Genomic DNA, 72,089 nt, shown 5'->3' on the forward strand with positions numbered 1-72,089 from the left:
GGTAATCCCTTACTGCCCTACTACGAGGTCCCTTTGCGGGTGCTTCCTTAACGCCTGGTTTTACCAGGCGTTAAGGACGGGACCCGCAAAGGGATACCGGGGTCAATAACGGTACCACAATTTGCGGTACCGTTATTGCCGTCTTCCCCCTTCCCATTGAGCCCTATGGGGTCTTAAATGGGAATGGGGAATGACTCTGGTGAATGGGGAATTACCGGTCCCGCCGACCTCGGAATGGACCGGTAATTGCTCTATCCACCAGACCGGAGTCGGAACGATTTTGGAGGCAGCCATGGCGCTAATAGCGCTAATAGCGCCATGGCTACGTCCAACCTCGTAATGAGGCCAAATATCAAATTACTGAGATGGAATGCATGGGGCCCTTTGTTATTTAGACACACAGATACCAGTCAGAGCAAAGAGTTTGACTTAGTTTTCTTCCAGGAAACATGGCTCAGGAGTGAACTACATCTGGATGGATTTTCCTTGATTTTTCAATAAGCTACTTCTGGCTGTCTCCTCTCTGCAATACATAATACCACAGGATTCGAAATGTTGTCTTAGTAATAACATTTCTGGTATTTTGGCAGTTAGGTGCATTATCAGATGGGGCTCGACGACCCGCGCCCTCCAATTGTTAAATATTTATTGGAATCCTGCAATTAGCCAACTCCCCTCATTTCTTTAGGCTCATATGCAGTAATATGTATGTAAGTAATGCGTGACTACTTTTATTCCATTTGGGCCGCTTATTTCCGGGGCCAGTTCCACATGCAAGCTGCTAGGTGTGGCTGGGTGTGGCAGGTAGGCCAGGCTAATGGGCGTGGCCCAGAAGCCCAGCTATATAAGCTGCTCTGTTCTCGAGGCCCATACTTTGCGTTACTTTGCACTCTGATGAAACGTGACGCTCACCGTCGCGTGAACCTCCAGATACTCACCTCCTGAATCCAGCGATCCTGATCTCGCTCCACGGCAGTCTTCTTACTACAGCTCATCTTCCGTAATCCGACAATCCAGCTTCTGACATCGCTCCACGGCGGTCTTCTTTCTCACGAACTTGCACGCTGCTAAGGAGACAAAAGACAAGGTTAGAACATTTCGCTAGTGGGAAGTCGCGCTGCATTTACAACACGCGGCATTCCTACCTGTTATCAGCAGTGGCTGGTCCTGTTCTTCATCACTCCAGCTACCGCCATCGGACTCGGCAGCCATACGGGTCTGCACCGCCACCTGCACGGAAGAAAACAAAAGAACAGGGTTAAGAACAGAACAGACAATATACACACAGAAACAAACACCTTTACAAAGACGAACAATACGGAAGACAAACATGAACATTGCTTCTTACCTAAAGAGGAGTAGTTACTCTGCCCGCAAAGGACTAGTGAAGGAACTTGGTCCTCGATAATCCAACGTCTCCTGCCAGAAGTAGACGGAGAGCCCACAGACATAGGACCAGTGAAGGAACTTGGTCCTCGACAATCAAGCGCCCCTGCCAGAAGTAGCAGGACGGAGAGCCCACAGACCTTACACACCAGGTGAGCCTCCCACAGCAGGGCATCTACGGGAATCACACCTCGGGAAGGACGGGATGTGGGGGCCAGGGCCTCTGTGGGACTGCCCACATATACAACACTTTTGGCGGCAGTGCTGCAATATACTGTTGAGAGTTCTGAGCCGGAACGATCACCAGGGATCCCAAAATATTGTTGCTAGGGGTGGAGGGTGATGGGGAAATGTCACGATATGATAAACTGTTTTTATCGACTGCTACTGCAGTGATTAAGAGAAACATTGCTAAGTTGAGGGGCTCCCCACTGTTGCCAGAGGTTGAACAATGGGTCACGGACGTCCAGATATGCATAGCCATGGAACAAAGAGTGTATAGGGCACGAGGATGCCTGCAAAAGGCTGGAAGGATCTGGCAGAGGTGGGAGGACGCTATATGAGCTTCATGTCATGTTCATTGTAAAAGGTATGTGATGGTAAAGATGCTGACGGAAAAGTTAAATTACATGTACTGTAAAAGAGTAACTAGAACCCAATGTCTTTTTGATTGTCGTTGTGGTTTGACTCCAACAGGAGTCCGTTATTGTATGACTGAACAAAATTAATAAAATGTGTTATAAAAAAAAATTAAAAAAAATAAAAACCTACTACACTCACGCTCATTAAATCCACGCAGGTGCGGCCCTAAGAAGCACCTTCTCGTCATCACAGTCATCAGCGCAGAACGCGAACATAACTCTTGGACCAATCCACATCCCTGGGAGGGCTGCAACCGTGCCCCAACGCCCCCACAGAGACCAGGTGAGCGTAACAGAACGCAAAGCCACCTAAGAATATCTGCCTTGGCGTAATGGAAACTTCAGAAACTGACCAGTTGGCCAAATTGCTAGGGGAGCTACTGGCTGAAGTGTATGCCTCAAGACAAGAAACCAACACTCTGAGGAGGGAGCTAATTGTGAATCGGGAGCGTACAGACGATCTAGCAAGACAGGTGCTCCAGACACAGGCAGCACAGGCGCCCCTGCCTGGTCCCGCAACCCCTGTTGCAGTTTCGAAACCCGCACCAGTGCAGGTAGTCCTTCCACGGGCGATTCCACTGCATCCTCCAGAACGCTTCATGGGTGACCCCAATAAGTACGCCATTTTTATGAACCAATGTAACCTACATATCTTTTGTAGACCTGGAGCATTCCCCAGCGAACAATCTAGAGTGGCGTTTGTGCTCTCGTATCTAGGAGGTAGTGCAGCCGACTGGTCAATACCCTTGGTGAACCGGGACGATCCATTACTTCGAGACTTCAGGGGTTTTCTACACGAAATGGAGAAACTATTTGCCCGACACACTCGAGGTCAGACCCCGGACAAAGAACTGTTGTCACTCCGGCAGGGCAATCAAGACTTATTGTCGTATATCGCCTCATTCAATCACCTCATAGCTGAAACAAACTGGCCAGAGGAGAAGCGGACAGCGCTATTCTACCGGGGCTTGCGAGGAGAACCAAAGGATGTGTTAGCCCAAGTTGTGAATTCCCCTGAAGGATGTGCACATTACATCGAATTAACAATAGAACTAGACCAGAGGTTGCAGGATCGAAAGACTGACCGAGCAAAGTCAGAGGGACGATGGGTCTACATACGACTCTGTGAAGTTCAAACTAAACCACATGATCAGCCTGAACCAATGCAAATCAGCGGCTTGCGCATCCCACTCACCAATGCAGAAAGGGAGAAAAGGAGACAGCAGCAACTTTGTCTGTACTGTGGTAAGGCTGGACATTTTCTCCGGGACTGCCCGGTGAAGCCACCTAAAAAAACGGTTGGGCCAACTGACAAAGTTGAAGAAGAACAGGCCTCGGAAAACTCCAGCGCCCGGCAAGCATCGTGGTCCACTTTTCGAGCGGTACGAAGGAACTTTTGCAGACGTCACACCTAGTCATTCCTGTGCTCTTGGTCAACCATAAGCAACCATCAAAGACACATGCCTTAGAGGCATACATAAACAGTGGAGCTGTGGGCAATTATATCGACCAAGATCTAGCCAACTGGATTGGTCTTCCCCTTTGACAGAAGCTGTAACCTGTGCACTATTCGAGTGCTAGAATTGTGCAAGGTTAGATAGAAAACACATGAATCAAATAGATATTCCAAGAGTAAGGTAGTAACACAAACAGCCCTCAGCCCGCAAACAATAGATAAAGCAGTCCACTGACCTGTTCTTCGGGTTATATAGATGATTTGAGTAATTCACCTGAGGTTCTCTCGACCAGCCTAAGACAAACCTGACTGGGAGAGAAAACGCCAGGGAAAACCTCCTGGGGAAAAAAACCCTGCTGCGCGGGAGCACGAAAGCTGAGATGAAACTGGCTTCAAGGAATTTAGAGAGCGTTGGTTAGAAGTGAAGGGAGAACTTGCGTGACCCCGATGATCTTTCCGGAAGCGCTGTAGAAGGGAGACAGCAGGATTAAAGAGCGGATATAAGTGCGGGATGTAAATCACTTAAATGAGGTGATATACCTGTCTTGGAGGTCGTGTTCATTCAATAAGCCTTGGAGGTCTTTGTGGAAAGCACGGGAGTGCACCCTTGGGAAAGAGAGTACGTAAGTATCTGTTTTGGCAAGATTAATGGGCGCTGTGTGAAAAGTGAAAGTGAAACCTACCAGTCCTTGTGTGAGGAGGGATCGTTCGGCCGAGGGAGAAATGATTCTCGGGAGAGGAGAGATGCGTGCTGGTCAGGGGGATCCGAGCGAGAGTTCGGGTGATTGAAGACTAATGAGGGAAAACATACAAGATGTTGAATTCAGCGGGGCAGCACTGAGAGCTGAAAAGGTTTAAATGGGAATTGCTTACTTGACTGCCGAACTTGGAGGTAAACAGAGCGGGATCGCGTACGTCAGAGGAGAGGCTAGGTGAGCTGAAGAGGGACAGAAAGTTAGTGAATGAAATTATTTCAGACTAAGAAAAGCCGAGTAATAATTCTAACTCACTGAGCGTAGCGTCTGAAAGCAGTTGCAACGCGACGCGCTCCGGTTCCCTGTTTGGAAATACTGGTTCCCAGGAAAGGGGTGGAGTCACTCTTTGCGATCCCCTCCCAAGCTCTTGTAACGCTCACCTGACTCCCAAGGAGGCGCTGGCCTGGTTCGCGCTGCTGTGACCTCTTCTAAGGTGATGCGCAGGGTTCGGAAGACGGACTGGACCGGGCGCCCAAATCTGGCTTGTCTGGCTCGCAGAAGTATCCTTCTGTAGGCGAAAATAGGGGATTAACTGTCTGCGGGGTAATGCAATGAGCCTCCCACTTTCCCCTCTCACCCTCCTCGAAACCCTTCTGTGATTCCTCGTAATGTCTCACCTTAGGGTCTGGAAGGACGAACTCTCCATCCTGCTTCTGATGCAGGGGCGCGTTGGTATCCAGTTACTTCACTGGATTTTCGGATTGGTGAGAACCAAACTTTCTTGGCTTCCAGGTAAGTTTTTTGATAAGAGGTTCCCCTTGTGTCCATGCATTAATGTACTAATGCTAGTGTCTTTTTCCCATAGGGGCCGGGGTACGGAATGCCGGGGAACAGGCACCGACCCGAGATGAGAGGTGAAATCCTTGTAGAAATCAGGTAAGTCTTTAATGAGCGTTTTTTTGGTAATGTCTTTTAATTCGCTCATTAACGCTGATGTCTCTTTTTCCCCTTAGGGGCCGGGGTCCGGAAATGCCAGGATACGGCGCTGACCCGAAATGAAGAGGGAATGAATCAACAGGTAAGTCTTAACATGGAGATTTAGCTTTCCTTACTCCCTTCTCTCTCTCACCTTTTGTTCTGGTCTTTTTCTCCCTAGGCGCTGGGGCGTGACTGCGAATCCGGATGATCGCTGCTGAACATGGAGGCGCCCTGTAAAGGTGAGTGGAATGCGGCGCTGCAGCGATCGACACGATGAGCTTTTAAATAAAGTCTTCCTTTTCAGGATTGTCGGCGAGATGTCTCCGGGATGCGGGTTTACCAGGTAAGGACTTTTCCTTCTTCTGTTCTCTTCTTCTCTTCCTTTGCAGGTGATCCAGGATGCTGGCAGACGTGGCAGAAATCAGGATGCAGGAGCAGACACGGTGAGCGTCCAGCTGCTAGATGCAGAACAACTCGAAGCACGTGTGGCTGTTCGGGTGGGATTTAAATAGCCTTGGAAGAAGTTCCAGGTATGTATCCTTCCTCCAATCAGGTATGTATCCTTCCCCGACCACGCCCGGATGGTAAATTAGTCCCACAGGTAAAGTAGTTCCTTTCAGGCCTTAAGGAGGCCGGGATCCTGCAGCATGGTCTGCATCAGGTAAGTGCACCCAAGCACTTCCATAATGAGCCTGGCGCCTATGGCGCCAGGACTGATGTCTTTTATGAGCCTGGCGCCATAGGCGCCAGGACACTGTCCAAAGGGCCCCTATACGGGGTTGCTGGGTCCTTCCTTGGGGACTGGATGTCTGCTTTCAGGGACGCAGGGCTTGAACCGGCTCCCCGGGAGCGGGCATCATGATAGCACTCCCCCCCAAGGCCCCTCCCAAGGTTGTTCCCTCTGGGGGTTTTGGTTTGTCTGGGAAGAGTCGGTGGAATTTCCTGACTAATCGAGGTGCATGCACATGGTCGCTGGGTTCCCACGACCTCTCCTGAGGTCCGTACCCCTTCCAATCAATTAGGTAGAACAGTTTTGACCTAAACATTTTTGAGTCTAAAATGTTCTTCACTTCGAATTCGGGCTCCCCATCTATTAGAATAGGTTCGGAGGTTTGAGTAGTCGGGTTCCGGGTACCACTGGTTTCAGAAGTGACACATGAAAAACAGGGTGAATTCGCATACTAGCTGGTAAATCAAGTTTAACAGCCACTGGGTTAATTATTGCTGTAATAGAAAAAGGTCCCAGATATTTTGGGTTAAAAGTTCGAGGCCCTTTGAGTGGTAAATGTCTGGTAGCTAACCACACTTGATCCCCAATCTGATAAGGAGGTGCTTCACTCCAATGTAGATCAGCATTCTCCTTGTATTTTCTCTTGGCTTGTTGTAAATGCGTAGTTGCCTCTTTGAAGGCTTGGGTAATTGTAGAATGCAGACGTTCTACTGCAGGCATTCCGAGGTTCTGAGGTGAGTCAAGGTTTGAGGTTCGAGGGTGATGCCCAAACAAAGTATGAAAAGGACTGTGGCCAGTTCCAGAGTGTACCGAATTATTATATGCGTATTCAGCTATCCAAAGAATGTCTTTCCAGTTGCTTTCAGATTGCTGTAACATACACCGTAAGTATTGCTCAAGGGTCTGATTTGTCCTCTCGGTCTGACCATCGGTCTGAGGGTGGTGACTGGTCGATAATCTTACGTCGATCTGCGCCATTTGACAACATTTGCGCCAGAAGTGGGAAATGAATTGGCTTCCCCGGTCAGAGATTAGTATAGATGGGAATCCATGTAGCCGAACAATATTTTCGAGGAATTCTTTGGCTAGGACAGAAGCTGAAGGTAAACCTTTCAAAGGAATCAAGTGGCCCATTTTGGAAAACAAATCCACAATTACCAGAATAGTATTGTACCCTGAACAAGGAGGCAGGTCCGTAATAAAATCCATTGATAGGGTGTGCCAGGGTGCTGGCGGTATGTCTAGAGGTTGAAGGAGACCGGCTGGACTTTTCTTTTGACTTATATTTTGGGCGCAAACACCACAGGACATCACAAAAGATTTAACATCTTTTCGCCAAGAGGGCCCCCAAAATTGTCGTTTCACCTTTTCCTCTGTCTTGGCAATACCGGGGTGTCCCTCTATTAATGCATCATGATAACCGGGAATAACTAGTTCGTGTAATTCCTTATGTGGCAGGAATAAGCGTCCTTGGAAATAAGGTAAACCATTATCTATGGTAAAGTCTGATCCCTTTTGTATCCAATTATGTAAGGTTGTAGGGTCCAGGAGTTGTTTCACTCTGGCTTGAAAGTCTTCAAGCGTCTGTAACAAAGTCATGCCTAGAATCCTCTGTTCGGGAATTATTGGTACTGGTTCTGAGTTTGTATCAGATTCTCCTATTCCAATTCGGGATAAGGCGTCTGCTTTGCCATTCTTGCAGCCAGGTCGATAGGTAATCACGAAATCAAATTCAGCGAAAAACAAAGCCCATCGGAGCTGCCGTGATGACTGAGGCTTGGCGGTTTTCAAATACTGTAAATTCCGGTGATCAGTGATCACTGTGATGGTATGTCGAGCGCCAAGCAGATAATGCCGCCAGGCTTTAAAAGCGGACTTAATGGCTAACAGTTCTTTGTCCGTGATTGCATAATTAACCTTGGGTGCCGAGAATTTTCTGGACCAAAATGCTACGGGATGCAGTTGGTTGGTTTCGGGATCTCTTTGGGACAGGACAGCTCCCATGGCTAGGCTGGATGCGTCAGTCTCGACGACATAAGGGAGATCTGGACGCGGGTGTTTCAATATAGGTGCGGAGGTTAACTTAGCTTTTAAATCCTGAAAGGCCTGCTCGGCTTCTTCAGACCATTCAACACGTTTATTTTTCCTCAAGAGTGCAGTAATGGGTTGTACCACGCGTGAAAATTCCGGGATAAACCTGCGATAGAAATTGGCAAAGCCGAGCATGCTTTGAACCCCTTTTACAGAGCTAGGTGATGGCCATTTGAGGATGGCATCCACTTTTCTTGAGTCCATTCGGACTCCTTTGGGTGTCAGGATGAAACCTAGAAACTCAACTTCTGTGGTATGGAAAACACATTTCTCCAATTTAGCAAATAGTTTGTGTTGGGGCAGTTTTTCAAGTACTGCCCTGACGTGTTTTCTGTGATCAGATTCCGAAGAGGAGTACACCAGAATGTCATCGATATATACGACAACACAAACATCGATGAGTTCCCGAAGGACATCATTCATGAAGTATTGGAAGGCAGCCGGTGCGTTACACAATCCGAAAGGCATCACCTGGTACTCGAATAATCCGTATTTAGTACAGAAGGCAGTTTTCCCTTCGTCGCCTTCTTTAACTCGTACCAGATGATAAGCCCCCCGGAGATCTAACTTGGTGTATATGCAAGCGTCGTTCACCTGGTCAAGAAGTTCAGGGATCAGAGGCAGAGGATAACGGTTTTTAACCGTTATCTGGTTCAATGCGCGGTAATCGATACAAGTTCTAAGGTCGCCTTCTTTTTTGGGCACGAAGAACAAAGCCGAGGATGCCGGGGACTTTGACGGGCGAATAAAACCATTAGCTAGGTAGTGATCCAAATATTGTCTCAAATGCAGATTCTCAGGTTCGGTAAGGGCATAAATCCTGCTACAAGGGGGTTGTGCACCGGGCACCAGATCGATTTGGCAATCGTACGATCTGTGAGGAGGTAACGTGTTGGCCTGTTTGTTTTGGAAGACGTCCTGAAAGTCTTGGTATTCCGGAGGTAGTTGCATGGAGGCAGAGGTTACAGATGCTAGATTAATCTTCAGGTTTTCTGGGTATCAGGTTTGTGTACAATCCGGGAAGGTTATTCTCTTAGCTCGCCAATCAATTCGAGGATTATGTGTCTCTAACCAAGGGATTCCAAGAATAACCTGAAACTGTGGAGCCTGGATTACATCAAACACAACACCCTCCCGATGGCCGTCGGGACCAATAAGAGTCACCTCAGTAGTGGAATGTGTTACCGGTCCAGAGGCAATTTCAGTTCCATCGACTGTGGTGATGACATCTTTGCTGGTTCTAGGACGGAGAGGGAGGTTAATCCTAGAGACCAATTCACGATCCACATAGTTTCCAATAGCCCCACTATCGATGTATGCCTTTATTGCATGCAACCGCTTAGGCTGTTCTGGATCTACGAGAACCATTGGCACAATGAAATGCGAGGTCTGAGAGTTAGTTTTCAAGCTCGGCAAGCGGACCCCTACACTTGTCGGGCGGTGTTGTTTCCCGAAACAGAGTCTTCATGGTTTTTATCAGCAGCTCCTACCGCCTTTCGGGGCGGTTTTGCCGGGCAATCTCGTAGAAAGTGTCCAGAATTCCCACTATAAAGACATAATTTTAACTGCCGCCTCCTTTCACGTTCCTTTTGAGTTAAGGGTCCTTTAACCCCTCCAATTTGCATAGGCTCAGAGACATCAACTCCCTTGGGATTAGCATGGGTCTTGACCAACACCCGGGTCTCAAACCTGGTCCGATCTGCTTTTCTGTTTTGAAGTCTGTGATCCAATTGGACCACTAAGTCTATATACTCTGTGCATTCTTGGGGCGGATTTACAACTTGGGCCAAGACATCTTTAAGTTCTCTGCGTAGCCCTCGATAAAACAACGTGACTCTTTTATCCTCTGGCCGTCCCATTTGCACAATTAGTCTATTAAAGGTTGCAATATAGGATAGGAGGTCCTGATTGCCCTGTCGCAGGGATAGAAGTTCGTCATCCAGAGCCTGCCCCTGAGAGTGTCGAGCAAATAACCTTTCCATGCTTGCTTGAAACCTTTGAAAATCACGGATAATCGGGTCATCTTGAGTAACCAGTGGAACTGACCAAACGGCAGCGCAGCCGCTGAGATATGACAATACAAAGGCTACGTTGGTCTGATCGTTAGGGAAGGTCCCAGGTCTGCATAGGAAGTGCAAACGACACTGATTCATGAATACGGCGAATCGTTTGGGGTCCCCAGCAAAGCGTTCGGGTGGGGCCAGCGGCATGTTTCCAGGTAGATTAATCTGCACAGGGTTACTGGAAACCACAGGAGCGGGGTTCCCTCCGGAACCGGGTAGAGGAGTTTGCCCAGCTTGACCTTGCAAAAGCTGTCTGGCCAGGTGATCAGTTCTTTTCTTTGATATTATTAATTCCCTCCTGAGGGCATTAGTCTCTTGACGAGCGGCATGTACTTTGGCCCGTAATTCCCCCAGTAATTGGGCCAACTGATCAGTCTCAGAACTTTCCATAGCGCCTGGGTGGGAATTTGTAGGAAGTCTTCGTGTTCTGTAACGCTCACCTGACTCCCACGGAGGCGCTGGCCTGGTTCGACGCTGGCCTGGCTGTGACCTCTTCTAAGGTGATGCGCAGGGTTCGGAAGACGGACTGGACCGGACCCCCAAATCTGGCTTGTCTGGCTCGCAGAAGTATCCTTCTGTAGGCGAAAATAGGGGATTAACTGTCTGTGGGGTAATGCAATTGGCCTCCCACTTTCCCCTCTCACCCTCCTCGAAACCCTTCTGTGATTCCCCGTAGCGTCTCACCTTAGGGTCTGGAAGGACGAGCTCTCCATCCTGCTTCTGATGCAGGGGCGCGTTGGTATCCAGTTACTTCACTGGATTTTCGGATTGGTGAGAACCAAACTTGCTTGGCTTCCAGGTAAGTTTTTTGATAAGAGGTTCCCCTTGTGTCCATGCATTAATGTACTAATGCTAGTGTCTTTTTCCCCATAGGGGCCGGGGTACGGAATGCCGGGGAACAGGCACCGACCCGAGATGAGAGGTGAAATCCTTGTAGAAATCAGGTAAGTCTTTAATGAGCGTTTTTTTGGTAATGTCTTTTCATTCGCTCATTAACGCTGATGTCTCTTTTTCCCCTTAGGGGCCGGGGTCCGGAAATGCCAGGATACGGCGCGGACCCGAAATTAAGAGGGAATGAATCAACAGGTAAGTCTTAACATGGAGATTTAGCTTTCCTTATTCCCTTCTCTCTCTCACCTTTTGTTCTGGTCTTTTTCTACCTAGGCGCTGGGGCTTGACTGCGAATCTGGATGATCGCTGCTGAACATGGAGGCGCCCTGTAAAGGTGAGTGGAATGCGGCGCTGCAGCGATCGACACGATGAGCTTTTAAATAGTCTTCCTTTTCAGGATTGTCGGCGAGATGTCTCCGGGATGCGGTTTTAGCAGGTAAGGACTTTTCCTTCTTCTGTTCTCTTCTTCTCTTCCTTTGCAGGTGATACAGGATGCTGGCAGGCGTGGCAGAAGTCAGGATGCAGGAGCAGACACGGTGAGCATCCAGCTGCTAGATGCAGAACAACGCGAAGCACGTGTGGCTGTTCGGGTGGGGTTTAAATAGCCTTGGAAGAAGTTCCAGGTATGTATCCTTCCTCCAATCAGGTATGTATCCTTCCCCGACCACGCCCGGATGGGAAATTAGTCCCACAGGTAAAGTAGTTCCTTTCAGGCCTCAAGGAGGCCGGGATCCTCCAGCATGGTCTGCATCAGGTAAGTGCACCCAAGCACTTCCATAATGAGCCTGGCGCCTATGGCGCCAGGACTGATGTCTTTTATGAGCCTGGCGCCATAGGCGCCAGGACACTGTCCAAAGGGCCCCTACATGGGGTTGCTGGGTCCTTCCTTGGGAACTGGATGTCCGCTTTCGGGGACGCAGGGCTTGAACCGGCTCCCCGGGAGCGGGCATCATGACAGCTCTAGACAGCTGACTGATACTTTGGCCGCCACCTTGGTAGTAGGGGAAGAGATGCCGTGAACGTGATGCCAAAGGTGCCAAAGCGACCAAGTCCGCGATCCGTTCATGACAGTATGCCCCCTCTGAAAGGAAGCAAAACCGGGTTTACCCCGATGACTACGGTAAAACAAACGGAACAAACGGGGGGCATGAACGGCAGAAGCAGGTTCCCATGATCGTTCGGCCATGGAGTAGCCCTTCCAAGCTACCAGGTATTGAAGAACACCTCTCAAATACCTAGAATCACAAATTCCAGAAACTTCATATTCTGGTCCTGAATCGGTCATGATCGGAGGGGGCGACCCTGTAGGAGAACGATGAAAGTGATTCCGGACATCAGGTTTTAGTTGAGAGATGTGAAAAGTAGGGTGAATACGTCTCCATGAATAGGGAAGTTGTAGACGAAAAGCAGCAGTTCGATGTAGGGCTGTTACCGGGAAAGGTCCAAAATACTTTGGAGATAATTTAGAAGGGACGAGTCGCCGAGGAAGGAATGTACTTGCCAACCATACTTTATCCCCAATCTGGATCGGTGGAGCCGGAGTCCGACGTTTGTCTGCTTGAATCTTGTTTCGAGTCTGGGTTTCCTGCAAGGCGCCAACGGCTTGTTGATGACCCTGTTGAATCATGTCCACCATCTGATCGATACCCGGAAATATAGATGCTTGTGGCACTTGTGTAGGAAACACGGAAGGGTGAAATCCGAAAGTACAGTAAAAGGGGCTCGCCCGTATCGAAGATTGAGTAGCATTGTTATATGCAAATTCTGCCAAGGGTAGACTACTTTTCCAATTATCCTGTGTCACTGATGTGTAATATCGTAAATAACCTTCCAATGTTTGGTTCAGATGCTCTGTCTGTCCATTCGTTTGTGGATGGTAACCAGAACTTAGAGCACGGGATATGCCTAAGGAATTACACAATTGTTTCCAAAACCTAGATGTATACTGAGGACCTCGGTCTGAGATGATGGTCTCGGGTAATCCATGCAAAGAAAATATCCTGTCCAGAAATACAAAAGCCATGAGAGCTGCTGACGGGACAGATTGAAGAGGGATAAAATGTGCCATCTTGGTCAACGAATCCACTGTTTCCATTATGGTATTACATCCCTCAGATTCTGGGAGATCCACAATAAAGTCAGTGGAAATTATTTGCCATGGTCTTGTTGGAATGGGCATCCTTGCCATTTCTCCCAAAGGGGGATTCTGGGGTGTCTTATTTTGAAGACACGTGGGACAGGAAATTATGTATTCCTGACATCGTGAGAAAGAGTAGGCCACCAGAAATGCCTTTGAATCAGGTCTAAAGTGCCGGCTATGCCCCGATGACCTGCTGCCCGGGAATCATGACATAGTCTCAATACTTCCTTTTGTAAATATCCTTCTGGAACAAATACTCGTTTTTCTTTAAATAAGAGACCCCTGCTCTTGATTAGTTTATATTTTGGGATCAACTACGGTTGTAAAACCTCCACTTCCTTACAAGAAACTTCAATTTTTTGGAGAAAGTTATGGATTACTGGTACCGAAATTGTTGCAGGGAACATGGGTTCCTTTTGAAAGGAAGTTCTGGATATCGGATCCCTCCCGGACAAGGCATCAGCTTTCTGATTGGTGGTTCCAGGAATAAATGAGAATTGAATACGAAAAGGGGAAAAGAAGTGAGCCCAACGTGCTTGTCGGCTATTGACCGTTTGGGCATATTGAAGAGTGCGGAGATTATGATGATCCGTTCTGACTTCTTTCGGGTGAGTTGCGCCTAGCAAAAGATGACGCCATTCTTCAAATGCTCTCTTAATAGCGAGCAGTTCTTTCTCTAGAACTGTATAATTGATTTCTGCAGGGGAAAGAGTCTTAGACAAGTAAGCGATGGGTCTTTCAACATTTCGTTCATCCGGTTGAATCAGCACTGCTCCTAAAGCATGTTGTGAAGCATCCGTCTCTACGATGAATCTTCGTCTTTGGTCAGGCATTGCTAACACTGGAGCTTTCACAAAGAGAGCTTTCAATTTCTCGAAGGCCTCCTGTGTTTCCTTTGTCCAACAGAAAGGCATTCCCTACTTTAAAAGGTGAGTCAATGGTAAAGAGAGGGTTGAAAAGTGTGGTATAAATCTCCTGTAAAAATGAGCGAAGCCCAAAAATCTTTGGATGTTTTTTACGGACGTTAACGGTGGCCACTCCGTAATGGCTGGCACCTTGGCAGGATCCATTGAAATTCCTTGCTTTGAGAGAATGTATCCCAAGTAGATCACTTCACTCTTGTGGAACTCACACTTTTCAATCTTGCAGAAAAGATGATTCCTTTGGAGTCGACGTAGTACCTCTCGAACATGTTCAACATGTTGAGATAAGTTATTGGAAAACACTAGAACGTCATCTAGATAGATTACCACATAATGTAATGCTATATCGGCAAACAAATGGTCCATAAATCTTTGAAAAACGGCAGGCGGGTTGGCCAGACCGAAAGGCATCACTCGGTATTGGAAATGTCCATAAGGTGTCCTAAATGCCGTCTTGCATTCGTCTCCCGCTTTGATTCTTATTAAGTGATATGCACCTCTTAAGTCTAGTTTGGTGAAGACCTGGGCGCCCCGAACTGCCTCCAAAATATCAGGTATGAGCGGCATGGGATACTTATCCGGAATCGTGATCTTATTTAGCCCTCTGAAATCAATGCATGGGCGAAGTTCTGAAGTGTTCTTCTTTGGGATGAAGAATAAAGAGGCGGCTGCCAGGGAAGTGGATTCCATGATGAGACCATTCTTTAAATTCGTGTGAAGGTATTCCTTCAAAACTTCCTTTTCCTTGGCAGACAGAATATATATTCTACCAAAAGGGAGAGGGCTATCTGGAAACAGGTCAATGGCACAGTCGTCTCTACGGTGAGGTGGAAGCTCTGAAAATTCGGACTGCAAAAAGACTGACTGAAAAGAGTGATATTCAGAAGGCAAAGAAGTAATCTCGTTAACTTGGGTAATGGTAGTTGGAATAGTGTTTGGAGTGCCATCCTGACTAGAAGGTAATGTATGTGGTTTACAACACTGGCGGACACAGTGTTCTGAACCCAAAAACACTGTTCCTGCAGTCCAATTAATATACGGGTTATGTGTTCTCAACCACGGGAGCCCAAGAATGACTGGATAGTGAGCTGTTCTTATGATATCCAGCTGGAGAGTTTCTTGATGTGTGCCTATGTTTATGACCAGAGGAATTGTGTGGTCCTTGATGGGTCCAGATGTGAGAGGACTCCCATCAACACTCACCACTGGAATGGCCAAATCCTTGGCGAAGCGGGGAATCCCGTGGCTTTTGGACCAGTGGTCGTCTATAAAATTCCCGGCTGCCCCACTATCTATTAACGCTGGGACATTTTCTAATCTAAAGTTTTTCCAGGCAAGAGTAATTCCCAGGATAACCATAGATGGTTCACCAAAAGGAATTTGAGAGGAGGCAAAAGCATTATGTAGGGAACTAGACGTTGTAGAATTACCCAGACCCGTCGTTCCCCTTACGTCCGGGCATTGGCGTTTCCCGCCTTCCGGGGAGGAATAATCGGACATTCTCGAATTGTATGAGTGCTTGCACCACAATACATACATAACCCCAGAGATTTCCGTCGGTTGCGTTCTCCAGCTGACAGAGGACCCCGGGTAGTTCCCAGTTGCATAGGTTCTTCCGACGGTACGGATTTAGAGGGGGTCACACAACCTTCATAGTTGGGTTTACTCGATCTAGTCTTCTTTTTCTCCCTGTAACGTTCCTGGAGTCTGTAATCTAACTGCATCACTAAAGCAATGTATTCGGCCAAGTTATGAGGGCGAGGGACTCTGGCAACTTCGTCCTTCAATTCATCTGACAAACCTCTTCTAAAAATGGTCATCAGGGCATCATCTGCCCAAGCTGTGTCAGCCGCCGTCTCTTTGAATCTCATGATATATGATAGTATGTCCTGATTGCCCTGTCTTATGTCCATGAGTTTTTCTTGCGAAGCAATCGTAGCTTCTTGTCTGCTAAACATACTCTTTATGCTGTTACAAAATGTGGAATATGAGTCGAGAATGGGATTGTTGCTGGTGACCAGAGGAGTGGCCCAAGCAAGGGCGGCTCCAGTCATCTGGGCTATCATATGTCCGACTTTATCATGATCAGTGGGAAAGAATGCTGCCTTAAAGGCAAATTGAACGGTACAAGACTCCAGGAACTCCTTTACCCTTTGCGGATTACCGTCAAAGCGCCCTGAGGGAAGAGGACCTGGGGGAACTTCCAAACTTTGGCCGGTTCTGCTAGCTTGATTCCTTAATGCCATATTCTCCTGTTTAAGCTGCTGTACCTCAGAGGAAAGGGCCTGAACAGCGGCCAACAACTGTTGAACCTGTTGCTCCATAGTCTTGCCCTTCTATTCCAAGCGGGCGATGTCTGTCTGGTCACCCTCTCTTGTTATCTCTTTTCTTTTTATTTTAGGCGTTGCAATCTGTAACCTGTGCACAATTCGAGTGCTAGAATTGTGCAAGGTTAGATAGAAAACACATGAATCAAATAGATATTCCAAGAGTAAGGTAGTAACACAAACAGCCCTCAGTCCGCAAACAATAGATAAAGCAGTCCACTGACCTGTTCTTCGGGTTATATAGATGATTTGAGTAATTCACCTGAGGTTCTCTCGACCAGCCTAAGACAAACCTGACTGGGAGAGAAAACGCCAGGGAAACCCTCCTGGGGAAAAAAACCCTGCTGCGTGGGAGCACGAAAGCTGAGATGAAACTGGCTTCAAGGAATTTAGAGAGCGTTGGTTAGAGGTGAAAGGAGAACTTGCGTGACCCCGATGATCTTTCCGGAAGCACTGTAAAAGGGAGACAGCAGGATTAAAGAGCGGATATAAGTGCGGGATGTAAATCACTTAAATGAGGTGATAAACCTGTCTTGGAGGTCGTGTTGTGGAAAGCACGGGAGTGCATCCTTGGGAAAGAGAGTACGTAAGTATCTGTTTTGGCAAGATTAATGGGCGCTGTGTGAAAAGTGAAAGTGAAACCTACCAGTCCTTGTGTGAGGAGGGATTGTTCGGCCGAGTGAGAAATGATTCTCGGGAGAGGAGAGATGCGTGTTGGTCAGGGGGATCCGAGCGAGGGTTCGGGTGATTGAAGACTAATGAGGGAAAACACACAAGATGTTGAATTCAGCAGGGCAGAACCGAGAGCTGAAAAGGTTTAAATGGGAATTGCTTACTTGACCGCCGAACTCGGAGGTAAACAGAGCGGGATCACGTACGTCAGAGGAGAGGCTAGGTGAGCTGAAGAGGGACAGAAAGTTAGTGAATGAAATTATTTCAGACTAAGAAAAGCCGAGTAATAAATCGAACTCGCTGAGCGTAGCGACTGAAAGCAGTTGCAACACGACGCCGCTCCGGTTCCCTGTTCGGAAATACTGGTTCCCAGGAAAGGGGTGGAGTCACTCTTTGCGATCCCCTCCCAAGTTGTAGACAGCTGACTGATACTTTGGCCGCCATCTTGGTAGTAGGGGAAGAGATGCCGTGAACGTGACGCCAACGGTGCCAAAGCGACCAAGTCCGCGATCCGTTCATGACAGAAGCGGATATCGGAAAACACCACAGCAGTTGATGGGTCCCAGCTGTCTTCTGGCCCTGTGACGCATCATACGGAGAAATTCACCCGTTCTGTGCCAAGACCGCCACCGGGAGGAACTCACCTTTGATCTCATCAACGCCCCTCAGTTCCAGAGGATTCTGGGGATGCCCTGGCTAGAGACACAAAACCCTAAGATTGACTGGCATACACGAGTTCTGACCTTCCCTCAACACTGTGCAAGCACCTGTTATGGCAAGGAATCTCCTCCACGAGGCTTAATGAAGCCAGGACCAAAGGAAGGAACCATACTGGGCTTAACTGGATCACTACCACCTGAATACATGGACTACCTGGATGTTTTTCAGAAGGAGCAGGCTAACACTCTACCCCCACATAGGCCATACGACTGCCAGATAGATCTAGTACCGGGTGCACAAGTTCCCTGCAGTCAGATCTATGCCCTAACTGAACAGGAGAATCAGCATTTAAGGACCGACCTTGATCGATACTCAGCAAACAGCTTCATATGCCCGTCCAAGTCACCTGCATCCTCACCCCTCTTTTTTGTACCTAAGAAAGAGTGGGACTTGAGAACATGTATTAATTATTGATCCCTCAACCAAATCACGGTAAAAAAACGGTATCCGTTGCCACTCATCCCAGAACTCCTGGATCAAGTTAAAGACGCCCAAATCTACACAAAACTGGACCTAGGAGGGGCCTATCATCTAGTACGAGTTAAAAAAGGGGACAAATGAAAGACGGCTTTTCGAACAAAATATGGCCTGTATGAATACCAGACAATGCCCTTTGGGCTTTGTAATGCCCCTTCAGCGTTTCAGTTCTTCATGAATGACGTGCTCAGCGAGTTACTGGACATCTGCGCACTAGTATACATTGATGACATTCTAATTTACTCAGCAGCAAAAAAAGACCACATCAACCACGTCCAAGCAGTCCTTGAGAAACTTCGGCAACATCGCCTATACGCCAAATTGGAAAAATGTTTTTTCATTGTAACAGAAGTAGAATTCCTTGTATTTGTGCTCACTCCTCGAGGCGTACGCATGGACACACCACAAGGTAGACGCTATCCTCATTTGGCCTTCGCCAACATCCACAAAAGGGGTCCAGAGTGTGCTCGGGTGCGCCAATTTTTACTGCTGTTTTATCCCAGGGGTCTCCCAAATTGTCCACCCTATCACCTCTCTGTTGAAGAAGAATAAACAGTTCAACTGGTCTACAGAGGCACAAGAAGCCTTCCAGAAAATGAAACAAGCATTCACTACAGCGCCGATTCTGCGACATCCCAGACCAGAACTACTGTACGTGGTCGAACCCGATGCCTCTAACATAGCAATGGGAGCAGTTCTGTCACAACGGGATCCCGACACCGGGCAATTACATCCCGTGGCTTTCTGGTCACGCAAGTTCTCCGCCCCTGAGTTAAACTATGCAATCACAGACAAAGTGTTACTTGCAATCAAGTCGGCATTCAAGGCATGGAGGCATTACCTTTTAGGAGCAAGACACACTGTCACCGTAATCACAGATCACCGCAACCTACAATACCTGAAAACTGCCAAGGCACAATCCTCACGCCAACTCCGCTGGGCTCTTTTTTTGCCGAATACGACTTAGTTATCACCTACAGACCCGTAGTACGCAATGGGAAAGCAGACTCCCTATGTTGAATGAGTGAGGATGAAAACGCGTTCGCTGCACCATACCCAGTGGCCATCATACCAGAAGGACGAATCCTGGGTTCAATTGCCGCAACCGCCACGTTAGACAACTTGAAATCGGACCTGCAACACCTTATGGATCCATTGACACAGCAAAAATGGATAGAAAAAGGGAACAAACATACCGTTGTGGACAATCTGCCGTACTATCACGGACGACTCTACGTCCCAGACAAGGGGCAACAAAATCAAATCATAGCAAGTTATCACAAAGGATTAGTAGAAGGCCATCCGGGAATCGCCAAGACCATGGCCAAAATAAGGAAAAACTACTGGTGGCCAACTTGGCGGAAGGATGTTGCCCAGTTTATTGCAACCTGTGGTGTCTGTGCACAAAACAAATCTCAAAAACAAAGTCCTACAGGTCTTCTACGCCCTCTGGTGGCACGGCCCGCACCATGGCACACTCAGTCAATGGACTTTATTACAGACCTTCCTTCCTGCAACGGGTACAATACCATTTTAGTTATCGTAGATCTATTTTATAAAATGGCCCATTTTATTCCACTGAAAGGCCTTCCCACTGCATCCACTCTGGCTACCGTGTTTCTGGAACAGATCGTCCGGTTACATGGGTTCCCATCAGTGTTGATTTCAGACCGAGGAACTCAGTTTTGTCTCCGCATTTTGAAAAAGATGCTGTAAGATCGCCAAGATTGATCTTCGTTTATCCACGAGCCATCATCCCCAGACCGACGGCCAGACGGAACGGACAAACCAGACACTGGAACAATACGTGAGGTGCATGCTGCAACAAACTGAAAACACCGGAAAGACATACTTTGGTCAGCGGAGTACGCATATAACAACTCTACTCACACCAGTACTGGTCAAAGCCCGTTCTATATTATGTACGGACGGCAACCACGGACATCCGATTTTGACCAACCCGAATCATTAGAAATGCCCGCAGTAACAACTTTACCCAAGACCATCATCCGGGTCCTCAAAGGAGCGACAGAACACCTAACCAGGGCCAAAGAAAAACAAAAGCAATTTGTGGATCAACATCGGAGGAAGGCCCCAAACTATCAAGTAGGGGACAGAGTTTGGTTGGAATCTAAATACATTCCTCTGAAATGACCATGAGCATTCCGTCCCAGATACTTAGGACCCTACACCATCAAGACGGTGATCAACCCCATCGCTATGAAGTTGGAAGTACCACCCCACATGCAGATCCATCCTGTATGCCATGTTTCTCTTCTTAAGCCAGTGCAACAGGGTACACGGATCAATACCCCGCCAGATGGAGAACCTGAATTCGAAGTCAGGAATATCTTGGACTCCAAGGTGGTCTGATCCAAACTATACTATCTCATAGACTGGAAAGGTTACGGACCCAGGACCGAACCTAGGAATCTAGTGAGGGTTTCCACGCCCCGCAATTGATCAGACGCTTTCATCTCAATAATCCAACCAAACCGGGTCCAGATCTAGCTAGAGAACCACCCTTGAGAGGGGCCTTGCGGGGGAGTGCTGTCAGGACCACTGGCCCAAGGACACAGATGTGACACCCCCAAGTAATGGGTGCCATGAGTGGCTTCCCAAGACTGGTCCATTTAAGTCCTTTCAGGACAAACAAGCACAGGGGGCCCGGCTGGACTCTGTCCTGGTGCCTCTGGCGTCAGGCTCATATGCAGAAGTAATGAGGGACTACTTGTATTCCATTTGCGCCGCTTATTTCCGGGGCCAGTTCCACGTGCAAGCTGTTAGGTGTGGCTGGGTGTGGCAGGTAAGCCAGGCGAATGGGCATGGCCCAGAAGCCCAACTATATAAGCTGCTCTGTTCTCGATGCCCATGCTTCGCGTTACTTTGCACTCTGATGCAACGTGACGCTCACCGCCACGTGAACCTCCAGATACTCACCTCCTGAATCCAGCGATCCTGATCTCGCTCCACGACAGTCTTCTTACTACAGCCCATTTTCCGGAATCTGACGATCCAGCTTCTGACATCGCTCCACAGCGGTCTTCTTTCTCACGAACGTGCATGCTGTAAAGGAGACAAATTACAAGGTTAGAACATTTCGCTAGTGGGAAATCGTGCTCCATTTACAACACGTGCGCATTCTAACGAGTTAACCTACCTGTTATCAGCAGTCGCTGGTCCCGTTCTTCAGCACTCCAGCTACCGCCATCAGACTCAGCAGCCATACGGGTCCGCACCGCCACCTGCACGGAAGAAAACGAAAGAACAGGGTTAAGAACAGAACGGACAATATACACACAGAAACGAACACCTTTAAAAGGAAATAAAGACAAACAATACGGAAGACAAACAAGAACATTGCTACTTACCTAAAGAGGAGTAGTTACTCTGCCCGCAAAGGACCAGTAAAGGAACTTGGTCCTCGATAATCCAATGTCTCCTGCCAGAAGTAGACGGAGAGCACACAGACATAGGCCTGATGAAGGAACTTGGTCCTCGACAATCAAGCGCCCCTACCAGAAGTAGCAGGATGGAGAGCCCACAGACCTCATACACCAGGTGAGCCTCCCACAGCAGGGCATCTACTGTAATCACACCTCGGGAAGGACAGGAAGTGGGGGCCAGGGCCTTAACCTAGTATACTCACGCTCATTAAATCCACGCAGGTGCGGCCCTAAGAAGCACCTTCTCATCATCACAGCCATCAGCGCATAAGGCGAACATAACTCTAGGACCAATCCACATCCCTGGGAGGGCTTGCAACCTGTGTCGCAACGCCTCTGCAGAGACCAGGTGAGAGTTACAGCTTCTTCAAAATCAAGGGCGAACAAAGATCAAGGTGAAATGTGGGAGCAGTTGTTTATAGACTGGAACTTAAATATCTTGAATGGTAACATTGATTTGGACTGCCCACCAGCATGGACATGGTAAAATGGGAAAAGCTTTTCTATAATAGATTACTTAATCGTCTGCTCTGAACTGTTCCATCATTGTTCCTGGTTAAATGTCGTTCCTATGTTGCATAGTGACCACAATTCATTGCAAACTGGCTTTTCTGTTAATTCAAAGTCTAAAAATATATATGATGTGAAATGACATGTCAATTTGCACGGGAATCGCATTGTTCGTTTCAGTAATCAGGGTCGCAGATTGAACGATAAATTTATTTATTTATTTATTCGGATTTATTTAGAGCGCACATCAGCCCGGGGGCATCGTGGCGCTGCTACATGAGGACATACATAGTCTGGTTACCGTAGAAGGAAGGTGGTTACAACAAAGCAGTTTTCATTACAAGGCACGTTACGTATCAGACATATTTCGAAACAGACGTGTGCGAGCTGGTGTGGGTGAAGGAAGGATGGAGTTAGTTGAATAGAGTGGTTTTGAGAGATTTGCGAAAGGAGTACAGAGAGGGTTCTGCTCTGAGTGCGTTAGGGAGGGCATTCCAGAGCTTAGGAGCTATGTGTGGGAAGCCAATGCCGCCGGCTTTGGCTCTTTTTACAGTGGGTACTCGGAGTTGGTTGGCATGGTGGCTTCTTCTGGGACGGGTGGAAGAGTTCTTAGTTATAGTTTCAGATAGGTAGGGGGGTGCTGTATGATTGATGCACTTGTGTGTGAGAGTGAGGATTTTAAAGTTGATTCTTTCCTTAACTGGGAGCCAGTGGACAAGTCTTCTGGCCTGTGAAATATGTTCAGTTTTGGGAATGTGTAGTGCAGCGCGGAGGGCATTGTTTTGCACTATTTGGAGTCTGCTTAGGTTCTTTGACGATGTGCCTGCCAGGAGGGCGTTGCAGTAGTCCAATCTGGCTCCTATAGTAGCTCTGGCTATGGAGAGGCAGTTAGGCGTGGTGAGGTAGGGTTTTATGGCGTAGATGAGTTTGGTAGTCAGAGCAGAAGCTGAGGCGATGGCGCTGGTTTGTCTTGTCATTGAGAGTGTGGCGTCAATGTAGACTCCTAGGGTCTTGACGGCGGAGGAGACAGGTATGCTAATATTGTCGATGAACATGTGAGAATAGTTGGGGCTAAGTTTGGTTAGTGTTTCGTTGGGGGCTAGGATGATGATTTCGGTTTTGTCTCCGTTTAGGCAGAGACCATTGATAGCCATCCAGGTTTGGATGGTCGAGTAGATTTTGAGGAGGGCTTCTGAGTCTAGGTCGTAGTCTCCGGAGAGGGGGAGGAGAACTTGCGTGTCATCTGCTTAGTTTGTGTACGCTATGTTGAGGGAGTCCAGTAAGTCAAAGAGGGGTTTGGTGAATAGGTTGTAGAGGGTCGGAGCAGTGCAGGATCCTTGTGGGACACCACAGTTTATAGTGGTGGGGGGGGCGCTGTCCTGGTCCGAGTACACTTTCATGGCCCTACCTTCAAGGAAGGATGTGATCCAAGTGGTAGCCTTGTGAGAGAAGTGTGCAGCATTGAGGAGGTGAGATGTGAGAATGCTGTGGTCGACCAAGGCAAATGCTGCAGAGAGGTCGAGCAGAAGGAGGAGAGCAGGTTTGCCTGTGTCCATTATTTTGGTAATTTGATTTTTTAAATCTAGAAGGGCAGTTTCCGTCCCATGGCCTTTGCGGAAGCCTGATTGTCTTTTGCCTAGGATGGAGTTGGTTTCCAGGTAGTGTTGGATTTGATTGTGTGCGGCTTTGTCTAGGATTTTGAGGAGAAAGGGGACGGTGGTGATGGGGCGATAGTTGTTAGGGGAGGAAGGATCGAGAGAGGGTTTTTTCAGGAGCGGGCGGACCCAAGCTTCTTTTAGGCATTGTGGTACAGTTCCAGATGCGAAGGAGGCATTGATGAAGGCTGTAATGATGGGGGTGAGGGATTCTGAGCACTCTTTGATTAATGAAGGTGGGCAGATATCCCCTTTGCAGGTGGAAGGTTTAATTTTTTTGAGGAGGTCTTTAACTTCCGTTTCTGAGACTTCTCTAAAGGCAAAGAGGGGTGTTTGTGAGAGAGAGTTATTGGTGGAGAGTGTGGGTGAGCAGGTGGGGGTGTTGAGGGCTTTGTGTTGTGAGGCTATTTTGTCTTGGAGAGTTTTAACTTTATTGAGGAGGGCAGCCTGGATGCCTGTGCACCAGGCTTCATCCTTGATGATTTCATCTGGGACGGAGGCCGGTGTGGAGAGTTCTTTGAATATGGAGAATATTTCTCTTGATTTGGAGCTGGCATTAGTAATTCTCTGATTGTAGGATTCGGATTTAGCATGGAATATGGCTTTTTTGTAGGTCAAGGAGATCTCTTTAAAATCTTTAAGCGAGGATTGATTAGGTGCTGCTTGCCATCTGGATAGGGCTTTGCGTTTCTTGGTGCGAAGGTCAGATAGTTCTTCAGTGAACCATGAATTGCAGTGCATTGATTTTTTCCCTTTTTTTTCTTCTAGAGGGGCAATGAGATCGATGGCTTGAGTGAGTGTGCTGGAGTAGATGTTGGCTAGAGAGGTAGGGTCATGGATGAAAGGAGGCTTGAGTTCAGGGATGTCGAGGAGAGGGGCGAGGTTGGAAGCAGTGAGTTTTTTGGAGCTTCTTACTTTAGCGGGTGGGGCATGAGTTAAGGTTTTATGAGCAGGCGTGGTAGGAATGGAGAATTGAATGAGGTAATGGTCCGTCCATGGGAGGGCCGAGATGGAGGTAATTGCAGATGAGCAGTTGTGATCCGCTAGCCAGTCAATGGATCTGCCTTTGTTATGAGTGGGGGCAGTAATTTTGTGTTCGAACCCCAAATTTGATAGTTCTTTGGCTAGATTTGCGGCTGCTTTGTCCTTTGGGTCAGCTAGACCAAGGTTAAAGTCCCCTAGAAGGATGCTTTTGGTAGTGCTTTTGAGGTTGTTGCCTATGTTTTGGAGGAGTTGTTTTTGGAAGTCTAGGGGTGATCCTGGTGGTCTGTAGGTGATAAAGAAGTTTATGGTGCAGTTAGGTGAGAGGGCTAGTTTAGCCGTGAGTAGCTCAGCGTTGTTGTCCCATTGTTGATTACACATTCTTAGGGAGAGGGTGTCTTTAAAGATGAGGGCGACGCCGCCCCCACCTTTGGAGTTTTTTCGGTCCTGTCTGAGAATGGTATAGTTTTGAGGGAGAGCGAGGTGGATGGAAGGACTGGAGGCTTCATGGAGCCAGGTTTCGGATATGGCAAGTAGGTCAAGATTGTGGGTGGTGATAAGGTCATTGATTTCAATGGCATGGGCATGGATAGAGCGCGCATTGATGAGAGCGCATCTTAAGTCTGGTCGTAGGGTGTGAGTGTTGGCGTCGGTGATGTTGGGGGTGGGCGATGCGTAAATTAGATTGTATGGTCAGGAATGGTCAGGAATGCCAATGATGGGGAGTTGGTGAGTTGGATATGCTTTGTTTCCTGTGTAACTTTGTTGAATTTGTAAGGGACTTGAATCCACCACATGCCACAATAGATTAAAAAAATAAAAACTCAAATAAATACAAAAAGTCCCAAAAAAAAGTAACGTGATTTGAAAGCAGATAATCTTGAGTTACACATCTACACCGCCGCAAAGATCAAACTCAAAAATAATTATAAACATTGACCAGGGCATATAATTTCACGTAGCATCTATGATGGTCAGCGTATGCTAAGAACGCTTTTACAAACCCAAACAAAACACTTTTTGGCTTTAATTAACAGCAATAACTCATCCCAAACTGCACGCCAAACCTCGACTATACCCTCGACTGTCTGGGAGACCCATTTCACAGACAAGGGGCCTCATTGCGAGTTGCCCGGTAAAACCGGGTTCATTACCGGCATGCCGGAATGAGCAGGTCCGTGCTCGTATGAACCCGCCAATAGTGGCTGATTACGAGTGTGCGAGCACGCGCGTTCCCCCATGCCGGTAGTGGCAAAACCGCCATGCCAGTAACGGGCCACCAACCCCCCTATACCGGCATTGCGGGTACCGCCCATTCCGTAACCGCGTCATAACAACCACTAAACACCGGCACGGTATTACCGTGGTCGCAAAAAAGGACCCATAAATTACGTCATCGCGCAGGAACGGGAAATGTGCCGGCGGCCATCTTTAAAAACACAATCCATTGCCATCCTCCATAACCACCACTACACTCGTGTTGTTGTGTGCCACAACTGAAGCAGGATGTCGAAGGCCACCAGTAAATCCTCCCAAAGGAAGAGGAAGCAGCGTTTTTCTGATGCTGAACTGACTATGCCTGCTAACACCCTCGAACAGCATGCAGACACAATCAGGAGCACAGACCTCAAGCATGTGGCCCAAACAAAAAAAAAACAGGTCTGGCAGGAGGTCGCTCAGAGGGTGTCGTCAGTGGGGAGCACACTAAGGAGTGTATGTGACTGCCGGAAGCGCTGGGATGACCTCCGCCTCCGGGTCAGGAAGATCCTGGTGGAGAACAGGAGGGCCGCAATGGCGACAGGCGGTGGCCCACACTCCCCTGTGAAGCTCACCGCATGGGAGGAGACCGCAAGTGCATTCATTGACCCGGAATCCATAGAGGGAATATGAGACCAGGAGTTCGGTGCTGCTACTACCACAGAGGAAGGTGAGTGAACCATCACATCCACGTATACCTAAACATGATGTGGCACAAGTGATGTGGAAGTTAGACTAGGCAATGCAATGCATGTTCCAAGGCTACATCAACACATCCATAGAATAATGAGTGCCACACCCTGCACCACACGCATGCTGAGTGAAAATCCCAATCCCAACAGAGGTGCAACATGACCCAACCATGCCCATTGGACCCACCACACAGACACCAAACTAATGCTATGCCACCAACCATGCATTGATTGCCAACATGTCCCCTCAGTACACCAAATGCCACACACAAGAAATGAAATGATGCCTGAATGTATGAAAATATTACACCACAATACATCATAGCTGCCATTTGACAACATCACTGATGACCTGCATCTCTTCTATCTCAGAGGCACCGATGAGGAAGGTGGAACACAGGACAGGGGTGCGAGTACATCCAATGCACGCAAAGGGACCAGGGCCACTGCCACCCCCCCCCGTCCAAGAAAATGCCTGCAGCAACACCCAGTGTGCCACGCAAGGCATCAACCCTGCAGGGGGCACCTGCAGCGACAGAACAGCAGCAGGCAACCACAACAGTGGGAGCCGTTCCGCCAGCCACCACAGACGTTGTGTCCACAGAGGTGGATGATGAGGCTGGAATCATGTCTGGAACACCCACCCCAAGCCCCATTGCCAGCCCCCACCCACCTGCGGATTCTGAGAGCCTGGACGATCCGTGTCTCCATGACTCTGACCTTGGAGAATCAGACATTGGGATCTTCCAGGAGGAAAGTGTCCAGGACGAGGACCCCATGCAGGTGCCTTCCACCACCCTGCCTTCCACCACCCTGCCAGCCACCACCCTGCCAGGCACCACCCTGCCAGCCACCACCCTGCCAGCCACCAGTACACCTGCGGCTGACACTTCCTTCGGGGCTCGCCTGGCAAGGGTAGAGGCCCGCCAAGAGTCAATGCTGCAAATCATGTGTCAACAGGTCGACACAGGGAATGATGCCATGAGGGCCATAGCCACGGCCATTGCAGTCAATACAGCTGCTGTGGAGGCATCTACGTGTGCATTCAGGGAGTGCATGGGGTCACTGACACAGGCCCTTCTTGCAAACATCCGGCAAATGCAGCGGCTACACCTTGGCCCAGCCATGGGACTGACAATAGACACTTCCACTACAACAACCCCTTCCACCTTGGTGCAATCGAGCCCAGGGCGGTTAACGCGCAGGAGCGTACGGCGCTCGGCCATGGCACCCCCAGCCCCAAAAGTCTCAAAGAAATAACAGTATGGGCAATGACAATGTGAAGAACTACACTGGTGAAGGGAACACTGTTTGTTGCACACATGGGGACATTTGGGATCTGTGGGGTGGGTGAGGGAGTTTGTTGGGGTATTTTCTGGGATTTGTGGGGTGGGTGAGGGAGTTTGTTGGGGGGTCTGGGAGGGGGGAGTGGGCCCATTTTTGCAGTTTTAAATAATACACAAGTTGTGAGAAGAATTTTTCGTGTGCATCCATTTAATGTGTTACAATGTACAGTGCCCAACTCCCAACATTCCCTGTGTGCATGTTCACATTGGCCCAGTGTGACTGACACAAGTCTTTCATAGTCCCTGTGTTTCAGAAATATACTTGAATTTGTGCTTGCCGTACAGCATGGCCATCCCGTGCATCACGTACTGGTAGTGGGGCTACTTCACCTCCGTCCTCATCATCCTCACCCGGCCCATGCATGTCAATGTCAGGTGACAATGGTACATTTCTCTGGACGCACATGTCGTGCAGCATGACACAGGCCATGGTGATCTTTGCCACCTTCTCAGGCCTATATAGGAGTGCCCCACCAGACCTGCTGAGGCAGCGGAACCGCCCCTTCGACAGGCCAAAGGTCTGCTCAATGACAACACGGGTACGGGTGTGCACACGATTGTACTCCTCCTCATGGCCATTCTGCGGGTTAGGCACAGGGGTGTGTAGCCACGGCCTCAAGGGATATCCTCCATCACCTGCAAGCAGATTCAAATAGGTGTGTGTCACTCTGAACTCCCGTAATTCAGGGAGCACAGTCATGCCACCAGCTATTTGGTGTGGCCATGCACATGTCCCTGTAAGCATGAAAAAATGTTATCTAGGTGCAATCTGTACTGTCATGAGGTGTGGTAGTCTGGTTGACATTCAATAGATGATGCAGGGTGTAATCATGCATGCTGAGGCAGATATCTCATTGATATGCATTATTTGTGGTATGTGGCCCAGTGAAGTGTCATGTACCGTTTGACTGGTTCAGGTCAGGAGTGTTTGGCTCTGCATGCATTCTCCAATCACCGGCTATTCTCACCCTGGTGCAGTATTGCCCCCCCTCATGCATCCCCATACATCAGTACCCCAAAGCACTGCCATGGGACGGTTGTGCAACTCACCAAGCAGGCAGGCACGTGGTCCGGCATGTCGCTCCATTTGATGGGGTACCGTGGATTTACCCAGTAACATGGCATCATGTGTTGATCCAGGAAATCGGGCGCAGCAATGGGTGATGATCTTCCTGGAGTCACATACCATTTGCACATTGATGGAGTGGTATTGTTTGCGATCCGGTACACGGCCTCTATGGCATGGGGGACTATCAATTCCGCATGGGTGCAGTCGATGGCACCGACACAATTGGGCATGCCTGCCAGTGCATGGTAGCCTACTTTGGTTTCGGCTATCTCGTGGGCAGTCCGTGGTAGGGATATGTGGGTGCTTGCGTACTTCAGGAGGGCATCCAGCACTTGGTTCAGCATGCGTGAAAATAGTGGTTGTGAAATGCCATGCAGCTGGCCCACTGTGTGTTGGTAGGTGCCTGTGGCCAGGAAGTGTGGCACAGACGCCACCTTTAGTAGTGGGGGGATGGCAGTGCATATTTGTATGTGGCTGGCAATGTCGTTCTGTATCATGTGCACTATGGTAGGGATGGTGTCACGGTCCAACCGGTACAGGGTGTGGATCTGCTGAGGGGTAGGGTTGAATGGGCTGGGTCTGGTGCAAGGTATTGCTGGCTGCCCACGAGGTTCTGGTGGCTGCGCTGGTGGTAATGGATGGGCCTGTCTCAACCTCCTTCTCCTCCTGTGTCTCCTCTGTGCTGCCTGTTCTTGCTGCTGTTGTTGTTGTTGTTGCAGTTGTTGCTGTAGTTGTATCAGTATAGGCAGGTCCTCCTGCGCCGTGTTTGCAAATGCTAGTGGTGGCCTTTTGGTGTAAGAAGAGGTGTGGTGTTTAGTTGTGCTCCTTTTGTACTGGGCAACTCTGCATTGCCTACACCGGGTTGGGGGCGGTTGTGGTGTGTGGGTGTGCTCAGTTCATACTGGCACAGCCTACTTTGACTCCACCTGTGGGGATTGTGTGCACCTGTGGCAGCTGCCTTGTATCTTGCTTGCTGTTTGCGGGTGGTCCGCGATGCCTGTTTTGCCGGCATCATGCAGCCCGTTATTACCGGGTTCGCGATGCCGGTATTTGCAAGTTTGCGTGGGTTGAAATTACCCCCTATTACCGGCATGCCGGTATTTACTACCTGAAGAGGCGCGTGTACGCGCCTATGCCGCTATTAGCGGCACCGTTGTTTGGTATGCCGGTAATACCGGGGTTCCAAGTCAGAATGCTACGGAACGGTAAATGATGCCGGTATTTACATACCGGCATCGTTTTTCCCTTACCGGCATACCTCGTAATGAGGCCCAATGCGTCCCTATGTACATCTCCAGAGACATAGCTAGATTGTAACACTCCATGGACATTAAACATAGTCGAAGACAAGATTTTGACAATAATGAAGCACCTGTTGAAATCCTGTGCAGCCGGTCCCAATGGACTAACTAATGAGATCTTTACTTCAGAACCTCATAATTGGGCAGTAATACTTAGTAAACTTTTCCAGATGATAATCAAGACTCAAACAATACCAAAGTCATGGAAACAAGCAATTTTAATCCCAATTTACAAAAAGGGCGTAAAATCAGACCCTGTAAATTACCGCCCAATTGCTTTGATGGACGGCGACAGTAAGCTCTTTGCCAGGCTAGTTCTGCAAGACCTAGAACAATGGGCTACGAATCAATGTATACTTTCAAAGTTCCAAGTAGGTTTTCGTGAAGGCCTCTCAACTCTTTTGAATGGGCTGATGCTTAATATTCTAAAAGCCCAATCTCAAAAAACAAAGTCATGACCTACTTATATTGCCCTAATCGACCTGTCAAAGACGTTTGATTTAGTTAATAGATCAAAACATTGGAATAAATTAAAATCATGGAATATTCCCATGGGCCTGCTGCAAATTATTGTAGCAGGTGATCTATGTTCCCCGATAGCTACGGCTAAAGGGGTAAGAAAAGGGTGTCTATTAGCAGCTCATCTTTTTAATTTATATCTTTCTGACTTACCTTTCTTTTTTCAAAACTTTACTTTTGTCTATCCTGTTTTAGGCAACTCTAAGCTGCACTTTTTGGCATATGCAGATGATGTAGGGCCTCATTACACGTTGTGCGGTAAAAATCGCAAATTACCGGCATGGCGCTATTAACGTGTCCGCCTTTGCAAGAGGCCGCTAATAGCGTACAATTACGAGTACGCGGACACGAGCATAGCGCCATGCCGGTAATGACCATACCGCCATGCCGCTAAAGACCTCAAAAAGACCCTTAGCGGCACCGATGAAAGCGCTGATAGCACTTCCGACCTCCCGCAACATGCAAATAGCAGTCACCGCAAATAACGGCCATCGCAATTAGCGGTCACCGTTAAATAGTGGAACCGGAAATGGCATCATCACACAGGAACAGGAAGGAGCACGGCGGCCATCTTTAAAAACACAATCCATTGCCATCCTCAGCCCCCTGGACCTGTTTTGAGTACTTCGCTATTGGAAAGACACAAGGACACCCTTGCCATGCCTAAGGCTATTAAAAAAACAACTGACTGCCAGCGCAAGGAAAAGTTTTCCACCGAGGAGCTAACAATGCTCACAGACACCCTAGCAGCGAATGCCGACGTGGTATTTGCGAGCGACATGCGTCGGGAGACCTTATCCGCAAGAAGGCAATCTGGGCAGAGGTTGACCTGAAAGGGAGTGCAGTGGGCACCACCACCCGCACTGTACGGGAGTGCAGAAAGCGGTGGGATGATCTCCGCCTCTGGGTCAGAAGCATCCTGTCTGCGAACCACAACATAGCCACAGCCGGTGGATCTGATTCGCCGATAAAATTAAAGAAGTGGGAAGAGACCTGCGCCAACATGATTGGAGTAGAATCGATTGAGGGAGTCGGGACCATGGAGCATGGTGTGGCAACTACATCCGATGGAGGTGAGTGTACACATGAAAGTATGCACTGTGAATGTTCAGCTCCCCCCAAATGTGAGCCCATAATCACCTCATGGATGCGCAAACATCCATACATGCATACAACCCTGGCCATGTCAGTGTCAAACCCAAACACACACACATGCACACATCACCAGAGACAAGTGCCACACACAACCATCCATGGATGACCCACTCAAAAAACACATCACCTGCATCCCTACCAATGAAGTCCCAATGCTCACAACAGCTAGAATAATGTATTGTGCATGAAGTACATTGAACCGTCACCAATGCCATCCCCCTCTTTGTCCCCGACAGGCTCACATACAGACAGTGACGAACCTGGCACTGCAACTCTGGAACCCCCTGCCACGAAAAAAACAAGGCCGCAGGACACAGGGGACACCCCCACATCATCAAGGGGAAAAGGGAGAAGAGTTCCCATCCGAAGTGCCAAATATCGGCAGAGCACCACTGCTGCCATAGCGCTGTCCATAACCAGCAACAACTGGCCCACCTTCTGAAGTGAACCCCCCACCACAGAATCCAGCCACGAAGGGCCCACCCTCTGCTGCAACAAGTTCCACAGGTGAGGCGGCAGCCACAGCGCCGCTCTCGGATGTGGATGAGGCGATAGATTTGCCCATGGGCATGAACACCCCAACCCCCCCCGGAACGCCGAGGCAAATCCACAGGAGACACCTGGGTCCAGTGTCAATGGCCAGTTTGGCGAGGACAACATGGGAGGGTTCAGTAGCCCACCGGTGGCTTCACCAGATGTCCTGCTTGCAGAGGAAGGCGCAGCAGCGACACCACGGGAATGCCATATTGACCCTGACCTGGCCAACATCAGGCAGTGCCAACAGGAGATAACTGTGCTGGTTGGGCAGCATGTCGAAGAGGCTGCCCGTCTCAGGGGGGAGATAGCAGAGACTGCCAGGCACTCAAGGGAGGCAATTGAAGCCTGCACCAACAGGCTGTCTGGGGAGATTAGCTAACTCAGGCAGGTCCTCACGCGGATAGCGGACACAATGGACCGCCAGTTCCCACCACCACCACCGGGACTGACAGCCACATCATCTTCAACCACCCGTTCGAGGCAGACAAGCCCCCTCCGCCGCTCCATGCGCACCACCAGGTGCATGTCAAGCCAGCCTCCTCATGCTGGTGGTGGCAATGGGGAATAGGGACTGCAGGGTCAACCCACCACGTGTGCAGCTGCACAACAACATTGTGCCAGACACATAAGGGACTGTTGTGGGGGGAGGGGGAAAGGGTATTTTGGGACTGTTGGGGGGCAGGGGGGAAGGGTGTTATGGGACTGTTGGGGGGGAGGGGGAAAGGGTGTTATGGGACTGTTGTGGGGGGAGGGGGAAGGGTGGTGGGATGTTTGGGGACATGCACATATACTTCTTAAGAATCCTTAATACACTGGTTACTATTCAAAACACATGCTTGGACTTCTTCAATGTTTATGTGTACTTTATTGGTGTCAGGGTACATTGTGCGCTTCAACACAGACACCAGTGCATTACTACCCATATCCATCATACAGGGCGAAACCATGTAACTCAGAATATCAGGTTGATCAGATGCTGTCTCACATCACGTCCCTCCTGGCCATCGCCTCTTGCACGACCTGCATCCCCGTCACCTCCGTCCTCATCACCATCATCATCCTCATCAAGTGGTTGCATTTGAACGTCAAGGGGCAGTGGCATATTCCGTCTGATACACATATTGTGCAGCATGATACATGCCATGGTGATCTTGGCCACCTTCTCATGGCCGTACAGGAGAGCGCCACCTGACCTGCTTATGCACCTAAACCGTGTCTTCAAAAGCCCAAATGTCTGCTCAATAACGATACGGGTACGGGTATGTGCATGATTGTAGTCATCTTCATGCCGGTTCTGTGGGTTCCGTACAGGGGTAAGGAGCAACCTCTTCAGGGGATAGCTGACATCGCCTGTATGGGGGGCAGAATGGAGACCTGTTACTGTTCACCTCTGGACCGACATCTACATGTCACACAAATATACTTTGCATTCAGATTGAAATCCACGACTACCAGCATGCAAGCAGACGATCTGTGTGACTGAAATGTGCAAAGGTGTGCTAGACCCTGCAATTGGACATGCACCATTCATGCCTTCGACAGCAGTTGACATGTCCTGGGTGAGGCCATGTCTTGGGTGTCCCTGAGCCCAGGCATATTTGGTACCACACTGCTAGTGCTCTGCCATTCCGACATTGATGTTGCCATGCTGTGTACCTTCAATTCCATGGTGCCATAGGTGTGTGGTTCAATGCTATGGCTAGGGGTGATCCCTTTGCATGCATTCAAGGGCACATTACTGTATTGATGTTGTGCTGCGCTAATACTGTATTACCATCTTGATGCCATGTTGCTGATTTGTGTATTTCGTGGTGTGGCATGATGTGCAATGTGGATGTGGATGGATGTGTGATATGCATAGACCTGGATTGTTCTCAATGTTGTGGAGCTTCTAATTGCATGTCGGTTCTTCTCAAGTACATTGCGGCCTTCCCTGATAGACATTGGCGTACATCTGTATGTCCATTTGTACTATGGATGACAGCCTACACCCAGTTGGAGTATGGATCTCCCCCCCCCCACAATCACATCCAGTTGGAGTATGTATCTCCCCCCGCCCCAATCACACCCAGTTGGAGTATGGATCTCCCCCCCCAATCACACCCAGTTGGAGTATGTATCTCTCCCCCCCACAATCACACCCAGTTGGAGTATGTATCTCTCCCCCCAACAATCACACCCAGTTGGAGTATGTATATCTCCCCCCCCCCCCAATCACACCCAGTTGGAGTATGTATCTCTCCCCCCCAATCACACCCAGTTGGAGTATGGATCTCCCCCCCCAATAACACTGCCATGTGCTTGCCCTGCTACTCACCAAGTAGCCTCAAACGTTGTCCAGCTTGTCGCTCCATGTAGCGTGGTATGGTTGAGTTCCGCAGGACCATGGAATCATGAGTTGATCGGGAAATCGGGCACAACATTGTGTGATTATCTTGTTAGCGTCACATACCATTTGGACATTGATGGAGTGGAATTGCTTCCTGTTTTCGGTAGACTACTTAATTGTGATGTGGGACAACCAATTCCACATGGGTACAGTCGATGGCCCCAATGCAACTTGGGATGCCTGCCAGTGAATAGAAGCCAACTTTTGTGTTTGCAATCTCCTGGCCAGTCCGTGGCATGAATATGTGTTCAGGTGCATGCTTCAGGAGGACATCGAGTACCTGGTTCAGCGTGCGTGAGAATACTGGTTGTGAGATGCCATGCATCTGCCCCACTGTATGCTGGTAGGTGCCTGTGGCCAGGAAGTGGAGCACAGTCACCAGCTTCAGTAGCAGGGGGATGGCAGTTCTGATGTCTATGAGGCTCACAATGTCGTCATGTATCATGTCCACGATGCTGATGATGGTATCCCGGTCCAGACGGTACAGGGTGTGTATCTGCTCTGGGGTTAGGTTAAATGGACTGCCTCTGATCCTGGGGATTGGTGGTTGCCTCTGTGGTATGACTAGGTGCCGTGGTGGTGCTTGCTGCGCCTGTCTTGCCCTCCTCCTCCTCCTCCTCCTGCGTCTCCTCTGTGCTGCCTGTTGTTGTTGCTGCTGCACTGCAATCATGTCCTCCAGGCCATGTAATGCTGCTAGTATTGGGACCATCTTGGTGTGGGAAGGGGTGTGGGAAGGGGTGTGGGAAGGGGTGTGGTGTGCTCCTTTTGTTCTGCCACAGTCTCCATTGCCTCCACCTGTGATGATTGTGTTCACCTGTGGCAGGTGGGAACACTGCTCAGTTCTATTAACGGATGGTTCGCAATGCCGGTATTAGCGCCATGCCGGTAAGGGGTTTTTGGGGCTTTTACATGCCGCTATTTGCATGTCCGCATGGCTTGTGATTGTGTGCTATTAGCGGCATGGCGCCATTTACGGGATGAAGGGTTGCGCGCCCGTGACCTAGCCTCTATTAGTGGCACTGTACTTAGCGGTGCCGCGAATGGCGGTATTCTGGGTCGTAATTGGCATGGGGATTTAACAATACCGGTATTCCCTTACCGGTAACGTTAATCCCTTACCGCACAACGTGTAATGAGGCCCTAGTCCTTATTGATAACACCAGTGTAGGGCTACAGAATCTAATTAAAGTTTTAGAGATGTATGCCAAAAAGAATGACTTACTAATGAATCCCAACAAATCGAATGTAATCATGTTTGGCAAACCATTTAAAAAGACATCAAAACCTCATTGGACACTGGATGATCCGGTCATTTTGATAGAAAAAATATCTGGGACTCACTCTTAGTTCTAACCACTCATTTCAGGTTTTGACTACAGAACCTGAGAGCAAGATTGTATGTCAAGACCGGAGGCTCCCATTATGCTTCTCTTTCTTTTATTCGACAATAAAGAAAAGAGCTCAGCAGCAAGATATTTGTGCACCAAAAGTGAATGTGTCATGAGTAATGTGCAGGAAACAGGTGCACCAAATATATATAATAAACGTAGCAATATAACAGTAATGTAACAGTAATATCTTAACATAAAAGGTAAGAGTCTCTGAAGAAACTACATTTCCCAGGGAGTTTAGCTCCAGTTCATTTAGAGGCCATCAACACGTGACCTAGTCCACCGATAGTAGTTCAGATCTCCTGCATAAACAGTCCTAAACATGATGACACTTCCTCTTTCTATGCTGCTCGCAGCAAGAGATAAGTACTTCATGTTTAGCACTGCTTACATCATGATTTTATAATTTAAAAGATAACGTCGCAAAATGTCATAATATATGTTTACTGCATGGTTATAGACTTATACGAATTTTCCTTTCAATATTTATTTTAAATAAATAAATAAATAAATAAATAAATAAATAATAATTTGTACTTTTATGTTGAGCTCCGACGTCAGTCCTCTGACCTCGGAGACCGCTTCACACGGTCACAGCTGACCATCAGTTATTTATTCCGCTCGTCGAGCGGATTTCCCCGACGGCTCGCGCCGGCTTCCCCGCAGCTTTGTTGCGCTCCTGAGGTACTGGGGATCCGGCGCGGCCTAGTCGGACCACGCTACACCGCATGCAGGCCGCCAGGGGAGCTCCTGCTCTCCGGGTCCTTTCCTCTACATTCCAGCGCTCGAGCGCATGCCCGTTTTAATATAACGGTTCTTGCAGCTCGAGCGCCGGAATCTTTCCTCAGACAAGAACGACCGTTTCTTCTCGCTGGTTTTTTTTCACCGCGCATATATCAAAGACATTTCGTATTCAGCATATTAAGAAAAAGCTGAACTGAAATAACATTACTGGGCAGTGAGAGAAGGCGTTCAGAAGCCCAGAAAAGAACAAAAAAAAAGAAAAAAAAAGTGAGTAAGGTGCATTTATTTTATAATGGCAGAACAGTACTCGCCTCAATCAGATCAGGCTTGGTCTGAGGCTGAGGGAGATCACTGTTACATAGACGAAGTGGCAATGGCTAATAGTTTACAGAAGGTTCTGGGATCCTCTGTGGAGACCAGTGTTAAGAAAGCTGTAACGGATATGCTCATTCCCATACAAAATCGTCTAGACACTATGGAGGAGCATTTCAGAGGGACCTCCCCTCCTGGGAGGAAGAGAACTTAGAAAAGGAAGCACCTTACCGAAGGGGGATGTACACCGGCTCGCAAGAGTAAAAGCTCTACGACCCCCCCGAGTCAGCCATCTAATGCCACAGCTGCCGTAACCGACGCCTTCTCAAGGCTGAAACAATCCTTCATGAATAGGAAGGTAACCCCTTCCCATCAACCCTCTTACCCCGAGGAGGAAACCAGGGGAACTAGACCCTCAAGCCCGGAGGGACATGGACAGGGCTCGGAAGAAGAAGATCATAACAAGTACGTCTCCGACACTGATCTTTGTCACTACTCTTCAGATGAGGAATTTCATTTTGAGGATTCAAGACCCTCTGCGTCAGGGATTGCAGCAGACCCCATCCCTAATGACACAACCAGGACCAAACCTTCTACTGAAGGTACATTTACCCTGGAAGACTTAATACACCCCAGGTCAACTGACTGGGAACCATCTTCCAAGACATCGAGTTACATCCACCTTAGGCTGCGCAAGCCACTTGATAAAGAAGTTCGGGCCAGACTACGTGCTGAATGTCCACGACCAGACATTGCGGATAAAGTAGCTCTGACTCCAGAGCTCGATTCTAAAATGATTACCTTTCTGGGTAAAAACATTAAAGACCCCAGGAAGGGTATTGATCGCGCCTGGAAGGCCTGCCAGGATAAAGTACTGGACATAGCAGGTCCACTAGCAAAAATCTCTGATCTTGCGAATGCAGCCATCACCTCATCGGACCCCATCGACCCAGTGATACTGTCCGGTTGGGTCCAGAGGGCTATTTGCCTCTTGGGAAACGCCAGTTGCGCCATCTCAACAGAGCGACGGAAAGGCATCCTATACAAGATAGATGCCAAGTTAACCGAACTGGCAGACACAGAATCCGGCCCAACTGCGCAAGACCAGCTTTTCTGAGACCCTTTCATGAAGGAGATGACAAAATTCGTCGGGACATTCACGGCGTTGGACAAAGCACAGGCTTCAATAAAAAGAGTATTTGCAACGAAGGTTTTCTCCAGGGCCGGACGAGGAAGAGAGGTCGCTCTTCCGGTCGTTACTTCTTCGACAAGAGACCTCAACAATCTCGAGGTCAGCATAATTCCTGGCAAGAACGCCCCGACACTTTCTTCCCCTCGAGAGGTCGTGGAAGAGAGCGTCCCTGGAGGAGAACGGCTAGATACCCAGCCCAGCAACAACCCACAGGTCAGTGTACTGATAACTGCGCCAGCGCCACTAACACCTATAGGAGGGCGGTTAAGGATGTTTGCAAATGCTTGGGATACCTTATCGGGAGATGCCTGGGTCAGGGACACAGCTCGGGGTCTACACCTAGAGTTTTTTATGCAGCCCGCTCAGACATATCGCCCCACTCCCATAGTAATGTCTCTATCAGACCAAACCGCCTTAGACAGCGAAATACTCAGTCTCCATCAGAAGCAAGCGATTCGCCCATGCTCAAGTCAGGGATGCTTCTTCAGTCCCATTTTTCTGGTACGCAGGAAGCAAAAAGTGCGCCCAGTCATAAACCTCAGAGCGCTCAACAAATTCATCCTTTACCGCCATTTCAAAATGGAAGGTATACACATGCTCAGAGATCTTCTCAGACCGAACGACTGGCTTATGCGCCTAGACTTAAAAGACGCTTACCTCGCAGTACCGATTCATCAAACACACATCAGTTACCTCAGATTCTCCTGGAGAAACCGAGATTGGGAATTCACAAGTCTCCCATTCGGACTCTCTTCGGCGCGTTGGGTATTCCCCAAACTCTTAAGACCTGTAGTAGCTCGATTAAGAGAGCAAGGTGTCCGTCTCATAATTTATCTAGACAACATTATTTTCATGGCCCAATCACAGGAGTTAGTTCAGAAAAAAAACGAACTGGCAATAAACCTGCTACACAGCCTAGGTTTTCTTATAAATTGGGAGAAGTCAGTTCTACTTCCATCCAAAAATATGGAATTTCTAGGCTTCATAGTGGATACACAGAATTCGCAGCTTCGACTCCCATCAGCCAAGATTCACTCTACCAAAAGAGAAATACGCAGACTCTTACAGAAGAACATGTTCTTCCTTCGAGAACTAGCAAGAGTGATAGGGCTACTTTCATCTTCCATTCAAGCAATATTTCCCGGCCCTCTTCACTATCGAGAGCTGCAAAGACTAAAAGGCCAACACTTAAGGAGAAACCTTTCTTATTCTCAACTCCTGACACTGTCTCCTCAAGCGAGGACAGAGCTCAACTGGTTGCTCTCTCACATGGAAGCCTGGAACGGCAGAGCCATCTTCGGCTCCACTCCAGATATCATTATCGAGTCGGATGCCAGTCGCTCCGGTTGGGGAGCGAGATGCGGTCCCATAGCCACGGGAGGGACTTGGTCCCCACAGGAGCTAGACCTTCATATCAATTGTCTAGAGCTTCTTGCATGTTCCTTTGCAGTGCACTCTTTTGCCAAAGACAAAGCGAGTTGCTGTATTTTACTAAAGATGGACAACATCTCAGCGGTAAGATACATCAACCATCTGGGCGGCACCAAGTCGAGACCCCTAGCAGAATTAGCCAAGGACTTCTGGCATTTCTGTCTGGATCATCAGATTTCAGTTACAGCGGAGTACCTTCCTGGCCTCTCAAATGCAGTAGCGGACTGGTACTCATGCCACTCGACAGATTACAGCGATTGGAGAATCAACAGAGAGGTTTTCCTCCGCCTTCAGGAGATCTGGGTTCCGATGTCCATAGACCTCTTTGCTTCCAGACTCAACTCCCAACTACCAACTTTCTACAGCTGGAGGCCGGACCCAGCAGCAGCTGCAACAGACGCATTCCTACAGTCATGGTCCCAGGGAATATTGTATGCCTTTCCTCCTTTCACTATGATAGCGAGGACCCTGGCGAAGGCCCGTCAGGAGCATGCAAATCTGATCCTTATAGCACCGGTCTGGACATCTCAGACTTGGTATCCAGTTCTTCTGGAACTTTCTACGGATTCTCCAATCCTACTACCCCAGTTTCCAGATCTCCTATTAGATCCATCAGGTCAGCGTCATCCTCTCCTCCTCAACAGATCTCTAACCTTAGCAGCCTGGAGGATTTCAGGTCAAGATGGAGAGTCCCAGGCATGTCTCACAAAGCGATCAACCTCATCGAAGAGAGATGGGCTCCTAGTACCCGGAAGAGATATTCCAACTCTTGGAGCATCTGGAGCTCCTGGTGTCGTGAGAAAGGATTAGATCCAATTTCAGCACCTGTAAAAGAGATTTTGAATTTTCTAGCATCCCTAGCGAAAAAAGGGCTCGCCTACAGGTCTGTGAACACCTACTGTTCAGCAATTTCCGCAGGTCATGACCTTATCCAAGGAGTACCAGCAGGAGAACACCACCTCGTCTGCAGGTTGCTCAAGGGTGTAAGGCTTACCGTCCCACCTCCAGCTCGCTATGACAAGCTTTGGGACGTCAATAAAGTACTGAACCTTTTTCTGGCATGGCCTAGTAACGAAGAACTATCACGTACAACCCTATCTGGCAAACTCACTACTCTACTCTGCTTGGTCTCCTGCAGGAGAGTCTCAGACATTAGAGCTCTAGATCTAGCAGGCAGAGCCTTTTATCCTGATAGCATTGCATTCCATATTCATAGAAGAACAAAGTGCAATTCCAGAGTGATTTCCTATCCCGCCTTTAGAGATCAACCAAAGCTCTGCTTGGTTAAATGCTTCAAAGTCTACGAAGAAAAGACGGCTCCACTCAGAACCTCCCCTAACGGGCAGCTACTGATCGCTCTGCGTAAACCGCACAAAGCAGTATCAGCACCGACCTTAGCACGTTGGGTCCGGTGGACGCTAGCTCAAGCAGGGATAGACACCAAGCATTTTGGAGCCCACTCAGTTAGAGGAGCCATGGCCTCCAAAGCCTTTCAGGCAGGAGTTTGCCTAGAAGATATCATGAGGATGGCAGACTGGGCTAGTGAATCAGTTTTCAAACAATTCTACCTAAAACCGGTAGATCAGCCGGCATCTATTGTGGTAAGTAAGCTTTAAACAAGCATAATGGGAGCCTCCGGTCTTGACATAGAATAGAGATGTTCCATAATAACTTACTAGAAAGTCTTAATTCTATTAAAGACTCGGAGGCGAGCATTATCCCACCCGGTGAGAAAATAACAGCATGTTACCTGATGTTAATTAAAGATGTAATGAAAAGATTAATGTTCTGAAATGTACATGTACCCTATCGGAATAACTCCACGATTTTCTCCCACCCTGATAAGGGATCTAGGGTTGACATATACAAGAGACTAAAATTTTCCTTTTTCTTGACAGCACCTACAGACAAGTCTGCCTGATCACGGCCCGACACAAGTTCTTCTTCTTCAAGTTAGCTACAGTTATCTTCTACTATGGACAGCCAAGTTTGCAGCCCAGAAAGAGGAAGTGTCATCATGTTTAGGACTGTTTATGCAGGGGATCTGAACTACTATTGGTGGACTAGGTCACGTGTTGATGGCCTCTAAATGAACTGGAGCTAAGCTCCCTGGGAAATGTAGTTTCTTCAGAGACTCTTACCTTTTATGTTAAGATATTACTGTTATATTACTGTTATATTGCTATGTTTATTATATATATTTGGTGCACCTGCTTCTTGCACATTACTCATGGCACATTCACTTTTGGTGCACAAATATCTTGCTGCTGAGCTCTTTTCTTTATTGTCGAATAAAAGAAAGAGAAGCATAATGCTCGCCTCCGAGTCTTTAATAGAATTAAGACTTTCTAGTAAGTTACTATGGAAAATCTTTATTCATCAATTCATGTGTCAGATGAAAAAATTGTTAAATTCGTTTAGCAGATTCTCCCTTATGCCGCTCATTAAATTCTATAAGAGTAAGATCATCCCAGCCATTTTATATGGCATGGAGTGCCATCCAAGCACTGGTAATATTAATTGGGATCGTCTGGAAGGCCACATATGGAAAAAGACACTCTCCCTACCTACTTCTCTGTCTATCTCGAGGTTGAGGTATAAGTTGGGTTTGTTCTCTTTGAAATTCTACTTCACCTGGAAGGTTCTTCATCTTTATAGATTAATTCTAATTCCCAAGGAGCACTCGCTGTATGAAGACATTCATGTCTCTCTTCTAACACAGAAGAATTCCTATTTGGCAAATATACGTCATGTTGCAAAAACGATTTTGAGAAATTGTGAATGTTCTAGCACTACCGTAATAGAAAATCCAGATACGGTAAAGCGTGCACGTATGCAAGCAGACTGGATAAACACTAGGGCCTCAATTAGTAATTTTAAGAATACTAAATATTTAGCTTTGTGTGAAAAACCTAGTAAATATGTCCTTCCATACATAAGACGCTTTCCTAACCATGCATGGAGAGCTGAGTTGTTGCGCTTCCGCTTAAATCTGATTAAAACCAATGAAACGTAATGTATATGGCAGAAACTCGATCCATCTGCTGGTGAATGTACCTTGTGTGGTGAAGGATTTGTACAAGACTTGAGGTATTTGTTTATATCATGCACATCCACCCTCACTCTCAGAGAAAAATACTTCTCAAATTTCGTTCACAATACATACTGGATCTCTACATAGGATTTTTGGCATAGAATTTTAGCTGCCAAGGAGATACCGTTGTCAATTGCCTTGTTAAAATGTTTGAACACATTAAATTTCATAAACATGTCTCTGTAACTAGGAAAGATTACAAGGATCCGTCCACTGTACCAATTTTCATGCGCAGTTTAGTTTTCTAGTCACATCTTTTTTATTTAGATATGTGTTATTTTATTGATCTTATGTATACATTTTGATTGGAAAAGTATAATTATGGAATCTTGCATATATTTTTGTGTCCTTTCTGATTTTAGATTGTGTGTACTCTTGTTGTTTCTATACTTGTTCTATTTTGTTACTCTTTGATGAACATGTAAACAGTCCTTTTAGGTGACTAAGTGCACAATAATAATAAAATGTTTTTTTTAAATACAGAGGTAGGCAAATTTGACCAGGCAGTACTGCAGCTGCACATCGTATTCCTGGATTGATAGGAGCCACCTTTCAATTATGGCTTAAGGACGAGTCTCTACCCCAGCCATAATGGGGATATTTGGCATGTGGTCTCTAGGTTCCTGTGCTGTGCACCCAAATATGTTTACATGGAATTGGCAGCATTTCCATAGCACAATAAAGATTGCCCATGCGACTAGCGCAGGAAGTCTTGATTCTATTAAAGACACGGAGGCGAGCATTATGCTTATTCTTCTTTAATTACTGCTAACCACAGCTTTTAAAATCTTCTTTTGTTTTCATCTATAACTTTTTTTTTTTTTTTGAATAACAAAGAAAAAGGAAATATGAAAACATCATCTTTCCAAAACATCACAAACTACTCTTCCCATGAGGCTTCTCTGTCTAGTAGTCCCCAGCCTCTCTTTCAATATCCAATCAGTCCATCTTCCTCACTATAAACCCCTGAAACTCTGGGTCCCTTCCTCTTCTTTTGCGGCGTATCCAATAACTGAACAAAGTCCAACTCCAATCAAATTCTCAAAACTCCAGCCGAAAGGTCTTTTTTTTTTTTTTTTTTTTTTTTTTAACAACTGGCTGTACTCTAAATTCGCTGAACTGACTCCTTCCATACTCTAATCTCTGCTATTCTTTTGCTCTTCTCCTATGCAAAAAGAAAAACACTTGTTAGGGAAGGGAAATACAGTCATCTTATGTCATAATGAAACTTATACATAATCTATTTCAATCAATACAGATCACAACGTAACATAACACTGTATTTCATAGGGTGGGATAATGCTCGCCTCCGTGTCTTTAATAGAATCAAGACTTCCTGCGCTAGTCGCATGGGCAATCTTTATTCTATGACAAGACCGGAGGCGAGCATTATGCTTGTTCAAAGCTTTCCACCACAGCAGCAGCTATATTGGATACTGGTTTGAAATAAAAAGTCTTAAAGATTGATTCGCTTGACCAGTCTGCTGCTTTCATGATCTCCTGCAGTGGAACTCCGACTGCAAAAGCTTGTGAAGCCATCACTCCTCTGGTAGAATGAGCTCCAAATTTAGACGTGTCTATGCCCGCTAGTTCCATTATCTCTTTCACCCATCTGGCTATAGTAGCTGATTTGACTGCTTTGTATGGCTTTATACGCGCTATAAGCAATTGCTTCACTCCATGCGGTCTAACGTCTGCTGTCGCTGCTTCATAACGCTTAATGCAATTCGCTACGCACAATTTCTCATTATTTGGCCAATATGGATATGATATCACTTTAGAATTAGACTTGGTACGCTGCGCTATGGTAAACGCTATCCCCTCTGGGTAATACATTTTCCTATCTATCTCCAGCGCTTTGACATCTGAAACTCTTCTGCAAGAAACTAAGCAAAGAAGCGTAGCCAGTTTGCCCGAGAGCTGTTTTCCTGATAAAAAATTATTATCCGGCCATATCTGAAACAGCTGTATCACCTTCTGTACATCCCACAGTGATGAATACTTTGCTCCGGGGGGCTTGGACATCTTCACGCCCTTCAGCAATCTGGATATTGCTGGGTGTTCCCCCACCGGAGCGCCGTCCACTAGCTCGTGCCCTGCCGAAATTGCAGATCTATAAACCTCTACTGTCCTGAAAGCTCTACCTGCTACAGGAAGGGTGGCTAGGAAATTCACTACTTGTACTACAGGTGCTGAAATGGGAGATATACTCCTCCTCCTGCACCATAAGTCCCAGGCTTGCCATGCGGAATTATAGCTCCTGATTGTAGATGGAGCCCATGACATATTGATAAGTCTTGTAGCGTCTTCCGAAAGTCCCGGCAATCGCCATCTGTGCCTGAAATTCTGCACGCTATCAGATATAAAGATCGATCCTCTATCAGAGGATGGGGAACTCCTGCCGGATCCACTAGCAAGTCTGGTCTGCATGCAATCCTCTGTGGAAAATCCGTAGAAAGTTCCATCAGAACTGGAAACCAGGCTTGTGACTTCCACTCTGGCGTCACTATCACTATCTGGGCTTTGTCCCTGCGCACTTTTGCTAGTACCCTCGCCAGCATCGCGAAGGGGGGAAACGCATAATGTCTCTGAGACCCCCAGTGGTGCAGAAATGCATCGGTGCCCTGGGCTTCCGGGTCTAGTCTCCAGCTGAAGTAATTCGGTAGCTGAGAGTTCAGTCTCGAGGCGAACAGGTCCATGTGTAGGGGGCCCCATTTCGCTTCCAGTTTCTTGAAGACGTCCCTGTGTAGTCTCCAATCGCTGTAGTCCACTAGGTGACGCGAGTTCCAGTCTGCCACTGCATTCAGGGCCCCTGGTAGATATTCCGCCGTCACTGCGATATGTCTCTGCAGGCATTCGTGCCAGAAATTCTTCGCTAATTCCGCTAACATTTTGGATTTGGTGCCCCCTAGTTTGTTGATATACCTCACTGCAGATATGTTGTCCATTCTGAGGAGAATGCTGCAGTGCGCTCTGTCTCTGGTAAAGGCTTTTACTGCGAAAGACCCTGCTAGAAGCTCTAGACAATTGATATGTAGTTCTAATTCTCCTGCTGACCATTTTCCCCCTGTTTCTAGCGTACCACATCGCGCTCCCCAGCCGGACCTGCTGGCGTCTGACTCTATGATTAGCTCTGGCACGTCGCCGAAAATAGCTCTGCCGTTCCAGGCTTCCATATTGTGTAACCACCAGTTTAGCTCGGCCTTGCTTTCTTCGTCTAGGGGGACTAGCCGATGGTATCTCCAGCCTTTCCTCAAGTATTTGATCTTTAACCTCTGAAGGGCCCGATAATGTAATGGGCCGGGAAAAACTGCCTGAATGGAGGCTGCAAGCAGCCCCACTATCCTGGCTAGGTAACGAAGCGAAATCAGCGGCCTTTTGAGCGCTGCTTTCAGATCCTTCTTGATAGCTTTCATCTTCTGAGTCGGCAACTCTAACGTAGCTTTCTTCGTATCTATGGTGAAGCCTAAGAATTCTAGACGTCTGGTGGGCGTTAGCTCCGACTTGCTCCTGTTTACTAGGAATCCCAGATTGGAGATCAGCTCTATTGCCCAGAGGATCTGTTGCTTTAAACGGTCTTTGTCTTCGGCCATGAACAGAATGTCGTCTAAATATACAATCATCCGGCACCCTTGTTCTCTGAGTGCTGTTGCTACGGGCCTCATAAGCTTGGTGAAAGCCCATGGGGCGGATGCTAGGCCGAATGGCAGGCATTTGAATTGCCAGAGTTCGCCTCTCCATCTGAACCTTAGGAAGCGTCGAAATGGTGCCGCTATGGGCACGGTAAGATAAGCGTCTTTTAGATCTAGGCGCGCAAGCCAGTCCCCCTTCCTGAGCAGATCTCCTAGTAGATGGATCCCCTCCATCTTGAAGTGTTTGTAAACTAGCCAGCTGTTGAGCTCCTTCAGATTGATTACTGGACGAACTTTGTCCTTGCGGTGCACTAGGAAAATATTGCTCAGGAAGGAAGGATCGCTCCCTATCGCTCTCTCTATCGCGTCTTTTTGCGCTAAGGTCTGAATCTCTGCATCTAAAAGAGATTCTTCCACTTGGGTCATCTGAATTCTGAGAGGGGCCTGACTCTGAACTGGATGATCTAGAAAATCTAGTACAAAGCCTTGTACTGTCTGATTGACCCACGCGTCTGATGATAGCTCGCGCCAGCTGTGCAAATAAAGCGCTGTCCTGCCCCCTACTGGGGGGTAGGTCATTGCGTGTTCTCTCACCTGAGTTATTGTTTTGATGTCGGTAGAATCCGCGCCCTCGGCGCCCTCGCGAGCCTCGGCCTCTGTTCGGGAAGAAAGCGTCTTGCTGCCGGGTCTCCCAATATTGGGCTCTGGGGCCTTGTGCTCTTCTATGATTGAAGCGGCCGGTCGAGCGGCCTCTATATCGACCGGCCCCTGAAAAAACTCTCCCCGGGAATACCTTCCTGATGGAGGCCTGCGCTTTTTCCAGCGCTGTGTATGTTCCAACGAACCTATTCATCTCCTTGACGAATGTATCCCCGAAAAGGAGGCCTTGGGCGCTTTCCCCCGCTTCATAGGAGGCTAAGTCCCCCAGCTTGTTATCGATCTTCAATAAAGCTGACCTGCGGCGCTCTGAAGATATGGCGCAATTTGCGTTGCCCAGCATGCAGACTGCTCTCTGAGCCCAGCTCGCTAAAATAGACGGGTCGACTGGTTCACCCGTATCTCTGGCTCTCTCGGCCAGATCCATTATTTTGGCTATAGGGCCAGCAATGTCGAGCAGTTTATCTTGACATGTTCTCCACGCTCTGTCCATGCCTTTCCTAGTATCCTTTCCTGCTTTAGTGATGAAGGTCAACATTTTTGTATCGAGCTCCGGCGTATCTGCCACTTTGCCGCTTAGCTCTGGCCTTGGACATTCTGCTTTGAGCCTGAACCTAATGTCCTTTTCCATAGGCTTCCTCATCTTGTGGGACATATATAGGGCTACGCGTGGAGAAGGTGTCCAGTCTGTCGATCTGGGGTGCCTTATGGTATCGGGGTCGAACATATCCGATATGTCTTCCTCATCCGGAAGGGCCTCCACACTGCTGGCTTTGGGTTTGTGCACGCTCTTTTGCGAGACCACGCTCGCTCTGCCTATGCTGCGCACATCCTCCTCTGGCTGTTCTTGATCTGAGAACTCCGAGGATGACGAATAGGCGTCCCCTATGTTTTTCGCCCCTGGGGTAGGGGGTACGAGGTTGGGCAGGGCTGTCTTCGTAAGGAAGGCACTTTTAAGCCTGTGGAAGGCATCAGCCACCTCTAGGGAATTGTTCTTCCCTGTACTTTCGCCCGGGGGAGTAGAAGAGAATTTTCTCTTCCGGGCCACTTTCTTCCCCTTCTCACCTTTTCGCAGAGGATCTTGTGTGGAGGTCCCTTCTCCGGGATCATCGAGCGTGCCAGCCTTCTTGCCCAGTATATCTTCCAGGACTGATAGCCTGTCTTGCAGAGGTTTAACTCCCAGTGCTACGGCTTGCACCAATGAGTCGCCCAGAACTCTTTTGAAGCTCTGGGAAAGGTCAATGTCCTCTTCCATACCTTCTTCCAGACCTCCTTCACTCCCCTCACTCCAAGCTTCCTTCTCCATGTTATAAGCCATGGAATTGTATGTGCTGCGACGAAGGCTCGTGGGTGAGACACTCAGCCTTCCCAGGTAAAGACACCAAGGGTCTGCCGAAGGTTAAAATAAATGCTCTCTCTCCCTTTTTTTTTTTATTTTTTTTTATTTTTGTGATTACTCCAGATGAGAAATGCCTCTGCTGGTCCCAGGCGAAACGCTAGTTAAATAGCGAATTTGCGTATATCTGGGATAGGAAACGAGTGTGGGAAAGGGTCTGCCGTTCGCTTATACGGAAAGGAAATTTCTGAGCGCGAATTCGCGTTCTGCGCGTGCGCGCTCCGCGTTTGTTTCTAAGGTTGGTTGGGCTTGCTTCGCCTACTGCGCGAACCCAACCACCCGAATACGCGATGCCGTGCGGCCGCTGCCTGCGCCCTGAAGCGAGTGGTAGATCACTCGCGGGCTCGGCAGGCGGCCGCTCGGTTAAGGAAACACCTTGGGGCAAAACTAACGCGAATTCGCGTCTCGTCAGTTAAACTTGAAAAACGCACGAACGCTACGGCGCCATGACATTAATGCGCGCGTTCTATGTCAATGCAGAAACAATAGCATTATGACAATTCCTGCGTGTACTTATCTGTGGCTCCGCAGCAAAAAAGAAGAGGAAGGGACCCAGAGTTTCAGGGGTTTATAGTGAGGAAGATGGACTGATTGGACATTGAAAGAGAGGCTGGGGACTACTAGACAGAGAAGCCTCATGGGAAGAGTAGTTTGTGATGTTTTGGAAAGATGATGTTTTCATATTTCCTTTTTCTTTGTTATTCAAAAAAAAAAAAAAAAAAAAAAAAGTTATAGATGAAAACAAAAGAAGATTTTAAAAGCTGTGGTTAGCAGTAATTAAAGAAGAATAAGCATAATGCTCGCCTCCGGTCTTGTCATAGAATTACTGGTTCACTCTCAGTCTGTTATTACTTATTGTTTTTCTCTCTTAAAGCACTGCTTGCGTATGCAACAGGACATGTGTTCCCCTTTTCACTATCTTGTAACAACACTGCTCCCTGCCCACAGAGAATTGCATCCACCAAGATGTCAAAACCGAATTCAGCATTATTAAAGTAATACATCATGGTGTCAATAACCTGAGTGTCTATGATGTTTTTTTAGCACAGCTTCCTGTACATCCGACTGCTCCCTTGGCGTCTCTTTCTTGGTGAGAGAGCCTAGTGGTTTGATTGGGAATGAACCTCCAGCATTAGTTCATCATCCCAAAAAAACTTCTGTCTGCTTAGGAGTCAGTTGGCGGGAAAGCAGTTTTGCTGTCTCCCATCCTGCATGGCAATGCTGAGTTCTGGAAACACATACCCAAGAAAATGTATGCTTCACTGCAGGAATTCTCATTTCTTGAGCTTTAGCGTTCGTCTGTGGTCTTTAAGCTACCACTAGCAATAAGGAGCCCTTTCAATTCTGCAAGAGCTCCTTAAATGGTGTGTTGAAATGCCTAGATTGTGGAAATTCTCCAAAACCTAACTGATTTTAGCATATAACGCAACCTGGAATGTGATTTCTGTGGCATGTTGCAGGATAACATAGTTGTACATTCGGGGTCCATGTTGGATAAGCATACCTTAACATAAAAGATTGATCATGCAACAATTAATATGCCTAGCTGGGCAGTGTTCGTGAGGTAGAGGCTCTCTGCAGTAACTCCGGCATGACAGGCTGTGTGGTCTATGGGGCAAGGCCCGCCGCATGCAGGGCAGGGAGTAAGTCAGAACAGGGAGCTACTGTTGTTCATGAGTTTTTATGCTCACAATGTGCAGAAAAATGAACATACTGACATGAAATAAACAATTGCACAAGGAAAAACAACAGACTGCATGAGGGAAATAAAAGCCCACAGCTATATTGGCCCCAGGCCTCTATTTGCAGCTGGAATACCATGTTATGTGTTCATATAAAAAGCTATGTAAAACCAGGGGGGGGGTTGCTGTACTGGGTTTGGTCGGATTACTTAGATTGGGGTGTTTTCGTGTTGTCCTGTTGTGTGGATGTTTGTATGCTGCTTTGCCAACTGCCATTAAAGACGCTTAACAACCTTCCATGAGATTGGATAATTGCTGGGTGGTGATTTGTCCACGACAATACTGATGGCTTATTAGATGACATTGTGAATATAAACAAAACAATTGAAACAGAGTTATGATGAAGATACAAAACTTATAATGAAGAAGATTGACTCACAGAATGTGGGCAGCTACATAATGATATCAAATTAATAAGACTCACTTAGTACTATGAAATTCTACTTAAATAGTTAACACAATATATACAGTCCTATGTGGTATCACAGTTACACTTAGTTGAGCAATAATGCACCAACAGGTAACAGTTATTAAAAAGCATTACTAAATACTGTTTAACCCCACAGACATATATGTAAAAATGCATGTCATACTTTAGATAACTGGCAGAATACTTTTCTGAGTAAAAATGCAATTCTGTGTGGGGATCCCCCCACCCGGGCAACCGGCAATAAAAGGTAAGTTATACTTTGCTTTTGTGCTAATGCAAAGTCCTTTTGTGTTCAATAATTATCTGTTTTTGTTTCTATAGATCCCATCACTCCAAATTACCTGGGAAGCAACAGGAGAGCCAGGTCCAAGATGAATATAGGACCCCTGGCTAAACCCTGAGGGAGGAAGCCCCTCTTCCTCGGACACAGTACCTTGGGTGCCTTGGAAGGCAAAGTGGTGGAGTCTCTCAGCTTTACTTCACGATTCCCATAAAGGATGGACCCCCTCTGGAAGAAGAAGGCACTGGGTCATTGCTGTCGAGCAGGAGAGGGGAACCAAGCAGTGTCGGAAAGGCAGCAATGATGAAGGTATGTCGCTGTGGTCTCCTTGGTCGGGTTACTACACCGGCAGGGGATGTTCCACAAAGCTGCAACTCACTGTGGACCTCGACAAGGTTTGGGAGGGGTGGATGAGTCATAAACCAGGGGTTCAGTGACAGAAGTAGGTGTGGGGTTTCAATAATTTGTGGTTGGCTGGTGCTGCAGCCACAGCACAGAGGATAGCATGGCTTCTTGCGACTTGGAATCAAGCACTGACTTCTCTGCAGGCCACCACCAAGTGTGGACCCTTGGGACTTGTTCTTCAGTACAGAATGGCAGGAAAACCACTCGGCAGGCACTTCTCTGCAGGCAGCGACACTGGACCTCCTCAGCCAGGGAAAAGGGGACAGACGTCGTGGCTGCAGTACCACTTGAAGATTTCTTCAGTCAGTTGAAACTTGCCAAGCTCCGGGCATCGATCAGCACTATGCCAGGGTACCAAATTTTATGGGTGATACACAGTATTCTGGCTTTCTTCTGATCACTGACAAGCTCTGGCCACACAAGGACACTGGTGGACTTCTTGGGCTCAAGATGTCTGGCCACTCTTCTTATGAACCCACATAGATCCCTCTGCAGGACGTAAGGCACGTAGGGCTGACATTTCGGGTGAAGAACAGCAGTTGCATGATGTCCCTTCGAAGCTACAGGAAGAGGTTGCAACTCTTCATCAGTCCTTCAATCATCACAGCAGCCTTTGGATTTCTTGAAGAGTTGCATCCGCAGACTTCTTCCTCCAGCTGGAATCAGGATACAAGTGTCACACTCCGCCGCGACTGGCGTGCATGGAGCCGATGGCGTTGGAGCGGCCATTAGCTGTTCCGCCACGTCCCCATGCAACGCTCAGTGGCGGTCTAGTCTTTCGGCCGGCCGCCGGTGGAGATTGCTTTTTAGCCGCTCCTACCCGGAAGTCTGCGCGTTGCAACCTACTCGCGTCAGGCTTTCGGGTTGGAGCGCTCGTAAGTTTTTCTCCCTTTGTGTGCTGCACTGCGCCTTTTCTCGGTGCCGGCTTCTCTTCCCAACTGCTAGCGCCCTTCCTCTTGTCTTTCTTTGGTCCTCTCTCCTGGGACTCGCAGGCTCTCGCCAGGTTTAGCAGGGAGCTTAGTACATATTTCCCTTCCCTTTTCCTCCAGCTTTCCCCCTCTGTCTTGCTACAGTGTTTTCGCGGTCTGTCTCTGAGACTCCCCCCGGGTTCCTCTATAGGCAGGCTCTCCAGTCCACTTTTTTCTGTATGCTACTTTCCTGCCGGCTTCTCATACAAAGACTTACCTTCTGCTATTTCGAGTTGAAGACCATCACAGTCCATCACCCAGGGGTTTTTTATGCCTACGGCTTTTTCCCCTCTGGTCTGAACCGGAGGAGGGGCCCCCCAGACTTTCTATTTGGAAGTCAGGGTGGCTTCCCTTTGGGGCAGATCCCTTTCACAAAAAAAAGGAAAGAAGAAAGAAGAGCTGTGGAAGAAGCGGTTCGGAGGAACCTTACACTCAGAACTCACAGGTGAGGAGGAAGGGGATTGGAGTGACTCGGAAGGGGTGAAGGGAACACCTGAATCTGACAGTTTGCAACGCCAAAAGATTCCAATGGCTACCCCTGAGCAGGTACAAGAGTTGGTAGCCGCGGTTCAGGCTATGAATATAGAACTACAGAACGTCAAGTCTGAGAATGCCACCCTGAAGCAATTGTTCACTAACCGAGAAGCACGGGAGTTTGATTTGCCTCCCATGGCCTTGCCCTCCGGCAAGTTTGATGGAGCCCCTAAACGCTTGAAGGAATTTTTGGAAGCATGTTCTGTCCATTTTGCCTTTCGTCCACAGACCTATTCCACAGACCACATAAAGGTGGGATTTATGGTGTCTAATATGACAAGTAATGCCCTGGCGTGGGCTACACCTCTCGTCACATCCAACGACCCAGTTCTTCGGAATTATGATGCCTTCCTGTCTGTGCTGAAACAGACATTTGAACAGCCCGACATAACACTTGTAGCGGCTGAAGGGCTACTCGAAGTGCAGCAGGGATCCAGTGATCTGCTTTCCTACATTTCCTCTTTCAAACGGTTGGCTACAGAAGCAGGGTGGCCGGAACAGGTCCAGTATACCCTCTTTCGTCGAGGTCTCAGGGAGGAACTCAAGGACGAGCTGGCTCGCATAGCTCGACCCACAACCTTATCAGATCTCATGTCGATGGTTCTGCAGATAGAACATAGACTTTCTGAACGAAAGGCTGAAAGGAGGAAGCAAAAGACCCCAGTCACCCATCCCGCTGGAGCCTCCTCTCTACCTGCCATACCATCCTTGTGCCATAAGGAAGAACCAATGCAGATTGGAACAGCTCGGCCTCCTTTGACACCAGAGGAAAGAAGACGACGGAGAGAATCTGGTCTATGCATGTACTGCGGATCTAATGTCCATCTACTTAGAAACTGCCCAGCTGTACCACCTAGGCGGGCGGGAAACGATCGACCTCGGACCTAAAGGGGACTAGCATCCGAGGTCTAAACCTTAGTCCCTATGTTTCTGTTACCGTTTCGCCCCAAGTCCCAGCAATGGATGCGCGTCTCATGGTAGTAGCTATCCAGTTGAAGACAAGACACGTAGAACTTACCACCATGGCTCTGCTTGATTGTGGGGCCGCGGGGGTGTTCATGGACACAGTATGGGCCAACCAGCAAGGTCTCATCCTCTTGCAACGTGAAGATGCTCAGAAGGTGGAAGGGGTGGTACCCCACTCTCCTCCGGACCTATTACTCAGTCTACTGAGTTTCTAACTGCGACCATCCTTCAACATTCCGAACTGATACAATTCGATCTCATCAGAGCGGCTCATTTTCCGATTATTCTCGGAATTCCATGGTTTAGGAAACATAATCCAACTATAGACTGGACCCGCAACACTATGGCTTTCGAATCGGATCTTTGTAGACAGAAATGTCTCATTCAGCCGCAGGTTGATACAGTGCAGATCATTACTCCTGAAGATAAGAACATTTGTGCTGTGTGTCGGATCCCTCCAGAATTGTCGGAATACCAAGAAGTGTTCAAGGAAACTCCGGTCCTGGACCTGCCTCCTCACCGGCCGGAAGACTGCGCCATAGAGCTGGCCCCAGAAGCTCTGGTACCCTTTGGGCGCATGTTTTCGTTATCCTTGACAGAGAAGAAGGCCCTTCGTACCTATCTGGACACTCATTTGACTAATGGGCTCATTCAACCTTCACGGTCTCCTGCTGAAGCCTCGTTATTTTTTATACCCAAACGGGATTCTTTGGAACTAAGACCGTGTATAGACTATCGTGGCCTTAATGAGGTCACCATCCGGGATCGCTACCCTTTGCCGCTTATTTCAGACATCCTTGAGGCCGTACAAGACGCCTCTGTCTTCTCCAAATTGGATTTACGGAGCGCCTACCATCTCCTCCGTATCAGAGAAGGGGATGAATGGAAGACGGCGTTTAGAACTCCTTTTGGTCTGTTTGAGTATAGGGTTATGCCCTTTGGACTTGTTAATGCACCAGCCGTTTTCCAGCGCTTCATGGACCGTCTATTCTCGGATTTACTCTTTCTGAATACCATAGTTTACCTCGATGACATCCTAGTGTTCTCATCCTCTCCACAAGAACACACCCAGCACTTGAGAACAGTACTTAACCGTCTTCAATCTCAACACTTGAAGGTCAAATCAGAGAAATGTCTCTTTAATGTCTCATCCGTGCCATATTTGGGGTATATCCTTTCTTCCGAAGGCATCACAATGGATCCCAGGAAGGTGTCGGCCATCCTGGATTGGCCAGCTCCTACTTCCCTTAAGGAGGTTCAGCGCTTCCTGGGGTTGGCAAACTTTTATAGGAAGTTCATAGGTCAGTTCTCCCAAATAGTTCTACCCATCACCGCCCTTCTCAAGAAGGAGTCACGACCTTTTCTCTGGACAGAACAAGCTGACCAAGCCTTTTTAACGCTTAAAGAGAGGTTCTGTTCTGCTCCAATCTTGAGTCAGCCAGATCAAACCAAGCCTTTCATTGTAGAAGCAGATGCATCGGCGAGAGCCTTAGGAGCGGTTCTTCTACAGACCAGAGATGGGAAGGAACATCCAGTGGCTTGCCTCTCAAAGACCCTCACTATCAGTCAGAAGAATTATTCGGTGATTGAGAAGGAATTACTGGCATTGAAGGCTGCCTGCGAGGAATGGAGACACTTACTACAAGGAAGTTTGCATCCATTCACCCTACATACGGATCATAAAAACCTACGGATCCTCAGGAATATGGAATGTGTGAACTCTCGACAAGCACGCTGGGCTCATTTTTTTAGTCAATACGATTTCATCATTACCTACATTCCTGGAACCTTGAACAGTTTGGCAGATGCTTTATCTAGGCGCGATGTCCCCGAAGTACTACCAGAACCCACACCTGAGTATATGTTTCCGAGGAACCGTCTTGTGGGCCTGGTCTCCGCCTTTCTCCAAGAGGTCAGAACGGTCACTACGTCCGAATCAGAGACTCAGATACCTCGGAACCAACAACACCAGGTCCGATGGTCTGATGGTTTATTGCTGGTGGGTCAGAAGTTGTTCATCCCCACCAAGACCCTACAATCGAAGATCCTAAATTGGGGCCACGACCATGTGACAGCAGGTCATAGAGGGATAAGGGGTACCTTAGATCTTATTTCCCGTTCTTTTTTCTGGCCCACTCTTACCCAAGATGTCAAGAGACATTGTAGAACTTGTTTGACCTGTGCCAAGAATAAGAATCCAACTCACAAACCTTATGGCCTCCTCGAACAACCGGAGAACCCTGTTCGACCGTGGTCCCATATTTCTACAGATTTTATTGTAGATCTACCTCCGTCTCAGGGCTGTACCTGTCTGATGGTTACTATAGATTCTTTTACCAAAATGGCTCATTTCTCCCCTCTAACCGGAGTGCCATCTGCTTCAGTCATGGCGGAAGTTTTTCTTAGGGACATTTTCAAGTTACATGGGTTACCTGAGAAGATTATCAGCGATCGAGGAAGTCAATATACCTCCCGATTTTGGGCGGCGCTGTGTCAGCGTTTGGGAATCGAACGTGCCCTTTCCTCGGGATTTCATCCGCAGACTAATGGACAGACTGAGAGGCTTAATGCCTCACTTGAACAATATCTTAGGTGTTATGTTAATAGCGTACAAGATAATTGGGTAACCCTCCTACCTACTGCGGAATTTGCATATAATAATTCCATGCACTCAGCTACAGGTCTTAGTCCTTTTTTCTGCACCTATGGAATACACCCACGGGGATTGCTTCCCTGTTTCAAATCCTTCTCCAATATACCTACGCTTGAATCCCATTTAGCTGAGATAACCACCGCTCACAAGTTTGCTCAGCAAAGTCTACGCCAATCCCGCAGTAGGTATAAGGAGCAGTCGGATCGATCTCGCCTTCCTTGTCCCGAGTGGAAGGTAGGTGACAGGGTATGGCTGTCCACCAAATATTTACCTCGATGGGTTCACCCGACCAAACTTACTCCCCGATTTCTGGGCCCCTTTCAGATTGTCAAACAGATAAATCCGGTGGCCTTTAGACTACAACTCCCCAGAAGTATGCACCGGATTCATCCTGTATTTCACTCCTCCTTACTCCGACCGGTTGATCCCGATACTCCTTATAAACGGAAACTAACTATACCTGTAGCCCAACAGCCTTTCCCTGAGGAATACGAAGTTTCGAGTATTCTGGATTCCAGGTATCGACGAGGGCGGCTGGAGTATTTGGTGGCCTGGAAGGGGTTTCCCCATTCTGAGGACTCTTGGGAGCCTGAGTCTTATGTACATGCCCCCAGGCTGACTCGGCGGTTTCATCGACTCCATCCGGGTAAACCGGGGGGTGTGGGCCGTGGAGGGGGGCATACTGTCACACTCCGCCGCGACTGGCGTGCATGGAGCCGATGGCGTTGGAGCGGCCATTAGCTGTTCCGCCACGTCCCCATGCAACGCTCAGTGGCGGTCTAGTCTTTCGGCCGGCCGCCGGTGGAGATTGCCTTTTAGCCGCTCCTACCCGGAAGTCTGCGCGTTGCAACCTACTCGCGTCAGGCTTTCGGGTTGGAGCGCTCGTAAGTTTTTCTCCCTTTGTGTGCTGCACTGCGCCTTTTCTCGGTGCCGGCTTCTCTTCCCAACTGCTAGCGCCCTTCCTCTTGTCTTTCTTTGGTCCTCTCTCCTGGGACTCGCAGGCTCTCGCCAGGTTTAGCAGGGAGCTTAGTACATATTTCCCTTCCCCTTTCCTCCAGCTTTCCCCCTCTGTCTTGCTACAGTGTTTTCGCGGTCTGTCTCTGAGACTCCCCCCGGGTTCCTCTATAGGCAGGCTCTCCAGTCCACTTTTTTCTGTATGCTACTTTCCTGCCGGCTTCTCATACAAAGACTTACCTTCTGCTATTTCGAGTTGAAGACCATCACAGTCCATCACCCAGGGTTTTTTATGCCTACGGCTTTTTCCCCTCTGGTCTGAACCGGAGGAGGGGCCCGCCCAGACTTTCTATTTGGAAGTCAGGGTGGCTTCCCTTTGGGGCAGATCCCTTTCACAAAAAAAAGGAAAGAAGAAAGAAGAGCTGTGGAAGAAGCGGTTCGGAGGAACCTTACACTCAGAACTCACAGGTGAGGAGGAAGGGGATTGGAGTGACTCGGAAGGGGTGAAGGGAACACCTGAATCTGACAACAAGCTTCCAAGCTTCTGACTTCTGGTTTTGACTTGCAGTTTCCGACACAGAGGTGAGGGGTCTTCTGGTATACACAAATACCCTCATTCACTCAGGCTGAGCCAGGCTCAGTCAGCCAATTGCACACTAGGGCATTCATCATGCAGCACCCAATTAGACTTACATGTATTCAGGTCATTCACCCAAAACAGTGGATGTGTTTTGACTCCCTTTTCCATTCAGTCAGCAACTCCCTTTCAGAGCACACACTGCATTCACTCCAGTTTCAGACAGGGCTGGCTCAGGCAGACCACAGGCATTGTGACACACAACCAAATCCAGACACCCAGAACACAGAATGTGCATTGACTCCCCTTTACATTCAGTCAGGTCCCACCCCTAGGGTGTTCCCAAAACAAGCAGTGCATGGGCAGGCTCTTACCAGGCTAGCAGGGGCAACCCCAGAGCCATATATGGTTCCTCCACCCAATATCTAATCAGGGGGAAGGGAGACAGAGCCAGGGCTTCTCAGGACTTTGTGAAACAGCAAGGGAAGACAGTGTCAATAGCCATCTTACCTCTGTTTAGGAATCCATTGATTCATATGGCAGGGACTGGGTGTCCCAAAATGGGGGAGACCCAGAGCATCTGTGAAATCAGCATGTAGCTGCCCATGCCCATTCCCTGCTCTGTGGGCAACACACGGGTACCCCAGAAACACACACTTAGGGTACCCCTAGCCATGTGTGCCACATGGATATCCTGTGGGTCTTTGTTCACAAAGAATAAAAAATTAATAGCGGCACTTCCAGGGGTCCAAACTGGTTTCCTGTGCAGAAAACACACATAAAAACATCAACAGGATAGTAGGGGGACAAAGACAAAGAGGCCCTGTCCTTCCAAAGCATTTCCAGCATCACAATGGACACTAGGCCAAGATCTTTATGATGTAAAGTCAGTGATTGAACACTTAAAGAAATAATTAACTAGCTGGCACACTATCAGTCAGGAGTCAGCAGAAGAAACGGATGTCCCAGAAAGAAAGAGACTCATTACAAAAGGAATTACAAAATATGAACCACTGAGTTCGAAAACTAGGGCATTTAACAAAAGCCAGCCTAGTCTGAATGAGTCTAGGGAATAGCTAGTACAGTGTAAACAAAAGATCATAATTGAAATGGATAATAATACTAGATTGAGACAAGAAATTAAAGATGTTGAAGCAAATTCAAAATCACAGTATAAAACTTGCAGACTGATATGTTTCATGGAGCTTGTCCCCAATTTCTGAGACTACCTCTCTATTGTTAAAAACGTCCCAGTCATGCTAAAGGTTTAACACACTTAGCCACATGCGGGATATAGGGGCATCAAACACACCATCTCCTCTTCCCAAACTCACCCAGATAAACAGGAAGATCTAATTTCCCTGTTAGATACAGAGGTACACAGAGAAATCCAGGTGAGAGGAAAGGGGTGTGGCACGCTTATCATGTCAGAAGTGGGCAGGAGAGGAGGGAGTGAGAGCACACCCAAACAGAGAGTTAGTGAGTCAAGAGATGAAAATGAGGGGGCCAGGCCTGGCAGCTGAAGGAGCAGATGTAAACTAGTGGAGCTCTGTCAGCATATCCTGTGAAATCCTGACATAATCCTATCCGCAATCGAACAGAGGCTCCCATGAGAGATACTAAACCCTCTAAGAGCTACCAGCAGTCGACTGAGGCAAGACAGTCTGCGTAGGATGTCTGAGGAAGGGAATCAGTGACACGGCAGATGAGTGGCCGCCATCTTGTTTAAGGAAGCAGAGAGAGCAAGACGCGTTGACGGTCCGGTTGGTGGTGGACTCACTCCCCAGGCACGGTGAGGCAGATCTTTGTCTCGTTTAAGGGTCCGTGCCTCCCTGGTGCATGCCGGCACATCAGCATAGAAAGAATGGTGAGAGGGGAGGCAGGCGGTTAAGGCTGAGTCTACGAAGCCGCAAATGTAGTGCAGCCTCTCTCATTGGATGTCTGAGAATGCAGGAGGCACCAGATTCTGAAGCCACAAGGGAGTGTCAGCACCTAGGCTGAGACCGGTGCACTGGGAAACAGTGCTTGGAGGTCGGATATCTAGCACTTGGCTGGCAGTGGTCTGGGAGAAATAGTGTAACAGGCTTCTGAACTGAGCACAGTATATCACATAGTAGGTAGCCGACAACTCGGATAAGAGTACACTGTGACTCACTCAGTGAGCACAGGCCCCCATGCACGGCAGATTGTGGGTCCCGTCCCTTTCTGAATAAGTTGTCCGGCCAGCATTTGGCCGGGGGAGTGATGGTAGGCCTGTTTCAAACTGGTTGGAAGAGGATGGACGGGCAATCTCTGTGTTAAGGGCCAACATCATCAGCAGAAGCTTGAACAATGGATGGGGTCCAAAGGAGGCTCTCCCAAACAAGTGCCAACCCCTGCAGTGAATACTACGGTGGCAACAGGGACAGTGAGATATTGATGGAGAACTTGATGGTGTTGATACAAGATTACTGGTCCTCTTTGGAGAGTAAGGTACAGTCGGTAGGGATCGAGGGGTCTCTGGTAATAGCAGACCTTAAGAAGGGTAATGAGAGAGTGACCAAAGTGGAAAACAGAGTGGGAGAGGTGGAAGATACAGGGGTGGTGCTACAAGCCAGACTGGACGCTCTGGCTGCGACGACCCAGTCCCTAGAAATGAGAGCAGAGGATGCAGATGGTTGTTCAAGGAGGACCAATTCATGGATTCTCGAAGTGGCAGAAGATGATGAGTGCCCCAGTATGGAGCTGTTCTTGGAAAAGTTATTTGTAGACACCTTGAAGATCAAAGGGCTGTCAAAATGGTTCTCGATCGATGGAACCACACAGAGTTCCGGGTAGATGACTGCAGTTAGGGGCAGCCGGATGTGCTATTGTCGCAAAGTTCCTCAATTTCAGGGATAGAGATACCATCCGATAAGAGGCCAGACGTCGTTCAGCGTACCAAGTGGGCTCATCTAAGATTATGACCTTCCCAGACTTACCCAAGAAGTGCAAAGATAACACAGATCACACGCTGTGCGCAGGAAGCTAAGAGCCAAAGGCTACAAGTATATGATTTATTTCAGCTAAGCTTAAGGTTCTGGTGGACGACAGCTCCTTTTTCCTTCATAGCCTACAAAAAGTCTGGGACTGGTTGAAGTCCACCCAATTTAGCGGGATAGACCGGGAAGAGGACTGTGATAACCAGGAACGGGCAGGGTCAATACGGATTCGAGCTGCCCCACTGGGCCCCCATCTGGTCTAGTGCTGGTGGAGGTGGACAGTACTCTATTGTTGAACAGAGATCACATGGAGGGGGCGGACAGAGGCTGATCAAGGTGGTCCTGCACGCGCCCAGATACCTCATGTTTCAGTGCGCTTTATAAATAAACAAACAAACAAACAAATACATGTATAGGAGTGCACTGCGGGAGTGGCTTGCTTCACTTTAACCTCAACCCGGAGCAGACAGCCTGGAAAGACTGGAGGCCTCATCACTGGAGGCCTGTATCCAATGGGGACTTTTCGGCGCAATTAGTGCATGCTAATAGCGCAGCGCTAATTGTGCCTGAAAATGGGAATTTATGTGGCACGTTTACCCCCAGCTCTTAGCTGAGGGTAAACACGCCAGTCCCATGTTTGGGCGGACCCTTAAATGCAGCGGTAATAGCGTTACAGGGGAAGGGTATTCTTTGATGCAGGAAGGCAAGGATGCGGTTCGGGCCTCCTCTCTGGCAGTGCGGCTTCAGGTATCCCGATATGGTTATGTCTATTTGTTATTAAGTTGGGCAACAGATACGCTGAGTGATAGGTTGTATGGGGTGGTGGTGTTGGATGGGTTATTTAGTTGGGGGTTCTTTTATAACCCAGACATCAACGTGGTAGTCACCAGGTTTATTAGTACTCCAGACACAAAACTACAAGATTAATATATCCCGAATATAGGCGAATGATCAGAATTTGGTAATACTATTGTGGAATGTTAATGGCCTGTGCAACAGGATAAAAAAGGCAATGGTGTTATAGAAGATGAATCGGCATAGTCCCACTTTTGTATTTCTTCAGGGGATGCATTTATTGGGTACTGAATGCATGTTGTTTAACTATGCCCTGAATGTACATGCATGGTTCACAAGGGGATCTCGGGGAGTGATGGTACTGGTGCGAAAACATGTTCCTTTCACTGTCTCGGTGACGGTTCGAGACGTTAGATGGCGCTGTGTATTACTGATAGGGTCCCTCAGGGGAGAAATCCTGGAATTGCTCAATGTTTATGTCCCGCATCCTCTGAACAAGGATCCCCTCTGTGAGCTACAGGGGTTGTTTGTTCGACATCAGGTAGATCAATGGCAGGTGGGTGGGGATTTTAACAAAGTGATGGAACCAAGCCGGAATAGATTCCCGGGACCAACCGGGTTACATCAGACACAAACAATACTAAAGGAATTTGTAAGAGCCAATGGTATGGTGGATGTCTGGTGGATTACACACCCACAGAAACTGGGATACTTCTTCCACTCAGGGGCATATATCTCCCTTTCTGGGATTGATTACCTCTTTGTGCCTCATTCAGATGCTGTTAGGATTACAGATGCTCAACTCCTACTGAGGGACATCTCAGATCACTCCCCGCTGCTGGTATCGTTGCGGGGAGAAACAAAAAGGGATTGATCCTCCTGGTGACTGAATGTGTACTGCCTAGGTTTCCCAGAGGTAATGGACAAGCTACAGTTCAAAACAGTAGAATGCTCGAGTTGAATACCATATCAGTAGACAGTCCTGGGACACTGTGAGAAGGAAATATGGCATTTATACATGGAGAGGTGATCTCGGTTCCTAGAGCCCGTGGACGGGACCGGGTGGCGAAACAAACGGAAACAGATCTTGAGCAGGTGCATCTGTAGCAGCTGTTTCAGACAAGGCTGCTTCAGACAAGCCTCTCCCAGGACACGCAATGCCAGATGCTGCAAGTTAGAAACTTCAGCCGCACAATTGCAGCGGACATGGCGAGGCAGGCTCATCTGGGGTTTCAGGGACAGGTGTATGAGGTAGAAGATAAGGCAGGTAAGCGGCTGACATGGCTGAAACAACGTGATGAACCCTCTAGATATGTGCAACAAATCTCCAAAAGGACTGACGATGTGGTTAGGGAAGATGGCCGTTTCTGTGAAGCATTCTCAGAATATTAGAAACAGCTGTACGCAGTCCCAGAAGACCATCACAGAATAGGGTATGAAGACCTCTTGGAGGAGATCCCCCTCGCGCCCAAAACGGCTGCACAAGCGGCGATGTTAGACACAGAGATCACACGAGAGGAGGCAAATTCGTTGCTCCAATTTCGGGACACCAGGTCCTAATGGGTTCCCGGCCGAGCTGTGGAAGAGGCTTACTGATGAAATAGCGGGTCCCATGTTGACAATGTTCCAGGGTAGCCTGAAGATGGGGGTACTATCCCGGGACCTGGATACGTGTTGCTCGCACGGAGTCCCGGCAGTGAATGCAGTTCCGAGGACCTCCCTTTATTTAACACGCATGAGCGAGCCCAACTGAGGCTCACACATGCTCACAACCTTTGCGCGCCGCGCAACATCCCTCCTTTTCCCCAACAAAATGAAACAGTTAACCATACTTTAACAACAACCCCAAACGCGGCTTGCACAAACAGTTCAGGTCCCCTACGAGACTGGGTCCATGACAAAATCTCGTAACCTTGATGGGCAATGATGCCCTTCCCTGCTCGGGTACCTTCTCGTATCTTCTTGCGACATTCAATGTGTGTCCCTGGAGTGTCCGGGGGGCCTTCCTCCTCCGGTGCTGCTATCTGGCGAGTTCCTCCTGAGGACACCTCGCCGGAGTCCTTTGTGTCCCTTCCAGTGGGTTGCCCTCTATCCTCTTGAAGTATAATATATTCCTCGTGATCGTCCCTCTCTCATTGGCCGTCGTGACCATAGACCCTTTCACATGAGTCACTCCTAGTGGTAGGGTCTCGTACGTGAGGGACAACCTCCCCTCCGGACGCCTATTTCGCACTAGCACCGTGTCCCCTACTTCAATTGTCTTCTCTTGGAGGTTCCTTCATGCACTTTCGTTCTCATTCTTGATCTGTCGCTCCACTCTGATGCAGCGGTTGTCGATCACTCCTGGGTCTCGTCCTTCTACCTCTGGCAGCAGTCCTCTGGGGCAACGGCTGAACAGTGCCTCTGCCGGCGCGACCCCTATGGATTGGTGGGAGGTGGTTCGATATTCTCGGAGGAACTCGAAAAGGTTCTGACGCAGTTCCCTTCCCCCATCCAACGAGATCCTGAGGATCTTATTGAGCGTTCTCATGCACCTCTCGGCCTCTCCATTTGCCCTTGGCCATAACGGCACCACTTTCCTGTGTTTGATACCCTGGAAGGCTGGGCCGTTATCAGAGCACAGTTCAATTAGGAATCTATGGGTGGCGAACATCTTCTCCAGCGCCAAGATGGTGTGATCACATGCCGTAGATTATACCAGTTCCACCTCCGGGTATCTCGACCACTGGTCTACAACTGCCAAAAAATACATGCCTCTTCCCATTGAGCCGAAGTTGGCGTGCCCCGCCCCCCATGGCTGCTCACTTCTCTCCATTGCCCTAATCGGTGGGCCTCTTTCAGCGGGACTGGCCGCTTGGCACGGAATGCAAGCATGCACAAAGTCATCACCTCTTCGTTTCAGATCAGGGAAGCAAACTTTCAGGCGTGCCTAAGTTTTGGCGGCGCCTTGGTGCCCTTTGTGGGCCAGTTGTAGCACCTTGGTCACCAAGATCCGCGGGATGACAATTTGACGGCCCAGCAACAGGAGACCATCCTCGGTCACTGAGAGCTCATTACATGTTTTCCATAGTGCTTGAAGGTCTCTATGGGCTCCAGTCTCCCGTCTGGCATTGTTGTTCAGGGCATCTCTCCACTCGCCACTGCTCATAGCTCCCTTGATGACCTGAAATATTTTGTCTTCCTCTGATGCATCGGCTATCTCCTGGCGTGAGAGTGCTATCGGCAGAGCTGCCTCCACTACGTTGTGGACCATGTCGATGCAGTCTACCACCTCGCACTTGTCATGGTCATGCCCAGCCCCAGGATGTCTGGATAGATAGTCCGTCGGGTTGTGGGTCCCCGGACAATATTGCAGTTTGACACCATACTCCATCAGCGATAGCATCCACCGTTTGATGCATGGAGGTGGCTTGGAGGATGCCCCAGCGATGATTGGAATGAGCGGCTTGTGATTGGTGATGACAACCACAGGCTTCCCTAGGATGTATAACCTGAAATGCTTACATCCCCACAGAATGGCGAGAGCTTCGCACTCAATCTGCGAGTAACTTTTCTCAGTTTCCGTGAGTGCCTTACTGGCATACGTTATGGGGCGCATCAAGTTATGTGAGTCCACCTGCATCAGAACTGCACCCAGTACCAACGGGCTGGCGTCCACAACAATCTCTGACTCCTTGTCAGGGCTGAAATATGCCATTGTCTCTTGGCCCGATAGTGCATTCTTGATATCGTCAAATGCCCTCTGTTCCTTGGACGTCCACACCCACGCCACGTCATTCTTCGTCAGTGTCCGTAAGGGTTCTGATAACGACGCCAGGTCGCAAATAAACCTCCCACAGTAATTCACCATGCCGAGGAAGCTTCTTATCTCTATTGGTGACTCACGAATGTCCCGTACCTTCTCCGGGTCGGGAGAGATGCCTCCAGCGTGGAAAACAAATCCAAAGAACTCTATGCGATTCTTAAGAAACTTGCACTTCTTCCTATGTAATGTGAGTCCTAGGCTCTTCAGTCTTTCCATCGCACCTTCCAGCCTCCGTAGGTGTTCGGACTCCTACTGCGTAAACACTAGGATCTCGTCAGACATATTGGGGACACCTTTTAGTCCCGCCAGGGCTACACGGATGGCATTTTGGAAAACCTCTGCCACTGACGAGACACCAAAACTGAGTCTTTTAAATTGGTATAGTCCTTCGTGAGTGGTGAAAGTTGTTATGTACCGTGAGCCTGGGTGGAGCTCCAGCTGGTGATACCCAGACCTCAGATCGAGCTTCGAAAACACTTTCGCTCCTTGCAGCTCGCCCACGATGTCATCCAGTGTGGGCGTTAGGTGTCTTTCCCTATTTATGGCTGCATTTGGCAGTCTCATGTCCACGCAGATGCAGACAGCCTCTGGCTGTTTGGGCTTGGATGCTACTACTATGGGGGAGACCCACGGCGTTGGACCTTCCACCCTTTCAATGATGTCCATATCGACTAGCGATTGAAGTTCTTTTTCCACTTGTGCCCGAAGATGGAAAGGTATCCTTCTGTGCTTGAGGGCTCTTGGTCTCACAGACCCCTCTATGTGCAGTCTAATAGGGTCGCCTTTTAGTTTCCCACACCCTGGAAGACGTTGTCGAATCTATTCAGCAGGCGGTCAATGTCCGACTGATATACGGCCATAGTGAAATGCACAATGTCTAGGGCCTCAGAGGCGGCACAACTCAAAAGCGAATGTGGGCTTACGTGGGTCACATAAAATCTGGCCTTGATCTTATTCAGTACGTGTGAGACTAGTGCTACGAAGACTCCCTGGATCGGCAGCGGTGTGTCCCCACCAAAAGTGTATATTCTGGCCCTGGACTCTTCTAATTTGGGTGGTCCCAGGAGGGCATCATAGTGTTCCGCTGCTGGGACGCAGACTGATGCCCCTGTGTTGATCAGAACAGGTGTAGGTACATCCCCAATGTTTACCGTGCAGGTTGGTTGCCTACTCTGTTTCGCCCCTGAAGCAATATTAGAGATGAAAAAGACCTCCTCTTCCTCAGCAATGTCTAACTCCTGCACACCTTGTTCAACCGTCGACACACTCCTGAACCGTCTGGTGTTACCTCCACTTGCTCTTGCCAGTCCCCTTGACGCAGCCAATGGATTCGCTGCCCTACACATCCTCGCATAGTGTCCAGGCGTGTTGCACCTTCCGCAGACTCTCGTTTTCGCAGGGGATTCCCCAGAGTATGGTAGGTCGTACCCACAGTACTGACAGGACTGTGTGCCCGCAGGTGAGGAGGAACTGTCCGCCCTCTTTGTCCCGAGCGTGTCTTCCCTAGGGCTGGTCGTCCAATGGCAAATGCATCCTCACTCTTACCAGGATGTGCGGCCGCATCCATCCTGGCACCTCTGTTTTACGCCAGTTCGTACACGCGCCCTGTGTCCAAGATTTGGGCAACTGTCAGGCCGGGTTCACAAAGTACTTGTCTCCGCAGCTTCCCAGAGCTACAGCCTTGAAGTAACTGATTACGCACCATCTCTTCTTCATTCCCCCATCTGCGGGTGCTTGCCAGTCTTGCACAAAACTGATCAAGTGACTCATCGCCCAATTTCCTTTCAGCACCCATCACAAATCTGTCAAAGTCTACATTTGCCATAGGTATAAAATGGTCCTGGAGGGCCTGTTTGACAGCATCATAAGTGTTCATCAGAAGATTTAGTGACTCGAAGATCCTGTCGACCTCTGCACCAGCTGAGTAAACCATCGTGGCCATTTTCGCATCCTCGTCTGTTTCACCCGTGGCCCTGAAAAACATCTCAAGTCTTTTGACCTACAGCAGCCATTTGGGGCCCAATTTGGATGGCGCGCCAGAGGTATCAAATTCCGGCATGGGTCCCAGGGTGCTGCTTAGCCTGCGTGGTACTGGCATGGGTGCAGCACCTTCTTCCTCCTGTTCTCCCATTGTGATGATCGAGTGAGGGTGTGGGTAAGGGTCGGTCCTGTGCCTTGTGGTTCTTGTTCACACAGGGTATGCTCCACTGACCTCTGTTTGCTAGGTGAAGCTGCTGGTGCCTGGTGGTCCAGTTGGATAGCGAAGCTGCTGGTGCCTGGTGGTCCAGTTGGATGGGTTGGGCCTGATAGTGGTGCAAGCTGCTCTACAGCACACTTGGGGTGCTTCTGTCTTCACCAAAACATGTAGACCAGGGCCATTAGTTCTGTAATGGCCATGGAGAGTCCAAAAATTATACCAATGCTGACTACAAACAGCGCACGAGCACCCGTGTGGGCTGCTACTGTTGTAATCCGTTGATTCAAAATGGCCACCGGCAACTGCGTATGGTCCGTGGCCGTGTGATGCAGGAGAAAAACACTTTCTCCGACATGAGTTATTGTCGGAGCAGCGTTGTGTTCCCCTGCCCGCGGCACCTCCTCGTTGTGTCACGCACTCCACTCACTCTCCCCCCAGTTCTTCTAGGGCTCCCATTTCCCCCCCCCTGTACCTCCAGTTCCCCCCGTCCTCTGGCCCGGTTCCGGGACTCACATGTGCTTTCCTCAATTCCTCATGTGCCACGCGCCAAGTGCCACAGCGCAAAGTTCGGCATGCTGCTTGCTCACGGAGACGCCCGCTCCATTGGCATCTTCCCTGGCGCTTGCGAGACCGGCTTCTTCCGCGTCACATGACCACCGCCTCCCGCTCGCGTGTTTATAACCTACGCTCACGTGATGCGGTCAAGGCTCATGTGACCGGGAGGAAATAGCAGCACTAGTATTTAAACAGCTGCATCGTAGGGCTTCGGTGCTTCACAGCTGTTCTCTTGGACTTCTGTACGGCGCTATTCTTGTCTTTTGTCACTTCTGGATTTTGGACTCGGATTTCACTACGGACTGCTATCGGATTACCCCTGGCTCTGGTTTCTACTTCTTGGATTCATTGCTACGACCACGGACTGCCTCTCGGATTCCTATCCACTACGTTCCGCCTTCATTGTGCGGATTCTGGTACCCGGTGGGCCCGGCTCTCGCAACACTGCTGGGATCGCTACACTGCTAAAGGAACAGCCTTGTTGGGTCTCGGAACCTCCCCTATAGGTACAACTGATTCTCCACAGACACCTCCTGTGGTTCGGGGTTCCACGAGGTCCGCAGTTCCGGAAGAACATCTCCCACCTGTGGCCTCAAAGGTTGTACAGAGAGTGGCTTAGATTCTCTCTGTACGGCACTTGTGGACAGAGGACTCTTCGACTACACGACAGTCAAGACACAACAGACTGTGAAGCCATCCTGTCGTGTAGCCTATGGAGTGAGCTGCGGATGACCCCTTGACCACTATGGTTCAGGCCATAACCGTGTTACGTGCAGACATGGCCGCAGCGAATACTGCCATTCACCAACGTTTAGATAACATTCAGAGTTCTAGACACCCCTTACCCCCGGAAGCTGAATTTGGGGATTTGCCACCAACCCCTCCGCCTGTCCAGCCTCCTGTTCCACCCACTCCTAACCCCATCCCCGTGGTACTCCCCTCTCCTTTTCCCTTGGCCGCCCCGAGAGGTATCATGGGGATCCCAGCAAGTTTAGAACTTTCCTGAACCAATGCAAGTTGCATTTTTTGTGCAGGCCCCTGGCCTTTCCGGACTCCACCACCAAGGCAGCCTTAACTCTCTCGCATCTAGCAGGTACGGCCGCTGCCTGGGCTAACCCACTCCTAGAAAACTACAATCCAGCCCTTTACGACTTTGATTTAATGGTTACGGAAATGTCCCGAGTGTTCGACACCCGTCATAAAGTTCAGTCCCGAGATCTGGAACTCCTGGATCTGGGGCAGGGTATGGGGTCTCTAATCGAATACATCACTAAGTTCAACCAGCTTGCTGCCGAAACATCCTGGCCCGAAGCCAAACAGGCTGTTGTATATTATCGAGGCCTAAACAACGCTATGAAGGACGCCCTTGCGCTTGTTCCCTCCTTACCGACCTCTTACCAAGATCTAGTAGACCTAACCCTGCAACTGGACGCCAGACGTTCTGAACGCAGGGCTGAGGCTGGTTTTGTGCACACAAATGCCCCATCTCCTTCCACCTCTGCACCCTCTGGCACCAGTCCCGAACCCATGCAGATTGGGGGCATCAGGAGTCCGATCACACCTATAGAAAGGGAACGTAGGAGGGTGGACAACGTGTGCTATTATTGCAGCCTAACTGGCCATTATGTGAAGGAGTGTCCCCGTCGCCCAAAGCTTAAACCTTCGGGTTTTCGGAGTGCTCGACCCTAGACTCGGGGACTGGATTGAGCGCTCCTTATCATACCCCGAACCCTGTGTTTGCCTTTGGTCGCATCAGGCCCGTTTATGTACAGGCCGTTCTGCAACCCACCCCTGATGTCTCTCACCCACTCTCTATTATCATAGATTCCAGGGCCACAGGCAACTACATGGATATCACGCTTGCTCAAACCTTAAACCTACCTCTTCTAGCCAAAACCAGGCCGGAACCAGTGCAGGCAGTCGATGGTACGTCTCTAGTATCTGGGCCCATCAAACAACAGACCGCCCCAATGCTCCTGACCATACAAGCCATACATAAGGAAACCTTGAGTTTCGATCTCATCTCGATGCCCCAGTTCGGTGTAATATTGGGGATACCCTGGCTACGCGAGCACAATCCCTTAATTAATTGGAAAGTGAGTTCGGTGCATTTTGAATCCGATCTCTGTCAACACTATTGTCTAGCAGCAACCACTAGCATCGATACACCCGCTCAAGCGTTGGGAGTCATAGCTCAGTTAACCCTAGAAGAGGCCACTATTCCCTCTACAGAACACCACACAGTTGGATTGGTCTCCACACTCATTCCAGCTCAATACCAAGATTTCATGGGAGTGTTCATCGGAAGTCCTACCACCGCATCGTCCATACGACTGCCCGTTAGATCTGGTTCCGGACAGTGCGATTCCCACATGCCGTATCTATTCCCTTTCCCCTACTGAAGACCTGGCCCTCAAAGAGTACATTCAGAAGTCCCTCCGTTTGGGCCAGATACGTCCTTCCACTTCCCCGGCGGCTAGCCCCATTTTCTTTGTCCCCAAGAAGGAAGGTGACTTACGGCCTTGTGTGGACTATCGTCGGCTCAACGCCATCACGAAGAAAGACCGCTACCCCATCCCACTAATCACGCCCCTGTTGGACCGCCTCACACACGCCACTGTTTTCACTAAATTGGACCTCCGCGGTGCCTACAATCTAGTCCGTGTGCGTCCTGGAGACGAATGGAAGACCGCTTTTTGTACTCGCTATGGCTTGTACGAATATACGGTCATGCCGTTCGGTTTGTGCAACGCTCCGGCCACGTTCCAGAGGTTCATGAATGACATCTTCTCTGATATCCTGGACGTGTTCGTTGTGGTCTATTTAGATGACATCTTGATATTCTCCCAGACCATGAAAGAGCACGTACAACAGGTTAGGGAAGTGCTTTCCCGCCTACGAAGCCACTCCTTGTTTGCCAAACCCGAGAAGTGTCAGTTCCATGCCAACTCCGTAGAGTTCCTTGGTTTTCACATCTCGTCTGGAGGGTTAGCCGAGCGGTTTTGGACTGGCCGGCCCCCGATTCCCTGAAGGCTCTCCAGTCTTTCCTTGGTTTTGCTAACTTTTACAGGCGGTTTATCTCTGGATTCTCATCTCTGGTGGCTCCTCTTACCTCTCTAACTAGCCCTCGCTCTCCTTTCTTGTGGACGGAGACACATCAACGAGCATTTGAGGCCTTAAAGACAGTGGCCCTCATTACGACCCTGGCGGAATTCGGAAAACGATGGCGGAAATGCAATACCACCATCGAATAGCGCTCGGTGCGACTATGACCCGTCACCGCAAAGTACGAAGCCATTAGCGACACCGTAGTGAACGCCAACGCTAACTGCACCAAGCACGCGCGCGCGCGCCATGCCAAACCGTAAATAC

The sequence above is a fragment of the Ambystoma mexicanum genome, chromosome 7p, assembly GCF_040938575.1.
Source record: "Ambystoma mexicanum isolate Mex_15411 chromosome 7p, UKY_AmexF1_1, whole genome shotgun sequence".
Classification (NCBI taxonomy): domain Eukaryota; kingdom Metazoa; phylum Chordata; class Amphibia; order Caudata; family Ambystomatidae; genus Ambystoma; species Ambystoma mexicanum.